Source organism: Pristiophorus japonicus, chromosome 12 (assembly GCF_044704955.1).
Source record: "Pristiophorus japonicus isolate sPriJap1 chromosome 12, sPriJap1.hap1, whole genome shotgun sequence".
NCBI lineage: Eukaryota > Metazoa > Chordata > Chondrichthyes > Pristiophoridae > Pristiophorus > Pristiophorus japonicus.
In genome coordinates this window covers 199533749-199605345 of record NC_091988.1, presented here as the reverse complement: position 1 = coordinate 199605345, position 71597 = coordinate 199533749, and the positions used below count along the sequence as shown (strand labels likewise).

At 50.7% G+C, this 71597-nt stretch overlaps 1 protein-coding gene across 1 annotated transcript; it reads right to left on the bottom strand.

Annotated features, from left to right (window-relative positions):
- Nucleotides 1-13546: 13546 nt before the first annotated feature.
- On the bottom strand, nucleotides 13547-63318 carry znf341 (zinc finger protein 341). The gene is made up of 15 exons (XM_070896409.1): nucleotides 63255-63318; nucleotides 53294-53404; nucleotides 50313-50506; nucleotides 48345-48497; nucleotides 44047-44238; nucleotides 40904-41099; nucleotides 38845-38929; nucleotides 35060-35247; nucleotides 32522-32706; nucleotides 30345-30553; nucleotides 24034-24130; nucleotides 19164-19296; nucleotides 17153-17264; nucleotides 16121-16191; nucleotides 13547-14306 (listed from the first exon to the last, which is right to left on the bottom strand). The coding sequence occupies exons 1-15, from the start codon at nucleotides 63283-63285 to the stop codon at nucleotides 13822-13824; spliced, it is 2442 nt and encodes an 813-aa protein (XP_070752510.1). The 5' UTR covers nucleotides 63286-63318; the 3' UTR covers nucleotides 13547-13821.
- Nucleotides 63319-71597: the final 8279 nt, after the last annotated feature.

The following is a 71597-nucleotide window of genomic DNA, read 5'->3' as shown; positions in this document are numbered from 1 at the left end:
CCCGAACTACATGTTGAAGGGTGGAAGATTTCCCCATCCCAGTGGATATTATTCAGTGGGAAAGATGCCTGTGCGTGGATGTTTTTAACATGGGGTGGCCGCTGCACACCAGCCACCACATGGGCTTGACAGAGCGAGGTCTGGGTCCAGTAGCAAGGATTAATCAAGTCGACTGGAGACCAGCTCTGCTGCACGGACCTAGTGCACACACATATCACATGGCCCGTGCTGCCCCTGGGCCCTCGCCTCTGCTGGGCCCCGAACTCACGCCTCTCCTGGGCCCCAATCACATCGCTCTGCGATATCTCGTCGCTCCTTCGCTCCGACCTCACCGCTCCTGCTGTACCTGCCCACGCTCCAATCATGCTCCAGTTGCTCCAATCATACAAGGAGCAAGGTGCAGCGCGAGCCGGTCCGGAATTGCAACAGCTGTGAAGAAGGTGACTGGATTGGACGTCATCATAACCATAGCACCATTCACCACCACAGAACGTGCTCCTCCTCCCCACCCTCACCCAAAGCTGTTTAAAACCAATGAAGAACTTTTTTTCCTTGAAGTGTAGTCACTGATAAACATAGGAATGCAGGAACAGGAGGAGGCCATTCGGCCCATCGAGCCTGTTCCGCTATTCAATGAAATGATGGCTGATCTGCGACCTAACTCCATATGCCCACCTTTGGCCCATATCCCTTAACACCTTTGGTTAACAAAAAAGCTCTCAATCTCTGATTTAAAATTAGCAATTGATCTCGAAAGAAAGAAGAAAGACTTGCATTTATACAGCGCCTTTCACAGTCACCGGATGACTCACACTTTACAGCCAATTAAGTACTTTTGGAGTGTAACTAGTGTGGTGCCACAGGGAACGGGTGCTCGGGCCTCAACTATTTACAATCTATATCAATGACTTGGATGAAGGGACCGAGTGTAATGTAGCTAAGTTTGCTGATGATTCAAAGATGGGTGGGAAAGCAAATTGTGAGGACACAAAAAATCTGCAAAGGGATATAGACAGGCTAAGTGAGTGGGCAAAAAATTGGCAGGTGGAGTAAAATGTGGGAAATACATAACATAAAAACATAAAAAAATAGGATCAGGAGTAGGCCATACAGCTCCTCAGGCCTGCGCCGCCATTCAATAAGATCATGTCTGATCTGATCATGGACTCAGCTCCACTTCCCTGCCCGCTCCCCATAATCCCTTATTCCCATTTCATTTCAGAAACTGTCTATTTCTGTCTTAAATTTATTCAATGTTCCACATCCCTTGGGAGCACTGTATATAAGCCGGTCCCTAAGGCCTGTTACTCACTCTGGAGTGTCTTAATAAAGACTGAGGTCACTGTTACTTTAACCTCCCTGTGTGCAGTCTCATCTGCGTTAGGAACACAATAACTGGCGATGAGAATACGAATCCAACGCAAAGATGCAGCAAACTGTGGGCATCCTGAAGAAGTTCTCGGAGGGTGAGGACTGGGAAGCCTATGTCAAACGGCTAGATCAGTACTTTGTAGCCAACGAGCTGGATGGAGAAGGAAGCGCTGCAAAAAGGAGAGTGGTCCTCCTCACAGTCTGCGGGGCACCGACCTACAGCCTCATGAAGAATCTTCTGGCTCCCATGAAACCCACAGATAAGTCGTATGAGGAGCTGTGTACACTGGTTCAGGAGCATCTTAACCCAAGGGAGAGCGTGCTGATGGCGAGGTATCGGTTCTACACGTGCCAGCGATCTGAATGTCCGGAAGTGGTGAGCTATGTCGCCGAGCTAAGGCGACTTGCAGGACAATGTGAGTTCGATGACTACCTGGAGCAAATGCGCAGAGACTTTTTTTGTATTGGGCATTGGCCACGAGGCCATCCTACGAAAACTTTTGACTGTAGAGACACCGACCCTCAGTAAGGCCATCGCGATAGCACAGGCGTTTATGTCCACCAGTGATAACACCAAACAAATCTCTCAGCACACTAGTGCTAGAAATGTTCATAAATTAACTGGAACTGTGTTTGCGAGCAGAAATGTGCAGGGCAGAAACCACAAGTCTGCAACTGCCAGCTGGCCTCAGGTGACCCAGATGACTCAGAGTCCGCAACAAAGGATGAATGCAAGGCAATTCACACCTTGTTGGCGTTGTGGAGGCTTCCATTCAGCCTATTCATGCTGCTTCAAAGAGTATGTTTGCAAGAGCTGTGGAACAATGGGGCACCTCCAACGAGCTTGCAGATGAGCTGCAAGCCCTGCAAAACCTGCTAACCACCACGTCGCAGAGGAAGATCGGTCCATGGTGGATCAAAACAATTATGAGCCTTAGAGAGAGGAGGCAGATGCTGACATACACGGGGTGCACACGTTTTCAATGAAATGTCCACCTATAATTCTAAACGTAAAATTGAATGGCTTACCCGTAGCCATGGAATTGGACACTGGTGCTAGCCAATCCATCATGAGTAAAAAGATGTTTGAGAAACTGGTGCAACAGGGCACTCAGACCAGGAAGGGACAATATATATGAATATAAAGGGGCTGCAGGAGGGGTCAAAACTAAAAATCATGGTTTAAAAACTAGTATTAAAACACTTTACGTAAACGCACGCAGCATTCGAAATAAAGTAAATGAGTTGACGGCACAAATCATTACAAATGGGTATGATTTGGTGGCCATTACAGAAACGTGGTTGCAGGGTGGCCAAGACTGGGAATTAAACATACAGGGGTATCTGACAATTCAGAAAGATAGACAAGAAGGGAAAGGAGGTGGGGTAGCTCTGTTAATAAAGGATGATATTAGGGCAATTGTGAGAGACGATATTGGCTTTAATGAACAAAATGTTGAATCATTGTGGGTGGAGATTAGAGATAGTAAGGGGAATAAGTCACTGGTGGGCGTAGTTTATAGGCCCCCAAATAATAACTTCATGGTGGGGCGGGCAATAATCAAGGGAATAATGGAGGCATGTGAAAAAGGAACGGCAGTAATCATGGGGGATTATAACCTACATATCGATTGGTCAAATCAAATCGCACGGGGTAGCCTTGAGGAGGAATTCATTGAATGCATATGGGTTTGTTTCTTAGAACAGTATGTTACAGAACCTACAAGGGAGCAAGCTATCTTAGATCTGGTCCTGTGTAATGAGACAGGAATAATAAACGATCTCCTAGTAAAAGATCCTCTCAGAATGAGTGATCACAGTATGGTTGAATTTGTAATATAGATTGAGGGTGAGGAAGTAGTGTCTCAAACAAGCGTACTATGCTTAAACAAAGGGGACTACAGTGGGATGAGGGCAGAATTGGCTAAAGTAGACTGGAAACACAGACTAAACGGTGGCACAATTGAGGAACAGTGGAGGACTTTTAAGGAGCTCTTTCATAGTGCTCAACAAAAATATATTCCAGTGAAAAAGAAGGGCGGTAAGAGAAGGAATAACCAGCCGTGGACAACCAAGGAAATAAAGGAGAGTATCAAATTAAAAACCAATGCATATAAGGTGGCCAAGGTTAGTGGGAAACTAGAAGATTGTGAAAATTTTAAACGACAGCAAAGAATGACTAAGAAAGCAATAAAGAAAGGAAAGATAGATTACGAAAGTAAACTTGCGCAAAACATAAAAACAGATAGTAAAAGCTTTTACCGATATATAAAACGGAAAAAAGTGATTAAATAAATGTTGGTCTCTTAGAAGATGAGAAAAGGGATTTAATAATGGGAAATGTGGAAATGGCTGAGACCTTAAACAATTATTTTGCTTCGGTCTTCACAGTGGAAGACACAAAAACCATGCCAAAAATTGCTGGTCACAGGAATGTGGGAAGGGAGGACCTTGAGACAATCACCATCACTAGGGGGGTAGTGCTGGACAGGCTAATGGGACTCAAGGTAGACAAGTCCCCTGGTCCTGATGAAATGCATCCCAGGGTATTAAAAGAGATGGCAGAAGTTATAGTAGATGCATTCGTTATAATCTACCAAAATTCTCTGCACTCTGGAGAGGTACCATCGGATTGGAAAGCAGCTAATGTAACGCCTCTGTTTAAAAAAGGGGGCAGACAAAAGGCAGGTAACTATAAGCCGGTTAGTTTAACATCTGTAGTGGGGAAAATGCTTGGAGCTATCATTAAGGAAGAAATACCGGGACATCTAGATAGGAATAGCGCAATCAAGCAGACGCAACATGGATTCATGAAGGGGAAATCATGTTTAACTAATTTACTGGAATTCTTTGAGGATATAACGAGCATGGTGGATAGAGGTGTACCGATGGATGTGGTGTATTTAGATTTCCAAAAGGCATTCGATAAGATGCCACACAAAAGGTTACTGCAGAAGATAAAGGTACGCGGAGTCAGAGGAAATGTATTAGCATGGATAGAAAATTGGCTGGCTAACAGAAAGCAGAGAGTCGGGATAAATGGGTCCTTTTCAGGTTGGAAATCGGTGGTTAGTGGTGTGCCACTGGGATCGGTGCTGGGGCCACAACTGTTTACAATATACATAGATGACCTGGTAGAGGGGACAGAGTGTAGTGTAACAAAATTTGCAGATGACACAAAGATTAGTGGGAAAGTGGGTTGTGGAGAGGACACAGAGAGGCTGCAAAGAGATTTAGATAGGTTAAGCGAATGGACTAATGTTTGGCAGATGGAATACAATGACGGAAAATGTGAGGTCATCCACCTTGGAAAAAAAAACAGTAAAAGGGAATATTATTTGACTGGGGAGAAATTACAACATGCTGAGGTGCAGAGGGACCTGGAGGTCCTTGTGCATGAATCCCAAAGGGTTAGTTTGCAGGTGCAGCAGATAATCAGGTAGGCGAATGGAATGTTGGCCTTCATTGCGAGAGGGATGGAGTACAAAAGCAGGGAGGTCCTGCTGCAACTGTACAGGGTATTGGTGAGGCCGCACCTGGAGTACTGCGTGCAGTTTTGGTCACCTTCCTTAAGGAAGGATATACTAGCTTTGGAGGGGGTACAGAGACGATTCACTAGGCTGATTCCGGAGATGAGGGGGTTACCTTATGATGATAGATTGAGTAGACTGGGTCTTTATTCGTTGGAGTTCCGAAGGATGAGGGGTGATCTTATAGAAACATTTAAAATAATGAAAGGAATAGACAAGATAGAGGCATAGAGGTTGTTTCCACTGGTCGGGGAGACTAGAACTAGGGGGCACAGCCTCAAAATATGGGGGAGCCAATTTAAAACCGAGTTGAGAAGGAATTTCTTCTCCCAGAGGGTTGTGAATCTGTAGAATTCTCTGCCCAAGGAAGCAGTTTAGGCTAGCTCATTGACTGTATTCAAATCACAGATAGATAGATTTTTAACCAATAAGGGAATTAAGGGTTACGGGGAGCAGGTGGGTAAGTGGAGCTGAGTCCACGGCCAGATCAGCCATGATCTTGTTGAATGGCGGAGCAGGCTCGAGGGGCTAGGTGGCCTACTCCTGTTCCTAATTCTTATGTTCTTATGTTCTTATGACCAGCCCTGAGTCCCATCCACATGAAACTGAGAACGTACACCAAAGAGCTTATCACTGTCATGGTCAAGGTCACCTATGAGGGCACGGTGCACGAACTGCCACTCTGGATTGTCCCGGGCGATGGCCCCACACTGCTTGGAAGGAGCTGGCTGGGCAAAATCCTCTGGAACTGGGATGACATCCGAGCGCTATCACATGTCGATGAGACCTCATGTACCCAGGTTCTTAACAAATTTCCTTCCCTTTTTGAGCCAGGCATTGGAAACTTTTCCGGGGCGAAGGTGCGGATCCACTTGGTCCCAGAGGCATGACCCATTCACCACAAGGCGCGAGCGGTACCTCACATGATGAGGGAGAGAGTGGAAATTGTGCTGGACAGGCTGCAACGCAAGGGCATCATCTCCCCAGTGGAATTCAGCAAGTGGGCCAGCCCGATTGTTCCAGTACTCAAAAGTGATGGCACGGTCAGGATTTGCAGCGATTATAAAGTAACTATTAATCATTTCTCGCTACAGGACCAATACCTGCTATCTAAGGTCTATTTGCGACCCTGGCAGGAGACAAGACGTTCACCAAGCTCGACCTGACTTCGGCCTAAATGACGCAGGAGCTGGAGGAGTTTTTGAAGGGCCTCACCGGCATCAACACGCACAAGGGACTGTTCATCTACAACAGATGCCCATTTGGAATTCGGTCGGCTGCAGCGATCTTCCAGAGAAACATGGAGAGCCTACTCAAGTCGGTACCATGCACGGTGGTTTTTCAGGACGACATATTGGTCACGGGTCGGGACACCGTCCAGCACCTACAAAGCCTGGAGGAGGTCCTCCAGCGACTGGATTGCATAAGGCTGCGGCTGAAGAGGTCAAAATGCATCTTCATGGCAACAGAAGTGGAGTTTTTGGGGAGAAAGATCACGGCGGAACACATTGGGCCCACAAACGCCAAAACAGAGGCTATCAGGAACCCGCCCAGGCCACAGAACGTCACGGAGCTGTGGTCGTTCCTGGGACTCCTCAACTACTTTGGTAACTTCCTACCGGGGTTAAGCACCCTCTTAGAGCCCCTACATGTGTTATTGCGCAAAGGTGAGAACTGGGTATGGGGAAAAAAGCAAGTAATTGCTTTTGAGAAAGCCAGAAACATTTAATGCTCCAACAAGCTGCTTGTATTGTATAACCCGTGTAAAAGACTTGTGCTAGCATGTGATGTGTCGTCGTACGGAGTCGGGTATGTATTACAACAAGCTAATGTTGCGGGGAGTTGCAACCTGTCGCCTATGTTTCCAGGAGCTTGTCTAAGGCCGAGAGGACCTACAGCATGATTGAGAAAGAGGCATTAGCGTGTGTGTTCGGGGTAAAGAAAATGCATCAGTACCTGTTTGGCCTCAAATTTGAGCTGAAAACCAATCACAAGCCCCTCATATCCCTGTTCGCTGAAAACAAGGGGATAAATACTCATGCCTCAGCCCGCATACAAAGGTGGGCACTCACGCTATCAGCTTTTAACTATACCATCCGCCACAGGCCAGGCACCGAGAACTGTACGGATGCTCTCAGTCGGCTACCATTGCCTACCACGGGTGTGGAAATGGTGCAGCCTGCAAACTTGTTGATGGTGGCGCAGCCCGCAGACTTGTTGACGGTCATGGAAGGGTTTGAAAATGATAAATCACCTGTCACGGCCTGCCAGATTAGGACTTGGACCAGCCAAGATCCTCTGCTGTCCCTAGTAAAAAACTGTGTACTGCATGGGAGCTGGGCCAGCATCCCTGTTGAAATGCAAAAGCTGATCAAGCCGTTCCAGCGGCGAAAGGACGAGCTGTCCATTCAGGCAGACTGCCTGTTGTGGGGTAACCGCATAGTGCTACCCAAAAAGGGCAGGGAGACGTTCATCTCGGATCTCCACAGCACACACCCGGGTATAGTAATGATGAAAGCGATAGCCAGGTCCCACGTGTGGTGGCCCGGTATTGACTCTGACTTAGAGTCCTGTGTACGGCAATGCAGTGTGTGAGCTCAGTTGAGCAACGCACCCAGAGAGGCACCACTAAGTTTGTGGTCCTGGCCCTCCAGACCATGGTCGAGGATCCATGTCGACTATGCGGGCCCGTTTCTCGGTAAAATGTTCCTGGTGGTGGTGGATGCTTTTTCAAAATGGATTGAATGTGAAATAATGTCGGGAAGCACCGCCACCATTGAAAGCCTGAGGGCCATGTTTACCATCCACAGCCTGTCTGACATACTGGTTAGTGACAACGGGCCATGTTTCACCAGTGCCGAATTTAAAGAATTCATGACCCGCAATGGGATCAAACATGTCACCTCGGCCCCTTTTAAACCAGCCTCCAATGGGCAGGCAGAGCGGGCAGTACAAACCATCAAACAGAGCCTTAAACGAGTCACAGAAGGCTCACTCCGAACCCGCCTGTCCCGAGTACTGCTCAGCTACCGCACGAGACCCCACTCGCTCACAGGGGTGCTCCCGGCTGAGCTACTCATGAAAAGGACACTTAAAACCAGACTCTCGCTGGTTCACCCCAACCTGCATGATCAGGTAGAGAGCAGGCAGCAGCAACAAAATGTAAACAATGGTCGCGCCACTGTGTCACGGGAAATTGATCTGTACTAATGTACTAAACTATGGACATGGTCCCAAGTGGTTCGCGGGCACGGTGATAGCTAAATAAGGGAGTAGGGTGTTTGTAGTCAAACTAGACAATGGACAAATTTGCAGAAAGCACCTGGACCAAACGAGGCTGCGGTTCACAGACTGCCCTGAACAACCCACAGCAGATACCATCTTTTTCGAGCCCACAACACACACCCAAAGGATCAACGACACCACCCCGGACCAGGAAATCGAACCCATCATGCCCAACAGCCCAGCAAGGCCAGGCTCACCCAGCAGCCCTGCAGGGCCAACAACACGCCAGCCCAGCGAGGGCACAGCCAACACACCAGAACAGACATTTGTACCGAAGCGGTCCACCAGGGAAAGAAAGGCACCCGACCGCCTCACCTTGTAAATAGTTTTCACTTTGACTTTGGGGGGGAGTGACGTTGTGTATCTGTAAAGCATGCACTCCCATGTTCCGCCACCAGGGAGCGCATCCCCTGAAGTCCCAAGGGATCCCAGCACCCCTTGGGAGCACTGTATATAAGCCGGTCCCTAAGGCCTGTTACTCTGGTGTGTCTTAATAAAGACTGAGGTCACTGTTACTTTAACCTCCCTGTGTGCAGTCTCATCTGTTTTAGGAACACAACAATAATCTTATACGTTTCAATAAGATCATCTCTCATTCTTCTGAATTCCAACAAATAGAGGCCCAACCTACTCAACCTTTCCTCATAAGTCAACCCCCTCATCCCCGGGATCAGCCTAGTGAACCTTCTCTGAACTTCCTCCAAAGCAAGTATATCCTTTCATAAATATGGAAACCAAAACAGCACGCAGTATTCCAGGTGTGGCCTCACCAATACTCTGTATAACTGTAGCAAGACTTCGCTACTTTTATACTCCATCCCCTTTGCAATAAAGGCCAAGATTCCATTGGCCTTCCTGATTACTTGCTGTACCTGCATACTAACCTTTTATGTTTCATGCACAAGTACCCCCAGGTCCCACTGTACTGCAGCACTTTGCAATTTTTCTCCATTTAAACAACAACGTGCTCTTTGATTTTTTACTGCCAAAGTGCATGACCTCACACTTTCCAACATTATACTCCATCTGCCAAATTTTTGCCCACTCACTTAGCCTGTCTATGTCCGTTTGCATATTTTTTGTGTCCTCCTCACACATTGCTTTTCCTCCCATCTTTGTATCGTCAGCAAACTTGGCTATGTTACACTCAGTCCCTTCTTCCAAGTCGTTAATATAGATTGTAAATAGTTGGGGTCCCAGCACTGATCCCTGCGGCACCCCACTAGTTACTGGTTGCCAACCCAAGAATGAACCATTTATCCCGACTCTCTGTTTTCTGTTAGTTAGCCAATCCTCTATCCATGCTAATATATTACCCCCAATAAGATTGAAGCCTCTGGTATTAGTGGAAATATGTCGAGTTGGATTCAGAACTGGCTGGCAGGATGCAGGCAAAGAATAGTTATAGATGGATTTGGATCTGTTTGCAGACCAGTCACCAGTGGAGTCGCGTAGGGATTAGGTTTGGGCCCCTTGCTTTTTACTGTTTTTATTAATGATCTCGATTCAGGGATTGGCAGCACAATTTTCAAATGATACCGAGATCTGTGCGAGTGTTGGAGCTGTGAAGAGGCTCGTCTGATTCAGGCAGATCTTATTGTGTTGGGAGACTGTGCTCATGACTAGAAAATGATGTCTAACTTAGATAAGTGCAGTGTTATGCATGTGGGCAGGGCAAATGCTCAACATTCATACACGCTCCAGGAAAAGGCATTAAAGATGGTGGAGATAGAAAGAGATTTGGGCATTCTAGTGCATACATCCTTAAAGGTGCATGAGCAATGCTGTACAGCAATAGCTAGAGCAAGTAGGGTGTTGGGATGTATTCATCGGACAATGGAGTATAAGACGAGGCGTACTGTTTTGTCCTTGTGCAAGACCTTAGCCAGACCACACTTGGAATACTGTGTCCAGTTTTGGTCTCCTCACAGGGTGGGTGAAATTGAGGCTCTGGAAAGGGTACAGAAGAGGGCCACTAGACTGATTCTAAGTCTAAAGCATCTTAGTTATCAAGATAGGCTAAAAGAGTTGGGATTCTTTACCTTAGAGCAGTGTAGACTTAGGGGGGATGTGATTGAGGTTTATAAGATAATGAAGGGAATAGACAGTGTTCCAGCTGACCATTTATTTCAATTAAATACGTTAGGCAGGATCAGGGATCACAAATTTAAGTTGTATAAGGCCAGATCTCGGTTAGATGTCAGGAGATGGTTCTTTTCCCAGAGAATAGACCACCTCTGGAACAAGCTGCCCTCTCAGGAACTTCAGGGCCAGAGTGATCTCCTGGTCTAGCTTCCATCGCCCAGATGGGTCGGAGGAATTTCCCAGATTTCTTTTCCCCAAATTGGCCTGGGTTCTTAATGTTTTTTTTGCCTCTCACAGGAAATCACCTGGTTTTGGGTGGGGTGACATGTATATGTTGTGATACATGAGGCATCGCAATTGTGTGGGACAGGCTCGATGGACCAGGTGGTCTTTACCTGTCCGTTATTGTTCGTATGCCTGCCTCCTCCCCTGCCTCAGTTCATCTGCTGCTGAAATCCTTATCCATGCCTTTGTTACCTCTAAACTTGACTGCTCCATTGCTGGCCTCCCACAGTCTACCCTACGTAACCTTGAGGTCGTCCAAATCTCGGCAGCCCGTGTCCTAACTCACACCAAGTCCCGCTCACCCATCAATGTGCTCACTGACCTCCATTGGCTCCCGGTTAAGCAACGCCTAGATTTCAAAATTCTCATCCTTATTGACAAATGGCCTCACCCCTCCCCATCTCTCTAACCTCCGCCAGCCCCACAACCCCCCGAGATGTCTGTGCTCCTCAAATTCTTCCCTTTTGAGCATCCCTGATATAATCGCTCAACCATTGATGCCTTCTGTTGCCTGGGCCCGAAGCTCTGGAACTCCCTCCCTAAACCTCTCTTTTCTCCTTTAAAATGCTCCTTAAATCCTACCTCTTTGATGAAGCTTTTGGTCATCTGCCGTAATTTCTTCTTGTCCCGCTCGGCGTCAAATTTATTCGTTTTCTCTTATAACACTGCTGTGAAGTGCCTTGGGACTTTTTACTACATTAAAGGCCGCTATATAAATAAAAGTTGTTGTTGTTGTTGTTGAGGGATACATTTTGGCTCCAGGACATTGGGGAGAACTCTCCCCTACACTTCTTTGAAATTTTTTACATCCGCAGGAGAGATTGCAACCGTTGGAAAAAGCATGGGGGCAAGGGCCACTGTGATGGCAAAACAATGCAAGAATGAAAGAACTTGCATTTATACGTCTTTCAAGATCTTAGGATATCCCAAAGTGCTTCACACCCAAACATAGCATCTTCCAGTACAGAAGGCCATTCAGCCCATTCTGCCTGCTCTATGAAAGAGCTATCCAATTAGTCCTACGCCCCTGCCCTTTCCCTCATAGCTCTGCAAATTTTTCCCCTTCAACTATTTATCCATTCTCTTTTGAAAATTACCATTGAATCTGTTTCCACTGCCCTTTCAGGCAGTGCGTTCCAGATCATGACAGCTCTCTACGTGAAAAAATAATTCTCTTCATCTCCCCTCTGGGACCTTTGTCAATTATCTTAAATCTGTGACCTGTGTTTACCGACCCGTCTGCCACTGTCCACAGTTGCTTCTCATTTACTCAAAACCCTTTGTGATTTTGAGCACCGCTATTACATCTCCCTGTAACCTTCTCTGCTCTAAGGAGAACCCCAGTCTCTCCACATAATGAAGTCCCGCATCCCTCATATCCCAGTAAATCTCCTCTGCACCCTCTCCAAGGCCTTGACATCCTTCCTAAAGTGTGGTGCCCAGAACTGGACACAATACTCCCGCTGGGGCCTAACCTTATGCTTTTTAAAACAGCTTTCTCAACTTGTGCCACTTTCAGAGATTTGTGTACATACCCCCGACATCTCTGTTCCTGCATCCCATTTAAACTTGTACCATTTAGTGTGTATTGCCTCTCCTTATTCTTCCTACTAAGTACAATGAAGTACTTTATTGAAGTGTAGTCACTGTTGTAATGTAGTAAACACAGCAGCTAATTTGTGCACAGCAAGCTCCCACAAACAGAAATGTGCTAAATGACCTGATAAACTGTGTTAATGATGTTGTTGGTTAGCTGCAAGAGAACTCTCCTGCTCTTCTTCAAAGTGCCACGGGATCTTTTCAGAAACAGGCCACTTGGCCATTTATTGTCCACATGAACCTTCTCCCATCATATTTTATCTCGCCCTATCAACATATCCTTCCATTCCTTTCTCCCTCATGTTATCTAGCTTTCCATTTACGTCTAAAACTGAGAGTGTAGACAAAGCCTCGGTTTAACATCTCATCGAAAGACGGTACTTCCGACAGTGCAGCAGTCCCTCAGTACTGTACGGGAGTGTCAGCCTAGATTATCTGCTCAAGTCTCTGGAGTGGGATCTGACTGACACCTGTGTATGAAAAGTACCACAGGGAGTGGTTGTTGTAAAGACCACTGGGTCATTTAAGGGAAGATTGGATAGATATTTGAAACAGAAAGTGATAGAGAGCTCTGGGGGCGAGCAGGGCAGTGGGATTCCTTTTGGAATGCTTTGGCAAAGACACGGCACAAACACAATGGCAATGCTGTATATTCCACCTCCCATAAATTTGAGGTCATCCAAAACTCTGCTGCCCATATCCTAACTCGTACCAAGTCCCGCTCACCCATCACCTCTGTGCTCGCTGAACTACATTGGCTCCTGGACTGGAAACGTCTCGATTTTAAAATTCCCAACCTTGTTTTCAAATCCCTCCGTGCCCTACCCCTCCCTACCTCTGTATGAGCTGCCAGCCGTGGCTCAGTGGGCAGCACTCTCGCCTCGGAGTCAGAAGGTTGTGGGTTCCAGTCCCACTCCAGGAACTTGCGCACAAAAATCTAGGCTGACATTCCAGTGCAGTGCTGAGGGAGCGCCGCACTGTCAGAGGTGCCGCCTTTTGGATCAGACGTTAAACCGAGGCCCCGTCTGCTCTCTCAGGTGGATGTAAAAGATCCCACGGCCATTATTTCAAAGGCAAGCAGGGGCGTTATCACCGGTGCTCCAGGCCAATATTTATCCCTCAATCAACATAATGACCAGATAATCTGTTGTTATCACGTTGCTGTGTGTGGGAGCTTGCTGTGCGCAAATTGGCTGCTGTGTTTCCCACATTACAACAGTGACTACACTCCAAAAAAGTACTTCGTTGGCCGTGAAGCGCTTTGGAACGTCCTGCGCTGTGGATGACCTCACAGTTGGCCAACATTGAAGTGCTGCAGTTTTGCCCACTCACTCCATGACCCTTCGTAACCTCCTGCACCACATCCAGGATGCAAATGATTTGAGAGAAAAGAGTTTTATTTTTTTATTTTGTTAGAAAAAGTGTCTTTTATTTGTGGTTCGAAGGCCATTGCTCACTGCGGCTTAGTCTGGACTATAATAAAACCAGCTCTCGCTTTCCAAGTTGACGTTTGCGTTGGTCTATGTAAAGGATGCCAGGGCCAAAAGGTAACAGCCACGTTAATATCCGTTCGCTTTGTCATGATTTCTCGCCGATCTTTATTTATTTATATATAATATATATTTTTTTTAAAGTCTTTTGCGTAGCGGCAAAGTCCAGAGTCGGCTCATTTTGAGGCATGGATGTCAACCGGAAGCTTAAGCAAGGTGACACCGTGGCCAGTTGGCAGCTCCGATAGGCCGGCGCTACCCGGCACCGTGACCGCTATCCCAGTGCGTCCCGCGCCTTTGCCGCTCGCTTCCTCCGGCTCCGACAGGACGATCACCTGCTCCGCCCCCTCCGCTCGCGGCCGCCGGTCCTCGGCCTCCCCCCTCGGCGCTCCCGAGGCCGCCCGGCTGCCCACCGAGGCCTTCTTGGGCCGGCAGGGCCCCCTGCGGGCGCCACAACGCCGCTTCCTGGCCTGCCGCTCCTCCCCACGGCCGGCGAAGAGCCCGCACCGGTGCTGCTTGAGGTACTTCTCCCGCGTGAAGCCTTTGCCGCAGGGCCCGCACCGGATGGTGTAGGTGTCGGTGTGCGAGTGTTGGTGCTCAATCATGTGGGCTCTCCGGCTGAAGCTCTTGCTGCAGTACTGGCACTTGTACGGCTTGATTCCTGCAACCACAAACACATTTAAAAACCCCCTTAAAAAAAACACCCATCAATACAAGGAGCCAACTTTATTACACAACACGGGGTTAGGATTTGGAATGTGCTGTGCTGCCTGTTTAAATAAAAATTCATTCGCGGGATGTGGGCGTCGCTGGCAAGGCCGGCATTTATTGTCCATCCCTAATTGCCCCTTGAGAAGGTGGTGGTGGTGAGCCGCCTTCTTGAACCGCCGCAGTCCGTGTGGTGAAGGTGCTCCCACAGTGCTGTTAGGGAGGGAGTTCCCGGATTGTGACCCAGTGACGATGAAGGAACGGCCGATATATTTCCAGGTTCAGGATGGTGTGTGACTTGGAGGGGAACGTGGAGGTGATGGTGTTCCCATGCGCCGGCTGCCCTTGACCTTCTAGGTGGTAGAGGTGGCGGGTTTGTGAGGTGCTGCCGAAGAAGCCTTGGCGAGTTGCTGCAGTGCATCTTGTAGATGGTGCACACTGCAGCCATGGTGGATACAGATTCAACCAGTAGCCTTCAAAAGGGAATTGGATAAATATTTGAAGGAGAAAAAAATACAGGGATATGGGGAAAGAGCAGGGGGAATGGGACTGACTGGATTGTTCTTCGATAGAGGTGGCGCACTCGATGGGCCGAATGGCCTCCTCCTGCTGCACTATTCTACAATTCAATGAATTCAAAAATTCACAAATCATTAAAAGTGACAACGTAGATTAACTACATAAGGTTACAGGTGATCTGATCGAGGTTTTTAGGAATTTGAAAGGAATTGATCGGTTAGATAGAGAGAAACTTTTTACTCAGGTGGGGGGAGTCGAGGACAAACTTAAAATCAGAGCCAGGCCATTCGGGAGCGAAGTTAGGAAACACTTCTTCACACAAAGGGTGGTAGACGTGAGGAACTGTCGCCCACAAAAAAGCAGTCGATACTGGGGCTCCATTATTCATTTAAAGTCAGAGATCAATAGAATTTTGGTAGCCCAGGGTATAAAAGGATACAGAGCCAAGGCAGGCGGATGGAGTTAAGGTTCAGATCAGCCATGATCTCATTGAATGGCGGAACAGTCTCAAGGGGTTGAATGGCATCCTCTTGTTCATTTGTCCCTACACAGCCCAAATGGTCTATGCAGGTGTTTATGTTCCACACCAGCCTCCTCCCACCCTTCATCTCACCCCATCACCATATCCCTCTATTCCTTTCTCCAGCTTCCCCTTAAATCCATTGATACTATTCTCCTCAACCCCTCCCTGTGGCAGCGAGTTCCACATTCTCACCGCTCTCTGGGTAAAGAAGTTTCTCCTGAATTCCCTAGGAGGATTTATTACTGACTATCTTATATTGATGGCCCTCTAGTTCTGGTCATGCCCACAAGGGGAAACATCTTCTCTATGGCCAACCCTGTCTCCTGAGACTGTGTCCCCTAGTTCTTTACTCTCCAGCCCGGGGAAACAGCCTCCCAGCATCTGGTCTGTCAAGTCCCCTATGAGCATTTTATATGTTTCAATGAGATCACCTCTCATGCTCCTAAACCACAGAGTGTATCGGCCCAATCTACTCAATCTCTTCTCACAGGACAACCCTCTCATCCCAGGAATCAATCCTGACCCCTTTGATTTCGGAGGAGCATCGAAGGCGGCCACGAGATGTCCGGGATTAGGGTCACACGATCACGAGTCCCTCAGTGTCGCTCATTCCTTCCTGAACCGGGCCAGGCAGGTCAGAGAAGGAACGCGTGGCACTGGCTCACGCAGGAAGACAAAAATTGATTAAAAAAAAGGTTAATTGCGAAAAGTGGATAATCGCTTACCTGAGTGTGCGATTATATGAGCCTTGAGTTTGTCGGGTCTGTTGAATTCTTTAGTACAACCAGAGTGTACCCTGTGAATAATACAAAGCGGAGGGACTGCTCCCAATCATTCAGACATTGCAACACAACTGCTCGGAACAGTTATTGATCAATGTTAACCAATCCCATGAGATGGAACCGCTATTGACCAATTCCTTGAGATGGAGCCACTATTGGCCAATGTTGACCAATCACGAGATGGAACCGCTATTGACCAATCCCAGAAGATGGAAGAGTCATTGACTAATGGTGATCAATCTCTTGAGATAGAGCCACTATTGGCCAATGTTGACCAATCACGAGATTGAACCGCTGTTGACCAATCCCAGAAGACGGAAGAGTCATTGACTAATGGTGACCAATCCCGCGAGATGCTTGGCATCAGAAAGGTTACTAGACAAACACCAAAATCGGATGCTCTATGAACACCGTGCCGTTTCTTTGGATCCTTAATTTTTTTTTGCCCCTCCAGAGTTGCCCCGAGAAGCTGGTGATACAACTGAACATCTTGCGAGGCCGCTTCCGAGAGTAGTTAAGAGACAACCACATTGGTGGGGGACTGGAGTCACATATAGGCCCAGACCGGGTAAGGATGGGTTTCCTGCCCTAAAGGACCAGTTGGGTTTTTACAGATAGCAACATTTTATATCCAGATTTAGTAAACTGAATTCAAATTCTTAAATTGCCATGGTGGGATTTGAACCAACGTTATCTGGATTATTCGTCCAGGAATATAATCATGTCATTAGGGGACCTCAAAATAATTCTTACCAAATCTTATTGTCTGGACGCTTTCACCCTCGGAGGTACTGGACAGCTCATTGCCAACAGAGAGGGATTAATCCTTTCATCCACCTCTTCCAATTGCAATGAGAAACAGTCTGCTCCCAGCCAAGAGGGCTGACCTTTCAAAGGGCCAGCACAGGCCCAATGGGTCAAATGGCCTCCCCCTGTGCTGGAAGGTGCTGTGATCCACAACGGACAGGAACCTACCTGAAAGGGCATTTGAATTTCTTGATGGGGTCATGGGTCAGCATGTGCCTCTTCACTTTATCCTTGCGGTTGAAGGCTGCCGAACATATCGAGCATTTAAACGGTTTCTCGCCTGTCCAAAAACAACAAAAGAGGGAATAAAATGAAACAGCCCTCCGAAAAAAATTGACACGGCAACCAGTGGGGTCTTGAAGGATTCAATACAGAACGAGCAAGGTCACGAACTTATCCAGTCGCTGCCAGATGGTGTCTTGGCTTCCGCTCTTAACTCAAATTTCTCAAAAATCTCATCAGGGTACAAGACAAATCATGCAGGGGATCCTTTCCTGAGCCAATCGAGCTAAAACATCAAAAGGCAATCGGATAAATACTTGAGAGAGAAAGAATTGCAGAGCTGTGGGGAAAGCACGGGGGGAGTGGGGCTGACTGGCTCGCTCTTCGAAAGAGCCGGCGCACTCGATGGGCCGAATGGCCTCCTCCTGCGCTGTACTGTTCTATGATTTTGTAACAATTTAACACTGCAACCCCTGTGTTTAATCCGGACCTATCAGATCTTGCAGGGCACCTTACAGCATTGGCCGCAGGCTGTTTGGCCCATTGTGCCAGTTGGCTCTTTGAAAAGCGATCCAATTAGTCCCACTGCCCCACAGCCCTGCAAATTTTTCTTCTTCAGGTATTTATCCAATTCCCTTTTGAAAGTTACGATTGAATCTGCTCCCACCGCCCTTTCAGGCAGCGTGTTCCCGATCACAACAACTCGCTGTGTGAAATAAATTCTTCACCTCTCGCCTCTGCCAATTATCTTAAAATCTGTGTCCTCTAGCAATCGACCCTCCTGCCAATGGAAACAGTTATACCATGGTGTTTAGTACATTATTTGATCATTTAGATCCAACACTTAACTCAACTCAATATTGTGAACAGCTTCTTCTGAACAGGAGTTAACTGGTATGATGGTAACCTCTTGTGCAAAGCCGATACTGTAATTCTAAACTCCAACCTCATGTGAGGTTTACTAATTCTGTACTCGTGCTCTCCAGCAGTGTGGAAATAGTTTAAGTTCTGTAACCTGGCTATTTTAATTTCCTGCATCATCGCCTCCCTCCAGGGCTACACCATCACTCAGTTCACCTGGTCATATCTGTAAAAGTGGCTGATAACAGGTACAATAATATCCAGGGAACTGAGTGTCAACCTTGGACTTTGATTTGCGTTCGGACCAATTGATACAAGCTCGTCAACAACAATTTACATTTATATGGTGCCTATAACCTATTAAAATGTCCCAAGGCGCTTTCACAGACAAAATTTGACACCGAGTCACATAATGCGATGTTAGGACAGGTGAGCAAAAGCTTGGGCAAAGAGGTAGGTTCTTCATTGCATCTTAAAGGAGGAGAGAAATGGAGAGGTGGAGAGGTTTAGGGAGGGAATTCCAGAGCTTAGGGCCCAGGCAGCTGAAGGCAAGGCCGTCAATGGCTGAGCGATTATAATTGAGGATGCGCAAGAGGCCGGAATTGGAGGAATGCAGACATCTCGGGGGGGGGGGTTGTGGGGCTGGGGAAGATCACAGAGATAGGGAGGGGCGAGGAGGCCAGGGAGAGATTTGAAAACAAGGATAAGAATTTTAAAACCGAGGCGTTGCCAGACCGGGAGCCAATGTAGGTCAGTGAGCACAGGGGTCAAGGGTGATGGGTGAGCGGGACTTGGTGCGAGTTAAGATATGGGCAGCAGAAATTTGGATGGGTTCAAGGCTACAGAAGGTGGGAGGCCGGCCAGGAGCACGCCTGGAGGTAACAAAGGCACAGATGAGGGCTTCAGCAGCGGATGAGCTCAGGCAGGGGCGGAGACGGGCGATGTTACGGAGGTGGAAATAGGCGAGTGAAGGATGAGGGACAACGGAAACAATGTCGAGCCCCAGCCCGTTACCCAAGACTGATGGCTAAACCACAAAGCATCACGTTTTAAAGGTTGAATGATTCTGGCACAGGATGAAGTGCCGAGTACTTACCGGAATGAATGAGGAGGTGGAGTTTGAGATAGTGCTCCGTTTTGAATGACTTTTTACATATCTGGCACTTGAATACACCCCCTCCTCCGTGCACAGGAAGGTGTCTCCGTAGATACCGCTCGCTCGGGAAGATCTGCAGATAGAGGGAGTCAGGAACAGTGCATCACGTTTGGAAAAGACCAGATGAAGTAAGAGCAGCCAAAAAAAAACCCAGCCCTGATCAGATTCAACTGGAACAAGTGGGCGATGCTGGGTAATTCAGAGTGTGGTGGGGGGACTCCAGAACAAGGGGACATAACCTTAGAATTACAGCCAGGCCGTTCAGGGTGATGTCAGGAAACACTTCTTCACACAAAGGGTGCTGGGAATCTGGAGCTCTCCCCCCCCCACCCCCCAATAAACTGTTGAGGCTGATGGGGGGGCGGGCAATTGAAAATTTCAAAACTGAGGCAGATAGATTTTTGCTAGGTGAGGGTACTAAGGGATATAGAACCAAGGCGGGTAGATGGAGTTAAGTTACCGATCAGCCGCGATCTCACTGAATGGCGGAACAGGCTCAGGGGGCTGAATGGCCGCCTCCTGTTCCTGAGTCTGAACGGCTGTATTTTAAAAGCTGCAGGGTCTCTGTGTGAGGTCCGGGCCTGGGGCTTGCCTGTGGGTGGATTGAGGCTGCAGGGTCTCTGTGTGAGGTCCGGGCCTGGGGCTTGCCTGTGGGGGATTGAGGCTGCAGGGTCTCTGTGTGAGGTCCGGGCCTGGGGCTTGCCTGTGGGTGGATTGAGGCTGCAGGGTCTCTGTGTGAGGTCCGGGCCTGGGACTTGCCTGTGGGTGGATTGAGGCTGCATGGTCTCTGTGTGAGGTCCGGGCCTGGGACTTGCCTGTGGGTGGATTGAGGCTGCAGGGTCTCTGTGTGAGGTCCGGGCCTGGGACTTGCCTGTGGGGGGGTTGAGGCTGCAGGGTCTCTGTGTGAGGTCCGGGCCTGGGACTTGCCTGGGGGTGGATTGAGGCTGCAGGGTCTCTGTGTGAGGTCCGGGCCTGGGACTTGCCTGTGGGGGGGTTGAGGCTGCAGGATCTGTGTGTGAGGTCCGGGCCTGGGACTTGCCTGTGGGTGGATTGAGGCTGCAGCTCCAGCTCGGTCGGCGCTGCTCTCTGGGGACCCGGGGCATGGCAGCAGCCCGGGGAGCAGCAGCCTGTGGAGTGATGAAGTCTTCCCAGCTCCCACGGACCGTCCCCATCCACCTCCGGCCGAGGAGTGTCGGCCCATCGCCTGCAACGACCCACAAAGGTAAAGCGTGCGTCTCGTCCCCGTGGGATACCTGCACCATCGTTCTGCCGAGAACAGGTATTAGTTCCCTGGTGTAGGTACGCAGCTTCGCCGTGACCGGGACCAGCTTGGGTCGTGCAGCCGGGTTAATCCACAGTCTATCAAAAGTTCTCCGACTCATCAACGACTGACCCGAGCCCGTGTCCACTTCCATACTCACTGGGACTCCGTTGATTTTTACTTCACTTATCACTGGGGGCGAATCGTCGGTGCACGTATACAGTCCAAGCACCTCATCTTCTTCTACCTGCTCCTCGCTGAACAGTGGATCATTCCCCATCTCCTCAGCCACACGGTGAGTCCGATTTCTTTTACACATACGCTGAAGGTGGCCTTTAACGTGGCAGGTATTGCACGTGTACTCCGCAAACCTGCACCGGTGAGCCCCATGGCTTCCTCCACAACGCCGGCATGGTGCTGCTTGATTGGCCCCCCTCAGCGGACTCTGAGCTCCAGGATCCCGAGGTCCGTGCTCTCTGCCCCAGGCAGAGCCACGTTCTGCAGTTTTGTCCGTGGTGGGCGCTATCCTGTGGACAGTGCCTGCCGGGTTCGAGACTGTGTGGATCATTTGCTTGGTGCTGCAAGTCGAGGTCATATGTGCCCGGCTGATGGCGATGGCCTTTGTCAGAGTGACTGTGGGTTCCGTGGCCAGCAGCTCGTGTCCAAGGTCCCTCACGTCACCTGACTATATCGGAGGTAGATTTGCAGCGATAATGCACCAACCATTAAATAATATTCACCCCACACCTTACTCTTTAGGAATGACAGACACAGAGTCTTCATCGCTAAGCTGGTTTCCAAGCACCCACTTGGGAACACAGACAGAAAGGAATGTACATTTCGATAGCGCCTTTCAGGACCTCAGGACGTCCCAAAGAGCGTTACAGCCAATGAAGTGCTTTTTGCAGTGTAGTCAATGTTGTAATGTAGGAAGCATACATGAACATTTGCCCCAATTACCCCCAGGAATTGGAGTGTTTATAAACAGGAACAGTAAAGTCTGCGCTGAGGTGGGTTTAGGGGCCAAAGAGTCTTTTCTCCTTGTTCCATGTTGTGTTCAGTGAACATGTTTTTACCAACGTTACACATCTGACCAGATTGGAGCTGAAGCAGCAACTTTCTATCCATCCTGGTGAACGAGGTGGAAAATCCAGACAAAGTGATACAGGCCAAAGCCTCTGCAATACACTGGCAGAGACTGACTCGCTGCACACTTACAGCGGGAGATGGACAGAGCTGGCATCATATAGACGGCAAGTGTCTTTATAGATAACCCTCAGTCCCTGCGATCTCCTGGCTGGTTTCCATCGCCTCAGGGGGTCAGAGAGCAATTTTCCAGCGTTTGTCCCTTATGGCTTCTGGGTTTTTGCTTCTCCCAGCGATTAAAATAAAAAAATAAAACTTTGATTTATATAGCGCCTTTCATGACCATCATCATCATTGCAGTCCCTCGAAATCGAGGAAGACCCTTCCACTCTAATAGTGAGTTCTCAGGTGACTGAACAGTCCAATACGGGAATTACAGTCTCTGTCACAGGTGGGGCAGACAGTGGTTGAAGGAAAGGGTGGGTGGGGAGACTGGTTTGCCGCACGCTCCTTCCGCTGCCTGCGCTTGGTTTCTGCATGCTCTTGGCGACGAGACTCGAGGTGCTCAGCGCCCTCCCGGATGCTCTTCCTCCACTTAGGGCGGTCTTGGGCCAGGGACTTCCAGGTGTCGGTGGGGATGTTGCACTTTATCAGGGAGGCTTTGAGGGTGTCCCTGTAACGTTTCCTCTGCCCACCTGGGGATCGATTGCCGTGTAGGAGTTCCGAGTAGAGCACTTGCTTTGGGAGTCTTGTGTCGGGCATGCGGACGGAGCTGGTCGAGTGCGGTCAGTGCTTCGATGCTGGGGATGTTGGCCTGATCGAGAACACTGACGTTGGTGCGTCTATCCTCCCAGGGGATTTGCAGGATCTTGCGGAGACAGCGCTGGTGGTACTTTTCCAGCACTTTGAGGTGTCTGCTGTATACGGTCCACGTCTCTGAGCCATACAGGAGGGCGGGTATCACTACTGCCCTGCAGACCATGAGCTTGGTGCCAGATTTGAGGTCCTGGTCTTCAAACACTCTTCCTCATCGACCTCAGGGGTACCATGGACATGATCGTCACTGCGCGACAACTACAAGAGAAATGCAGGAAACGGCACCAACCCTTGTACATGGCCTTCTTTGACCTCACAAAGGCCTTTGACATTGTCAACCGTGAGGGACTATGGAGCGCCCTCCTCCGTTTCGGCTGCCCTCAAAAGTTTATCGCCATCCTCCGCCTGCTCCACGACGACATGGAAGCCGCGATCATGACCAACGGATCCACCACAGACCCAATCTACGTCCAGACTGGGGTCAAGCAGGGCTGCGTCATCGCGCTAATGCTCTTCTCGATATTCCTCGCTGCAATACTCCATCTCACGCTCAACAAGCTCCTCACTGCAGTGGGACTAAACTATAGAACCAATGGGAACCTGTTCAACCTTCACCACCTCCAGACTAGATCCAAGGTTGTCCCATCCTCTGTCATCGAACTACAATAGGCGGACGTCGCTTGCGTCTGCGCACACTCAGAGGCTGATCTTCAAGCCATCGTCAACACCTTCACCGAGGCGTGTGAAAGCATGGGCCTTACGCTAAACATCCGTAAGACAAAGGTCCTCCATCAACCTGACCCCACCACACAGCACTGCCCCCCGCCCCCCCAGTCATCAAAATCCACAGCGCAGCCCTGGACAACGTGGACCATTTTCCATACCTCGGGAGCCTACTATCAGCAAGGGCAGACATCGATGACGAGGTCCAACACCGCCTCCATTGCGCCAGCGCAGCCTTTCATGACCACCAGACGCCTCAAAGCGCTTTACAGCCAATGAAGTACTTTTGGAGTGTAGTCACTGTTGTAATGTGGGAAACGCAGCAACCAATTTGCGCACAGCAAGCTCCCACACACAGCAATGTGATAATGACCAGATCATCTGACTTTGTGATGTTGATTGAGGGATAAATATTGGCCAGGACACCGGGGATAACTCCCCTGCTCTTCTTCGAAATAGTGCCATGAGCTCTTTTACGTCCACCTGAGAGAACAGACGAAAGACGGCACCTCCGACAGTGCGGCACTCCCTCAGCACTGCACTGGAGTGTCAGCCTGAATTTCTTTGTACCCCGGTGTCTGGAGTGGGACTCGAACCCACAACCGTCTGACTCAGAGGCGAGTGCGCTGCCCACTGGGCCACGGCTGACACTACATGACTGCGGGAAGCTAGGGGGAGGGAAGGGGCGAGGTGCCGAGACAAGGTGCTCCAGCCATCACCGGTATTGGGGAGGCTCGACGGAGCAGCTGGGCTTTTCCGGCCCCTCAGTTGCGTATGGGCGCGGAACGCAAAATGGCAGACAACTTCCCTCAACAGTCGTGGGGGCAGGAGGATTAAAGTCCCTTCACGTTGGCGACACAGTGACAAGGGTCAGTCGTTAGACGACAGTCGACACGGAGCACGAGTCCCCGAGCCGGTGCTCACCTTCTGACAGTGTGGACAGGGGTAATTGTGAGACGCTGTCTGAAGGTGATGATCAAGGGCTTCGGGCGTGGAATATTTACTCAAACACCTCGAACACCTGCAAACAAACAAACAAAAAAAAGAGGAATTAAGACTTTCCAACGCAAGAATGAATTTTGTTTTTAAAAACCCCACTTCCTGCGCCATCAGTAGATTGTTTGGTCGGTAAGTGAGACTGAGGGGCTCGAGCTCACAGTCAGATCCGGTTGGCGGCCCAGTCCATGTGGAGGTAGGAATTAGTCAGAGTTCCTGGACTAGTGAGGGAAGAAATAAAGCGACCTCAAGTGGCAAATAAAGGGGGCAGATCCGACACAGTGGCCACAACTGTGTCGCCTGGTGCTGCCACCACCAATCAGAAGGCAGATATGGATGAGAAAGGCCATTCAGCCCATCCAATCTTAGAAAACAGCAACTCTACATTTTCCTGACCATTTCTTTCTTCAAAGGTTTCCCAAGACCACTCCATGGTTGATGGTGTTAAGGATTTCCTGCTGTTTTGCCCGTTTGAACATCTGCTGTCACCCATTAATGTGAAGCAGTTCTCTCCAGGCTCTTTACTTTATAAGCCTCTATTCAAAGTCCCCTCCTTTCAGGATGGAAAAGCCCAAGTTATTTCAGGCTTATCAGAACATAAGAATTAGGAGTAGTCGTCCATTCGGCCCCTTGAGCCTGCTCCACCATTCAATAAGATCATGGCTGATCTTCGACCTCAACTCCACTTTCCCGCCCGATCCTCATCTCCCTTGATTCTCCTAGAGTCCAAAAACCTGTCGATCTCATAGAAACATAGAAAATAGGTGCAGGAGTAGGCCATTCGGCCCTTCGAGCCTGCACCACCATTCAATAAGATCATGGCTGATCATTCACCTCAGTACCCCTTTCCTGCCTTCTCTCCATACCCCTTGATCCCTTTAGTCGTAAGGGCCACATCTAACTCCCTCTTGAATATATCCAATGAATTGACATCAACAACTCTCTGCGGCAGGGAATTCCACAGGTTAACAACTCTCTGAGTGAAGATGTTTCTCCTCATCTCAGTCCTAAATGGCTTACCCCTTATCCTAAGACTGTGTCCCTGGTTCTGAACTTACCCCAACATCAGGAACATTCTTCCTGCATCTAACCTGTCCAGTCCTGTCAGGATTTTATATGTTTCTATGAGATCCCCTCTCATCCTTCTAAACTCCAGTGAATACAGGCCCAGTTGATCCAGTCTCTCCTCATATGTCAGTCCTGCCATCCCGGGAATCAGTCTGGTGAACCTTCGCTGCACTCCCTCAATAGCAAGAATGTCCTTTCTCAAATTAGGAGACTAAAACTGAACACAATATTCCAGGTGAGGCCTCACCAAGGCCCTGTACAACTGCAGTAAGATCTCCCTGTTCCTATACTCAAATCCCCTAGCTATGAAGGCCAACATACCATTTGCCTTCTTCACCACCTGGTGTACCTGCATGCCAACTTTCAATAACTGATGTACCATGACACCGAGGTCTCGTTGCACCTCTCCTTTTCCTAATCTGCCGTCATTCAGATAATATTCTGCCTTCCTGTTTTTGCCACCAAAGTTGATAACCTCACATTTATCCACATTATACTGCATCTGCCATGCATTTGCCCACTCACCTAACCTATCCAAGTCACCCTGCAGCCTCTTAGCATCCTCCTCACAGCTCACACCGCCACCCAGCTTAGTGTCATCTGCAAACTTGGAGATATTACATTCAATTCCTTCATCTAAATCATTGATGTATATTGTAAATAGCTGGGGTCCCAGCACTGAGCCCTGCGGCACTCCACTAGTCACTGCCTGCCATTCTGAAAAGAACCCGTTTATCCCGACTCTCTGCTTCCTGTCTGCCACCCAGTTCTCTATCCACGTTATTACTTTACCCCCAATTACATGTGCTTTACCAACCTCTTGTGTGGGACCTTGTCAAAAGCCTTTTAAAACTCCAAATACACCACATCCACTGGTTCTCCCCTGTCCACTCTACCAGTTAAATCCTCAAAAAATTCCAGAAGATTTGTCAAGCATGATTTCCCGTTCATAAATCCATGCTGACTTGGATCGATCCTGTCACTGCTTTCCAAATGCGCTGCTATTTCATCTTTAATAATTGATTCCAACATTTTCCCCACTACTGATGTCAGGCTAACCGGTCTATAATTACCCGTTTTCTCTCTCCCTCCTTTTTTAAAAAGTGAGGTTACATTAGCTACCCTCCAGTCCGTAGGAACGGATCCAGAGTCGATAGACTGTTGGAAAATGATCACCAATGCATCCACTATTTCTAGGGCTACTTCCTTAAGTACTCTGGGATGCAGACTATCAGGCCCCGGGATTTATCAGCCTTCAATCCCATCAATTTCCCTAACACAATTTCCCGACTAATAAGGATATCCTTCAGTTCCTCCTTCTCACTGGACCCACTGTCCCCTAGTACAGTCGGAAGGTTATTTGTATCTTTCTTCGTGAAGACAGAACCAAAAAATTTGTTCAACTGGTCGGCCATTTCTTTGTTCCCCATTATAAATTCACCTGATTCTGACTGCAAGGGACCTACGTTTGTCTTCACTAATCTTTTTCTCTTCACATATCTATAGAAGCTTTTGCAGTCAGTTTTTATGTTCCCAGCAAGCTTCCTCTCATACTCTATTTTCCCCCTCCTAATTAAACCCTTTGTCCTCCTTTGCTGAATTCTAAATTTCTCCCAGTCCTCAGGTTTGGTGCTTTTTCTGGCCAATTTATATGCCTCTTTCTTGGATTTAACACTATCCCTAATTTCCCTTGTTAGCCATGGTTGAGCCACCTTCCCCGTTTTATTTTTACTCCAGACAGGGATGTACAATTGTTGAAGTTCATCCATGTGATATTTAAATGTCTGCCATTGCCTATCCACCGTCAACCTTTTAAGTATCATTCGCCAGTCTAATCTAGCCAATTCACGTCTCATACCATCGAAGTTACCTTTCCTTAAGCTCAGGACCCTAGTCTCTGAATTAACTGTGTCACTCTCCATCTTAATAAAGAATTCTACCATATTATGGTCACTCTTCCCCAAGGAGCCTCACACAACAAGATTGCTAATTAATCCTTTCTCATTACATATCACCCAGTCCAGGATGGCCAGCCCTCTAGTTGGTTCCTCGACATATTGGTCTAGAAAACCATCCCAAATACACTCCAGGAAATCCTCCTCCACCGTATTGCTACCAGTTTGGTTAGCCCAATCTATATGTAGATTAAAGTCGCCCATGATAACTGCTGTACCTTTATTGCATGCGTCCCTAATTTGTTTGATGCTGTCCCCAACCTCACTACTATTGTTTGGTGGTCTGTACACAACTCCCACTAATGTTTTCTGCCCTTTGGTATTCCGTAGCTCCACCCATACAGATTCCACATTCTCCAAGCTAATGTCCTTCCTTACTATTGCGTTAATTTCCTCTTTAACCAGCAACGATACCCCACCTCCTTTTCCCTTCTGTCTATCTTCCTGAATGTTGAATACCCCTGGATGTTGAGTTCCCAGCCTTGGTCACCCTGGAGCCATGTCTCCGGGATGCCAATTATATCATATTCGTTAATTGCTACCTACGAAGTTAATTCGTCCACCTTATTACGAATACTCCTCGCATTGAGGCACAGAGCCTTCAGGCTTGTCTTTTTAACACACTTTGCCCCTTTAGAATTTTGCTGTAATGTGGCCCTTTTTGATTTTTGCCTTGGGTTTCTCTGCCTTCTAATTTATTTTTCTTCTTTCTATCTTTTGCTTCTGCCTCCATTCTACTTCTCTCTGTCTTCCTGCATAGGTTCCCATCCCCCTGCCATATTAGTTCAATCCCTCCCCAACAGCACTAGCAAACACTCCCCCTAGGACATTGGTTCCGGTCCTGCCCATGTGCAGACCGTCTGGTTTGTACTGGTCCCACCTCCCCCAGAACCGGTTCCAATGTCCCAGGAATTTGAATCCCTCCCCCTTGCATCATTCCTCAAGCCACGTATTCATCTGAGCTATCCTGCAATTCCTACTCTTACTAGCACGTGGCACTGGTAGTAATCCTGAGATTACTACCTTTGAGGTCCTACTTTTTAACAACTCCTAGCTCCCTAAATTCAGCTTGTAGGACCTCATCCCGTTTTTTACCTATATCGTTGGTACCTATATGCACCACGACAACTGGCTGTTCACCCTCCCCCTCCAAAATGTCCTGCAGCCGCTCCGAGACATCCTTGACCCTTGCACCAGGGAGGCAACATACCATCCTGGAGTCTCGGTTGCAGCCGTAGAAATGCCTATCTATTCCCGTTACAATAAAATCCTCTACCACTATAACTCTCCCACTCTTTTTCCTGCCCTCCTGTGCAGCAGAGCCACCCATGGTGCCATGAACTTGGCTGCTGCTGCCTTCCGCTGATGAGTCCTTCCCCCCAAGAGTACCCAAAACAGTGTATCTGTTTTGGAGGGGGATGACCGCAGGGGACCCCTGCACTACCTTCCTTCCACTGCTCTTCCTGCTGGTCACCCATTCCCTATCTGCTTGTGTAACCTTTGCCTGCGGTGTGTCCAACTCACTAAACGTGCTATTCACGACATCCTCAGCATCACAGATGCTCCAAAGTGAATCCATGCGCAGCTCCAGTGCCGCAATGCGGTCTGTCATGTGCTACAGCAGGATACACTTCCTGCACATGTAGTCATCAGGCAGCGTCCCTAAGTTCCCGCATAACACAGGAGGAGTATTACACGTGTCCAAACTCTCCTGCCATGACTTAACCCTTGGATTAACTTAAAATGGCAACAATGATAATGGTTATCTACTGATAAAGGAAAAGGAAAAAAGAAAAACTACTCACCAATCACCAGCCAATCACTTACCCCCTTGGCTGTGACGTCACCCTTCGATTTCTTTCTACTTTTTTGCCTTCTCTCCCTGCACCAGCTGGCCTCCTCCTCGATGCTGCCTTGAATATACTCATCGACTGAGCCTCCATAGCCCTCTGGGGCAGAGAATTCCAAAGATTCACGCCCCTCTGAGTGAAGACATTTTTCCTCATCTCAGTCCTAAATGGCTGACCCCTTATCCTGAGACTGTGCCTCCTGGTTCCAGCCAGGGGGAAAACATCCTCCCTGCATCTACCCTGTCAATCCCCCTCAGAATCTTGTATGGTTCAATGAGATCACCTCTCATTCTTCTAAACCCCAGAGAGTATTGGCCCAATCTATTCAATCTCTCCCCATAGCACCTCCCTCTCATTCCAGGAATCAATCTAGTGAACCGTCTTAGGCAAGTATGTCCTTCCTCAGGTACGGATACCAAAACTGTACACAGTATTCATGGTGTGGTCTCACCAAAACGCTGTACAATCGCAGCAAGATTTCTTACTCTTTTACTCCAACCCCCTTGCCTCTTCAGGTGTCAGCTGTGGCTCAGTGGGCAGCACTCTGGCCTCCGAGTCAGAAGGTTGTGGGTTCAAGTCTCTCACTCTAGAGGCTCGAGCACATAATCCAGGCTGACACCCTCAGCGCAGTGCTGAGGGAGTGCTTCACTGTCGGAGGTGCCGTCTTTCGGATGAGACGTTAAACCGAGGCCCCGTCTGCTCTCTCAGGTGGACGTAAAAGATCCCTGTCCCAAAGTTGCATTTTTGAGCAACATTGTTCTACATTAATTGGATTTATTATTAACGACCTTCTATTTATGACCCCAGCTCTAGTCTCCCCCCAAGTGGAAACATCTTCTCTACGTCTACCCTATCAAACCCTTTCATAATCTTAGGCTTCTATTCAGCTCTGCCGTAAATCGTTCCCAACGGGTCTAAGCCACCCTTCTTGTTCTCCCTGAATTTCAAGGCCTGTGTGTCCGATGGCTGATCCCAGTTCTTGCATGCCATGTAGGGCGAGGGTTTGTGGAGAGGGTGCTCCATCGACAGTGTTCTGGCCCATCGAACGAAGGCCCAGCATTCTCCCAATTTCTCCTCTACCCCCATCTCCCAAACACCCAACGCCCCACATATTTCCTCTGCATTTTCTGGCCGCGGCAGGCAGCTGGGGGTTGATCAAAGAGTTTGCAGGATGGGACCTGGGGTGGGGGGGGGGGGGGGGGGAAAGGAGGGACGAGTCTGATTTATGGGACACTTCCAGTGACCTGGCGGGGCTGGCTTTCCGATGAATCGCAGTCAGGGGGCGATCGCTGGGACCCGCGGTAAAATAACGATAACATTTCTCAGCGAAGTGATGGGAGCAGCCCATCTGACGTTACAGCCTCACCTGTAAAAAGTGGGGCCTTTCTTGGGCGCCTGTTGGGGGTACAGACTGTGAGAATACTGGTGTACCCCCAGCTCGTACAGCGACGGGAAAATCTTACTGCAGAGGTGGCAGCGATACGTTATCTCATCATCGTGGTTCTTGATGTGCTCAACAAACTCCTCGAGTTTCACAAAGGTCTGCGGGCAGTTCTTCACCACGCACTTGTACACCTGAGAGGGGAGCACGGATAAACATGAAGACAAGCCAAGGGCGACAACAATACCTACTCCCTCCAACACCCAACAAAGGAGGTTGTGGGGTTCAGACTAACTAAGCCAGGAACTGTGGCTGAACAGAGAGATTGAGCGGTCCAGGTACTAAAAGCTACAAAAAAATCATTTAAAAGGCAAATGGAATGTTGGCCTTTAACTTGAGGGGGCTGGAATACAATAGGGTGGAAGTTATGTTACAGCTGTACAGAGCTCTGGTTAGACTGCATCTGGAATACTCCATACCTCGGAGGTTGTTCTGGCATTGGAGGGGGTAGCAGCCTAGATTTATCAGAATCATACCGGGGCTGAAAGGGTTAAATTATGAGGACAGGTTGCAGACTGGGCTTATATTCCCTTGAGTAAGGAAGATTAAGGGGCGATCTAATTAAGATGTTTTAACAACAACTACTTTTATTTCTATAGCGCCGTTAATGAAGTAAAACGTCCCAAGGCGCTTCACAGCAGTGTTTTAAGACAGAACAATAAAATTGACACCGAGCCGCACAAGAAATTACGGCAGGTGATCAAAAGTTTGGTCAAAGAGGTCGGTTTTAAGGAGCGTCTTAAAGGAGAGAGAGGTAGAGAGGCCGAGAGGTTTAGGGAGGGAGTTCCAGAGCTTGGGGCATAGGCAACAGAAGGCACGGCCACCAGTGGTTGAACGATTACAATCAGGGATGCTCAGGAGGGCAGAATTAGAGGAGCGCAGACATCTCGGGGGGGGTTGTGGGGGCTGGAGGAGATTACAGAGATAGGGAGGGGGCGAGGACCATGGAGGGATTTGTAAACCAGGATGAGAATTTTGAAATCGAGGTGTTGCCTAACCGGGAGCCAATGTAGGTCAGCGAGCACAGGGGTGATGGGTGAGAGGGGCTTGGTGCGAGTTAGAACACGGGCAGAGAGCACAGGGGTGATGGGTGAGAGGGGCTTGGTGCGAGTTAGGACACGGGCAGAGAGCACAGGGGTGATGGGTGAGAGGGGCTTGGTGCGAGTTAGGACACGGGCAGAGAGCACAGGGGTGATGGGTGAGAGGGGCTTGGTGCGAGTTAGGACACGGGGCAGAGAGCACAGGGGTGATGGGTGAGAGGGGCTTGGTGCGAGTTAGGACACGGGGCAGAGAGCACAGGGGTGATGGGTGAGAGGGGCTTGGTGCGAGTTAGGACACGGGCAGAGAGCACAGGGGTGATGGGTGAGAGGGGCTTGGTGCGAGTTAGGACACGGGCAGAGAGCACAGGGGTGATGGGTGAGAGGGGCTTGGTGCGAGTTAGGACACGGGGCAGAGAGCACAGGGGTGATGGGTGAGAGGGGCTTGGTGCGAGTTAGGACACGGGGCAGAGAGCACAGGGGTGATGGGTGAGAGGGGCTTGGTGCGAGTTAGGACACGGGGCAGAGAGCACAGGGGTGATGGGTGAGAGGGGCTTGGTGCGAGTTAGGACACGGGCTGCCCAGTTCTGGATCATTAAAGGAGTTGATAGGGTAGAGAGAGAGAGAGAGAGAGAGAGAAATGATTTTCTCTGGTGGGGGGGAGGGGGGTTCAGAACAAGGGGCATAGCCTTAAAATTAGAGCCAGGCCATCCAGAGGTGAGGTCAGGAAGAACTTCTTCACACAAAGGACAGTGGGAAACTGGAACTCTCTTCCCCCAAAAAGCTGTTGTGGCCGGTGGGGTCAATTGAAAATTTCAACGCCGAGATTGCTGGATTTTTGTTCAGCAAGGGGTATTAAGGGTTATGGAACCAAGGCGGGTAAATGGAGTTTAGATGAAGACCAGCCGTGGTCTAACCGAGTGGCGGAACAGGTTCGAGGAGCTGAATGGGCTTCTCCTGTTCCTATTGGACTGACCCACCAGAACTGCGCAAGCCTCTGTTTGAAGGGCGACTACTGAATGTGCTTCCGCTGCCCATTTGCGACGGGCAGGGTGCGGGCAGTACCTGTTGGTTCTTGTGCTGGATCTTGTGCGACTTGAGCTGGAAGTAGGTGATGAATTTACAGGGGCAGAACTGGCACTGGTACGAACTGTCGATCACCATCATCTTCTTGGGCTCCCCACCACTGTCCGCCACTTGGCTCTTGCAGTTCTGGCGCTGAGGCTGCGCTGAGTTCTCCGCGAGTTCCGCTTCAAATGTGAACGAGAGAGAGAGAGAGAGAGGGGGGGGGGGGGGGGGGGAAAGAAACAAGGGCGTGTTAAAGGTCTGTGACAATGACCTCATCCGAAGTGCATCCAATCCCCTCCCACCCAGGGGTCGTGCAGGTTGGATGCAAAGGAACGCTCCACTGATCTGTCACAGCTCCAAGCTCCGGATACTGTCCAACTGCCCCAGTCTGACCCTTTCCCTTACCTTCCATTCTGTAGCTATCCAGCGATATTGTCAATTCGTGCCACAGGTGTAAGGCCCTCGAGTCTGTTCCACCATTCAATGGCTGTATCTCAGCATCTATCGACCTACGATGCCTTCACATCCTTTAATGCCCTTGTCTAGCAAAAATCCAGTGATTTCAGATTTTAAATTAATGGAGCCCCAGCGTCTACTGCTGTTTTGTGGGAGAGAGATCCTCACGTCTACCACCCTGTGTGTGAAGAACTGTTTCCTAACTTCTCTCCTGAATGGCCTGGCATTGATTTTAAGGTTGTTCTGTGCAAGTTCTGTACTGTAAATACGAAGTGGAGCGAGAAAGTTCATAAAACCCATTTCACGTAGAACCCTTACCAGTAGATAGAGGGGGACTTTCACTCCCCACCAGCCCGAGCTGACTTCAACCCAGGTGAATGGACATTGTCTAAGCCAGTGTGTCACCCAGTTTCCAACAATGGTCATTCAGATTCAGAGAGTAACCACGCCTGGAGTACTGTGTACAGTTTTGCCTTAGAGGGGGTGCAGTGAAGGTTCACTGGATTGATTCCTGGGATGAGAGGGGTTGTCCTATGAGGAGAGATTGTGTAGATTGGGCCTATACTCTCTGGAGTTTAGAAGAATGAGAGGTGATCTCATTGAAACATACAAGATTCTGGGGGGGGGTAGATGCTGAGAGGATGTTTCCCCCTGGCTGGAGAGTCTAGAACTTGGGGTATAGTCTCAGGATAAGGGGTCGGCCATTTAAGACTGAGACAAAGAGGAACATCTTCACTCAGAGGGTGGTGAATTTTTGTAATTGTCTACCCCAGAGGGCTGTGGATGCTGAGTCATTGAGTATATTCACAAGTGAGATCGATAGATGTTTGGGCACTAAGGGAATCAAGGGCTATGGGGATCGGGTGGGAAAGTGGAGTTGAGGTAGAAGATCAGCCATGATCTCATTGAATGGCGGAGCAGGCTCGAGGGGCCGAATGGCCGACTCCTGCTCCTATCACATCCTTAAGAATGTTCTTCTTTGAAAAGGTACTATAATAAATGCAAGTTATCACTTTACAGCCAATGAAGTGCTTTTAAACTGTACACACTGTTGTAATGTAGGAAACGCGGCAGCCCTTTTGCACACAGCAAGATCCCACAAATGGCAAAGGGATAAATGACCAGATTATCTGTTTTACTGATCTTGGTTGAGGAATAAATATTGGCCCAGGACATCGGGGATAACTCCCCTGCTCTTCTTCGGAATAGTGCCCTGGGATCTCTGACGTCCACCTGAGGGGGCAGACGGGGCCTCGGTTTAACGTCTCAGCCGAAAGACAGCACCTCCGACAGTGCAGCGCTCCCTCAGCACTGCACTGGGAGTGTCAGCCTGGATTATATGCTGGAGGATCCAGCTTCCCCTTAAATGTATCTATGCTATTCGCCTCAATTATTCCCTGTGGCGGCGAGTTCCACACTCTCACCACTCTCGGGGGAAAAGGTGTTTCTTCTGAATTCCCGATTGGATTTATTAGTGACCATCTTATATTATTAGCCCTAGTTTTGGACTTCCCACAAGTGGAAACATCTTCTCTACACCTACCCTATCAAAACCTTCCATTATCTTAAAGACCTCCACAGGGTCACCCCTTAGTCTTCTCGTTCCCATACAAAAGAGCCCCAGCCAGTTCAATCTTTCCAGATAGTTACAAGCCCCTCAGTTCTGCTATCATCCGTGTAAATCTTTTGAATTCCTTGTTGGATTTATTAGCAACTACTGGTGACCAATGTTCCGACTAAGTTGCGCGCGGCTGTGCAGTAATCTGCAAGGTTCCGCGATCACCGGCTTTTCCATCGTGAATGCCGCATATGCGCAGACATTTAAAGGGACCGCGCATTAAAAGAAACAGGCGGCAGAACACGGCACAGCTCACCGGGGACATTTGTTAGTGACCCCTAGCTATGGACTCTCCCCACTACAACTTTAAGCTGCATCTGGCTGTCCTCTCACTGACCTGGGAGCTCAGATGGATTCCATTCTCCAGGATTAACACAGAGAGAGAGTTTGGAAACAGCCGAGAGCGTCACCGACAGGTGCGCGGAAGCGCCGCCCGCACGCGCCGCAGACACGCAACTGACCTGCGACCTTGCTCTCCTCCGGGTCCCCCTTGTCTTTCGAGTTGACGGTCACCACATGCATGGAGACGGAGGAGCAGGAGACGCCCGCCGGCCACACCTTGTGGGTCTGCATGTGCTTCTTGACGTTGGATTTCTGGGCAAAGGCCCGACCACAAACAATGCACTGGAATGGCTTCTCCCCGGTGTGGCTGTCAATAAAAGGAAGGGGGGAAAACCAGAGGTTACAGGGCGTTCCAACCACAAACAGCTCAACGCACTTTGCTACAATCCGCCAAAGGGAAGGTCGCAGCCTGGGGGGGAGGGGGGGGCATCAGATCTGGACTTCAGGGACGACCGTTCCATTGAGTATTTACAGAGCTGTCCGTCAGTACACTCCACGGCCGCGATTCCGCTGACCAAGGCGGCCAGGGTCGGTAGTGCGGTCCCTGCCTGCTGCCGGCTCCACCCTGCTCAGTTGATGATTTTACGACGATTGGACTTGTTAAGCCCCGCCCAGCGAGATTCCCAGCCAATTAAAAGGAAGCGGGTTTGATGACATGGCATCAGCCGGTTTCCTTAAAGGGACCAGGTCCAGTCATTTTGACAGTTGTGCTGTCAGTGTTCTACAGATTTGAGGTGCTGCAAACACTGCACAGAGGGGCACAGCTGCACCCAGCCTCTCCCGCTTATAGAGGAAGTCACAGCACGCAGGGAGGTTCTTTTCCCTTCCAATAGATGGAACAGACCTCCCCAAGACACCAACACAGCCTGGATGCACATTGCACAGGAGGACACAAGCAGGGATGTGGTCAGGAGGAGCTGGCTGCAGTGGCACAAACCTTTCAATGATCTCAGTGGATCACGAAACGTTACTGCAAAGCCGCACTCAACCTCATCCTGCTGTGCCTCTCATCACATCCCCATCACTCTGCCTTCCCTCCCCTACTCCTGCACATCCTCACTCACACCAACTTACCTTGCATCTCCACCCATCCCTCTCTCTCGATCTACATTATCACATCCCCATCTGACTAGCCACCCCTCACACTCACCCTCATCTTTGTCCAACCATAGCAACTAACACACAAGGGGAGGCATTTGGGTGTTTTAGCCAATATTCATGTAAAGTTTTTGTTAATGTGCTGTCAAACATTGAAACCTTTATTTTGAACACTTTGCATTCTTGGACAGGTTTGTGGGCACCTTTGGAAGTGGCTTCGTGAGTTGCAGTGAATGGTGAGACATAAGGGCACCCCCCACAATGGTGATGAGTGTGACAGGAACGGCTTGGACATTGTAGGGATGCTTTATGGAGCTGGTGTGGGGTGGTGCCAACCTGGGCCATCATGTGGCAGTCAGGGTGTACATCGTCAAGTGAAGTAAATGTGGCCAAGGTGAGGCCATCCCTGGCCTCCCGGGCAGCAATGTGGTCGGGTACTGATGCCCCGTGTCCTGTGCAGCATCAGGTGATTGTGGAGAAGGTTGGTGTTGGTGCTGGTGCTGCTGGTGTGCCTGGTGCTGCTGGTGTTGGGGCTGATCGTGGTGGGATTCTGAGGACCAAGGTGAGAGAGTTTCAAGGGCACCGATGCTGATGTAATAGATGGCAGGTGAACTTGAGATGACAGAAGCGATCTGTCAGTGGTGAGAGGTTGTTCCAATGAGGTGACACTGGATAGAGAGAGTCTGCTCCAACCACTTGCAAGCTGCACGAAGCTCAATCTGTCTCCAAAAGCAGAAAGCAACAGCTTCTAACCTTGGAAAGTGAACACCTATGAAATGGGAGCTTTTATAGATTTGCAGGTGTCAAGTTATTAAATCATCCCGTGTTGACACAACGCCCGACATCCGAACCCGACGTGATCCCCAAGCAGCGGGGAGGCTGTTAGCAAACTCTTAAAATCTAAAGGTGAGCTTAAAATAGTTTAAGTGCCTGTTAACAAGCTCTTAATAATCTAAATTGCCTCCTCCGCCGCTTGGTGTCGGATCTGTTCAGCTGACAGACCAACACCTGGGAGACTGGCATAGAGGCGGGGTCCCGAACCGCTGTCAATCATTTCAAATTACACAGCTGACCCGCCTCCAATCCCATCCTCTCAGCGGCGGTAAAACTCCGGCCTTAGACACAACCCTGAGAGGCTGTCATGTGATAAAGGTTTGCATTTATATAGCGCCTTTCATGACCTCCCAAAGCGCTTTGCAGCCAATGAAGTACTTTTGAAGTGTAGTCACTGTTGTAATGTGGGAAACGCGGCAGCCAATTTGCGCACAGCAAGCTCCCACACACAGCAATGTGATAGTGACCAGATAATCTTTTTTTTTTTAGCAATCTTGATGAGGGGTAAATATTGGCCGGGACACTGGGGATAACTCCCCTGCTCTTCTTTGAAATAGTGCCACGGGACCTTTTATGTCCACCTGAGAGAGCAGACAGGGCCTCGGTTTAACGTCTCATCCGATAGACGGCACCTCCGACAGTGCAGCACTCCCTCCGCACTGCACTGGGAGTGTCAGTCTGGTTTTTTTTTTGCTCAAATCTCCAGAGTGGAGCTTGAACCCACAACTTTCTGACTCAGCGGCGAGAGTGTGCTACCCACTGAGCCACGGCTGAGAAGTGTGGGGGGGGGGGAGGTGGGGGGGGGGGGTGAGGTCGTTCAACAAATACACCTCGGAACTGATCCCTCGGCGGGTCTAGGCATTCTCCCGACAGGTGGAGGGAGACCGAATCTGACCAGGCCGCGAGGGGCAGCGGTTGCATGCAGCGTGACACTCCACTAAGAGGTATGGTACCTCGCCCCCTCTCCCACACTCCCTCCCAGACAGAAACCGGACGTTAACAGGACTCTGCACCTTTTGCCGAGGTTATCTCGGGTCTAACCTGCACCGGTTACTAGCACCAACATGGGCCCCAGTGTGAAGGTCCCGGGGGCAGGGGCCACGGGGGGGGGGGAACGAGGGGAATCAATATCCCTGCACACCGCCCTGGGGATCACAGACTATTAATGCAGAAGTATTCCCCGGGGGATTGCCCACAACGGGACAATGATATAAATGGAGTGAGCCTGCAGCACAGGCTTGCCTCATATCAATGTGCGGGTCCTGATACGGTGAGGGGGGGGGGGGCAGGGGGCAGAGCGGAGGGGCCATATCGATACGGTAAAACTATCTTCAACCTTACACCAATTGTTTTGCCACCTTTGCAAAACCTTCAGGCCCCACCGGGAGTATTGTGTCCAATTCTGGGCCCCACACTTTCGACAGGATGTTAAGGCCTTGGAGAGGGTGCAGAGGGGATTTACTGGGATGGTCCCAGGGATGAGGGGCTTCAGTTATGCAGAGAGACTGGAGAAGCTGGGGTTGTTCTCCTTGGAGCAGAGATGGTAACGGGGAGGTTTGATCGAGGTGTTCAAAATCATGAGGGGTCTGGACAGAGGAAATAAAGAGAAACTGTTCCCATTGGCGGGAGGGTTGGTGACACAGATTTAAGGTCATTGGCAAAAGAACCAGAGGGGGACAGGAGTGGATTTTTTTTTACGCAGCGAGTTGTTGTGATCTGGAATGCGCTGTCTGGAGGCAGATTCAATCATGACTTATTAGAGAAATATTTGAAACGAAAAAACTTGCAGAGCTGTGGGGAGAGAGCAGAGGGATTGGGACTAATTGGATTGGTCTTTCAGAGAGGCAGCATAGACACGATGGGCTGAATGGCCTCCCGTGTTGTAAGATTCTGCGATAAGCCAGTCAGGAGACCCGAGGCAGGCACTGGTGGCTGTCTATCCCTTGGACCATCGGGTAACCCACCCTCGTACCTTCTAATGTGCTGCTGGAGATCAAAGTTCTTGCCAAACATCTTGTCGCAATAGTTGCATTTTAATTTTTGCAATTTTCCTTTTCCTGAAACACAAAGAGAAACAGGTTTGGGACACTCACTCGGAATTCCATCTCCTCTCGCTTCTTGCCCTCGATTCTTGGCTCAGGGAGAATGTTTCCCTGAGCGCCTACCTACAAACCGAGGAACTGCGACCTCCCCACCAACCCTTCACTGAAGGGACCCCTAGCCCCGGGGGGACCCCTAGACCCTGGGGGGGGGGGGGAACCTCTAGCCCCGGGGACTCCGACCTCCCCACCAACCCTTCACTGGAGAGACCTGGAGCCTTGCTGCAACGCGACACATTACCCCCAACGTGGCACAAGGGGCAGTGACAAGACGCACCTCAATGAGGAAGACCATAGCTGCTCTCCCAATGTCTCTGTTACACTCACGTTGATCCGCCCCCTCCACGCGTCCAAGCACCGAATCCACGGGCACTAACCACTCTCCACATGGCTCACCCCAGCGGCCATTCCTCACCGAGGAGCCACAACAGTGAATATCACTCGGCTATTCACCATGGGAGGCATCACAGCTCTTCCCACTCCTTAGTGGGCGGGGGAGGGAGGTTGCTGACGATTGGGGGCAGGAACTCTGGCTGATTATCCCTTACCACAGCTCCTCAAACCCAGAGATGCAATGATGTCCCTATCGCTGCACAACTGACGCTGGGGTGGGGTGGGGGGAGAGCCCTGGTCCATATACACGTTCACGGACTCGATGATTGCTACTGCACGGAGATGAAGTCCACTCCCCCCCACCACACCCCAAATCAGACTGGAGTCACAAAGGTCCTCCTCACATGTGAAGAGAATTCCATCCAACGCCCAACATGACGGGCCAGGAAAACCAGCAACATTTTGTCGCATTTCCTGATAAAAAAAAGATACGTTTATATAGCGCCTTTCACCACCTCAGGATGTTCCAAAGCGCTTCACAGCCAATGAAGCACTTTTTAAAGCAAGCTCCCACAAACAGCAACATGACAACGACCCAATAATTTGTTTTTAGGTCTTGGTTGAGGAATAAATATTTTGGCCCAGGACCCCGAGAAGAATTACCCTGCTCTTCTTCAAAATAGTGACATGGGATCATTTACAACCACCTGCGAGGGCAGATGGGGTCTCGTTTTAACTTCTCATCCAAAAGATAGTGCAGCGCTCCCTCAGTACTGCCCCTCCAACAGTGCGCGCTCCCTCAGTACTGCCTCGACAGTGCAGCGCTCCCTCAGTACTGCCCCTCCGACAGTGCGGCGCTCCCTCAGTACTGCCCCTCCGACAGTGCGGCACTCCCTCAGTACTGCCCCTCCGACAGTGCGGCACTCCCTCAGTACTGCCCCTCCGACAGTGCGGCACTCCCTCAGTACTGCCCCTTCGACAGTGCGGCACTCCCTCAGTACTGCCCCTCCGACAGTGCGGCTCTCCCTCAGTACTGCCCCTCCGACAGTGCGGCACTCCCTCAGTACTGCCCCTCCGACAGTGCGGCATTCCCTCAGTACTGCCCCTCCGACAGTGCGGCATTCCCTCAGTACTGCCCCTCCGACAGTGCGGCACTCCCTCAGTACTGCCCCTCAGACAGTGCGGCACTCCCTCAGTACTGCCCCTCCGACAGTGCGGCACTCCCTCAGTACTGTCCCTCCGACAGTGCAGCATTCCCTCAGTACTGCCCCTCCGACAGTGCGGTGCTCCCTCAGTACTGTCCCTCCGACAGTGCAGCACTCCCTCAGTACTGCCCCTCCGACAGTGCGGTGCTCCCTCAGTACTGCCCCTCCGACAGTGCAGCACTCCCTCAGTACTGCCCCTCCGACAGTGCGGCACTCCCTCAGTACTGCCCCTCCGACAGTGCGGTGCTCCCTCAGTACTGTCCCTCCGACAGTGCGGCGCTCCCTCAGTACGGCACTGGGAGTGCCAAGCTGGATTTTGTGCTCAAATCTTTAGAGCGGGGACTTGAACCCACAACCTCCTGACTGAGAAGGGGACTGAGAATGAGGAGCCTACCTTCCTGACCACCCATCGCGTCTTTGCAATGCCTGTTCTTTCCGCCATCGGAGTCGAACGCGGTGAGGTCGTTGGGGCCAGTGTTGAGTGTCGAGGTGGCGATGATGTTGCTGGTCTTGGTTTTGAAGCCTTGCTTCCCGGGGCTGTAGACGGGTGGGGTAGTGAAAGGAGGGTTCTCCACACACTGGCTGGGCACCTGGAGAGCCGGCACAAACATAGAAACATCGAAACATAGAAAATAGGTGCAGGAGTAGGCCATTCGGCCCTTCTAGCCTGCACCGCCATTCAATGAGTTCATGGCTGAACATTCAACTTCAGTACCCCATTCCTGCTTTCTCACCATACCCCTTGATCCCCCCTGGTAGTAAGGACCTCATCTAACTCCTTTTTGAATATATTTAGTGAATTGGCCTCAACAACTTCCTGTGGTAGAGAATTCCACAGGTTCACCACTCTCTGGGTGAAGAAGTTTCTCCTCATCTCGGTCCTAAATGGCTTACCCCTTATCCTTAGACTGTGACCCCTGGTTCTGGACTTCCCCAACATTGGGAACATTCTTCCTGCATCTAACCTGTCTAACCCCGTCAGAATTTTATATGTTTCTATGAGGTCCCCTCTCATTCTTCTGAACTCCAGTGAATACAAGCCCAGTTGATCCAGTCTTTCTTGATAGGTCAGTCCCGCCATCCCGGGAATCAGTCTGGTGAACCTTCGCTGCACTCCCTCAATAGCAAGAATGTCCTTCCTCAGGTTAGGAGACCAAAACTGTACACAATACTCCAGGTGTGGCCTCACCAATGCCCTGTACAACTGTAGCAACACCTCCCTGCCCCTGTACTCAAATCCCCTTGCTATGAAGGCCAACATGCCATTTGCTTTCTTAACCGCCTGCTGCACCTGCATGCCAACCTTCAATGACTGATGTACCATGACACCCAGGTCTCTTTGCACCTCCCCTTTTCCTAATCTGTCACCATTCAGATAATAGTCTGTCTCTCTGTTTTTACCACCAAAGTGGATAACCTCACATTTATCCACATTATACTTCATCTGCCATGCATTTGCCCACTCACCTAACCTATCCAAGTCGCTCTGCAGCCTCACAGCATCCTCCTCGCAGCTCACACTGCCACCCAACTTAGTGTCATCCGCAAATTTGGAGATACTACATTTAATCCCCTCATCTAAATCATTAATGTACAGTGTAAACACAAAGGGCACTGACTGAATACACAGAGCCCGCCCAATCTCACCCGCGCCGCTTAAACATTACCCCCACAGCCCAATCTCACCCGCGCCGCTTAAACATTACCCCCACCGCCCAATCTCACCCGCGACGCCCAATCTCACCACCCCCCCTGCCGGGGGCAGTGGGCGATTCACATTTTTCCTCCTCCCTTTCAATCTCAAAGGCTGAGCATGCTGGGGCACTTTTCTCCAGAAGAGGGAAGGCTGAGGGGCAGCCACAGAGAGGTGTTTAAAACGATGAAGGGTTCGATAGTAGATGTAGAGAAATTGTTTCCAATTGTGGGAGAGACCAGAACCAGGGATATAAATATCAAAAATCACGAATAAATCCAACGGGGAATTCAGCTCAGGGAAATGTCAACCTGGAGAGCGATGAGAATGTGGAACTCACTGCCACAGGGAGGGGTTGAGGTGAATAGCCTTTAAGGGGAAGCTGGATAAACACATGAGGGAGAAAGGAATAGAGGGATTTGGTGATGGGGTGAGATGGAGAGGGGAGGGAGGGGACTGGTGTGGAGCATAAACCCCGGCACGGACCCGTGGGGCTGAGTGGCCTGTTTCTGTCTGTAAATACGGTGTCATTTGATGGAATGAGAATACAAGAGAAACAGTGCATAAATAACATCAAACTAAACCATGACAGGACAGGTCAATCGGTCAAATCTAGGCCCTCCGAACAAACTCCCCTTCAGAGGCACAGAAACGTCAGGTTCAGTTAAAGCCACCAGGAGCCCCAGCATGGTGCAGATACAGCCGGAGCTTGCGATTGGGGGCATGCCCAACTGGACAGCCCACAACGGCCAAACCCTGATCTTCCAGCTATCTGTATATTTAAAGCACAGGGAGGTACGGGCTACGGAGAGAGAGCGGGACGGCGGGGTTAGTCAGAGGGAGGTACAGGGTGGGGGGGGGGGGGGGGCGTGGGGAGTGGGACTAATGGGATCGCTCTACCAAAGAGCTGGCACAGGCACGATGGCCTCCTTCTGTGTAGTATCACTGAGTGTCACACCATCCAATCCCGTTCTCCGTCCCGCCATTAACCCCGCCTTCTGTAACAGTCCGAGATGGCAGCAGCGGGACCTGGGGTATGTGCTCGGCGTGTGCCCGGCGAGGGCTCGGTGTGTGCCTGGTGAGGGCTCGGTGTGTGCCCGGTGCGTGCCCGGCGAGGGCTCGGTGTGTGCCCGGTGAGGGCTCGGTGCGTGCATGATGAAGGCTCGGTGCGTGCCCGGCGAGGGCTCGGTGCGTGCATGATGAAGGCTCGGTGCGTGCCCGGCGAGGGCTCGGTGCGTGCATGATGAAGGCTCGGCGAGGGCTCGGCGCGTGCCCGGCGAGGGCTCGGTGCGTGCCCGGCGAGGGCTCGGTGCGTGCATGATGAAGGCTCGGTGCGTGCCCGGCGAGGGCTCGGTGCGTGCCCGGCGAGGGCTCGGTGCGTGCATGATGAAGGCTCGGTGCGTGCCCGGCGAGGGCTCGGTGCGTGCATGATGAAGGCTCGGCGAGGGCTCGGCGCGTGCCCGGCGAGGGCTCGGTGCGTGCCCGGCGAGAGCTCGGTGTGTGCCTGATGAGGGCTCGGCGAGGGCTCGGTGTGTGCCCGGCGAGGTGCTCGGTGCGTGCCCGGCGAGGGCTCGGTGTGTGCCCGGTGCGTGCCCGGCGAGGACTCGGTGTGTGCCCGGCGAGGGCTCGGTGCGTGCCCGGCGAGGGCTCGGTGTGTGCCCGGTGCGTGCCCGGCGAGGGCTCGGTGTGTGCCCGGCGAGGGCTCGGTGTGTGCCCGGCGAGGGCTCGGTGTGTGCCCGGTGCGTGCCCGGCGAGGGCTCGGTGTGTGCCCGGTGCGTGCCCGGCGAGGGCTCGGTGTGTGCCCGGCGAGGTGCTCGGTGCGTGCTCGGCGAGGGGATGGGTACCTGGATTTGGTGAAAGTGCTGCATTGCCAGCGACTGTCCCTCGGAAGAGTTCCCGTTCATCGAGGCCAGCGTGCTGTAGACCTGGACCACCGCGTTCCCGTTGGAGCTGGGCTGGACCTGCGGAGTCATGGCGGGCGGCGGGGGCGGGGGAGGGGAGATGTACGAGGCCCCCGGGTGCATGTTATGACTGCTCTGCAGAACAGAGTTAAAAACACACAGAGGAAAACCAATCGATTATTTTAAAAAGGCACAACTTACAACCAACATCCCCGGCCGGGCACCTTGAGGTCCCGCGCACCACGCACACGCAGAAACCAAATGGGCCGCGCAGCCCGCTACACAGAACACTGCTTACAACCTCTCCCGACTTTGTCCCAAACTAACGGGACCACAGGGATTTCTCAGGAAAAATCACTGGACGGACTAGGACCCAGGTCCATCAGCAACCCTTCTACCATCCTGGGAGTCGCCTGATACAACGATGTGTTGACTAAACATGGCAATCAAATATTGGCCTTGGAGGGAGCGCAGCATAGGTTTACCAGAATAACACCCGGACTTCAGGGGTTACATTACGAGAAGGGATTTTGAAGTTTTCAGGATATTAAGGGGAACAGATAGGGTAGACAGAGAGAGACTATTCCCGCTGGTTGGGGAGTCTAGGATGAGGGAGCACAGTTTAAATATTAGAGCCAGACCTTTCAGGAGTGAAATTAGGAAACACCTCTACACACAAAGGGTGGGAGAGGTTTGGAACTCTCTTCCGCAAACGGCAATTAACGCTGGGTCAATTGTCAATTTTAAATGGGAGATTGATAGCTTTCTGTTAACCAAAGGTGTTGTGGGATATGGGGCAAAGGCGGGTATACGGAGTTAGGTCGCAGATCAGCCAAGATCACACTGAATGGTGAAACAGGCTCGAGGGGCTGAATGGCCTCCTGTTCCTACCATCCATGAGTGAGTCTACCACAGACCCAGACATGAGGTGAGGAAAACCCCCTCCCCCTCCCCCCCCCAGTGGGGGAGAGCTTTGGGAACCCCGGGTCCACAGTCACCCGTTTTCCCCCCCTCCCCCCCCCGAGCTCGCTACACTCACCACACGTCACGTTGCAAATTACTCACATACCGATGCTCAAAATGTTATTTTCTTAAAACAATCGAATTTGTGTTTGAATGAATCGATAGTGACTTCTTCCACTCTCCCTCGGGAGCCTGTTCCAGAGATTGACCATGTGCCCACTGAAATACTCTGGTCACGCTGTATCGCCCCAGGAGGCCCACCCAGCTCCCAAATCTCAGTGCGGGCAGCTTGGAGACGGGGTGTAACCCCCTCCCCCCGAACCAAGAGGGCGACAACGCTCAGGGTCATTCTCAACTCGTTGAAAGTGACGCACCGCCCATTGGAGAAATCGCCGCAATCACCTGGAAATGAGAATGGGCCCGTTTGCCATTGCAGTTCCACTCCCCGGCTGGCAATCAGCATCACCGTGACCTGACTGTCGGGGGACGAGGAACAGCAGGAGGCCATTCAGCCCCTTGAGCATGTTCCATTCAATCAGATCACGGCTGATCTGGACCTCAACTCCATTCACCCGCTTTGCTCCTGTTCCCTGCGATACCCAACAAACAGCGACCTCAGTCCGCTCAGCTCCGATTGTCCCTCACTATTCACAACCCTTCAAGGTGAGCGAGTTCCAGATCACCACCACCCTTTGAGAGAAAATGCTTCCCGATTTCTCTCCGAGACAGTCTGGCTCTCTTCCCCCACTCCCTCATCTCTGTCTCCCCGTCTCTCTCTCTCTCCCCGTCTCACCCCATCTGTCTCTCTGTCTCTGTGCCCCCTTTTACTCTCTCTCTCTCTCTCTCTCTCCCCGTCCGTCCCTCTCTCTCTCTCTCTCTCTCTCTCGCCCCGTCTCTCTTCTCTCTCTCCCCCGTCTCTCTCTCCCCCCGTCTCTCTCTCCTCTCTCTTCCCCGTCTCTCTCTCTCCCCCCCCCCCGTCTCTCTCTCTTCCACCTCTCTCTCTCTCCCCCCCCTCTCTCCGTCTCTCTCTCTCTCTCTCTCTCCCCCCCCCTCTCCCCGTCTTTCTCTCTCTCTCTCCCCCTCTTTCTCTCTCTCTCTCCCCCTCTCTCCCCGTTTCTCTCTCTCTCTCTCTCCCCCCGTCTCTCTCCCTCTCTCTCCCTCTCCCCGTCTCTCTCTCTCTCTCGCTCTCCCTCTCCCTCCCTCCCTCCGTCCGTCTCTCTCTCTCTCCCTCCGTCTCTCTCTCTCTCCCTCCGTCTCTCTCTCTCTCTCTCCCCCCCCGTCTCTCTCTCTCTCTCTCTCTCTCCCCGTCTCTCTCTCTCTCTCTCTCTCCCCGTCTCTCTCTCTCCCCGTCTCTCTCTCTCTCTCTCTCCCCCCCCCCGTCTCTCTCTCTCCCCCCCCGCTCTCTCTCTCTCCCCCCCCCGTCTCTCTCTCTCCCCCCCCGTCTCTCTCTCTCTCTCTCCCCCCCGTCTCTCTCTCTCTCTCTCCCCCCCGTCTCTCTCTCTCTCTCTCCCCCGTCTCTCTCTCTCTCTCTCCCCCCCGTCTCTCTCTCTCTCTCTCCCCCCCCGTCTCTCTCTCTCCCCCCCGTCTCTCTCTCTCTCTCTCTCCCCCATCTCTCTCTCTCCTCCCGTCTCTCTCTCTCTCTCCCCCCCGTCTCTCTCTCTCTCCCTCCCTCCGTCTCTCTCTCTCTCCCTCCCTCCGTCTCTCTCTCTCTCTCCCTCCCTCCGTCTCTCTCTCTCTCCCTCCGTCTCTCTCTCCCCCCCCGTTCTCTCTCTCTCTCTCTCTCTCTCCCCCCGTCTCTCTCTCTCTCTCTCCCCCTTCTCTCTCTCTCTCTCCCTTCTCTCTCTCTCTCTCCTTCTCTCTCTCTCTCTCTCTCTCTCTCCCCCTCTCTCCCCTCTCCCCCCCATCTCTCTCTCTCTCTCTCTCTCTCCTTCCCTCCCCGTCTCTCTCTCTCTCTCTCTCCCCCCGTCTCTCTCTCTCTCTCCCCCCGTCTCTCTCTCTCTCCCCCGTCTCTCTCTCTCTCTCTCTCTCTCTCTCTTCCCCCCCACCCCGTCTCTCTCTCTCTCTCTCTCCCCCCCCGCTCTCTCTCTCTCTCTCTCTCTCCCCCCCCGTCTCTCTCTCTCTCTCTCTCTCCCCCCGTCTCTCTCTCTCTCTCTCTCCCTCCGTCTCTCTCCCGTCTCTCCCTCCCTCTCTCTCTCTCCCCCTCCCTCTCTTCACCCCCCCCCCCCCCCACTCCCTCCCTCGCTTTCCTGTGGTGTCACCATCCATGCTCCCAAACCAAAAGGCAGCAAACTGATAATCCCACAGCCCCGGCCTCCCAGTCCAGGGATGTAAAATCGAGATCTTGGTTCAGTCTCGACCGCTGTCTTTACGCTTTCCAGAGATTCCCCCCCACCCATGCCCCGTCCTCCCTTGTGCCCCCCCCCCCCCACCACAGAGGAACTGAGGCCAACAGTCACCCTCCATCGGAGACCGGTTAATTCCTTGGCTCGCCGCCGATCCCACCCCCCGGCAGTGAGTGTGGGGTATATGTGAGTGTGGGGTATATGTGAGTGTGGGGTATATGTGAGTGTGGGTGTGGGGTATATGTGAGTGTGGGGTATATGTGAGTGTGGGGTATATGTGAGTGTGGGGTATATGTGAGTGTGGGGTATATGTGAGTGTGGGTGTGGGGTATATGTGAGTGTGGGTGTGGGGTATATGTGAGTGTGGGTGTGGGGTATATGTGAGTGTGGGTGTGGGGTATATGTGAGTGTGGGGTATATGAGTGTGAATGTGGGGTATATGGGAGTGTGAGTGTGGGGTATATATGAGTGTGAGTGTGGGGTATATGGGAGTGTGAGTGTGGGGTATATGTGAGTGTGGGGTATATGTGAGTGTGGGGTATATGAGTGTGAGTGTGGGGTATATGGGAGTGTGAGTGTGGGGTATATGTGAGTGTGGGTGTGGGGTATATGTGAGTGTGAGGTATGTGAGTGTGGGTGTGGGGTATATGTGAGTGTGGGTGTGGGGTATATGTGAGTGTGGGTGTGGGGTATATGTGAGTGTGGGTGATATGTGAGTGTGGGTGTGGGGTATATGTGAGTGTGGGTGTGGGGTATATGTGAGTGTGGGTGTGGGGTATATGTGAGTGTGGGTGTGGGGTATATGTGAGTGTGAGGTATATGAGTGTGAGTGTGGGGTATATGTGAGGTTGGGTGTGGGGTATATGTGAGTGAGAGTGTGAGTGTGGGGTATATGTGTTTCTGTATGTGTGTGTGGCGCCCCCTGGTGGCACGTACCTGCACGGGCGGCTGCATGGCCGACATGGACTGATCGAGGGAGGTGAAGGTTGACATGGCCGACATCAGCACTTCATCGCTGACAATGATGTTCCCTTGTACCAGAGCCTGTGTGACCGGGGAATGAGGCACGGTGATATACGTGGACACTTGCTGGACAACAGGGGAGAAAGAAAATGAGAAGGGGGGGGGGGGGGCGAAAGAGAAATCCAGTTAATGTCCGCGGCCACACAGACCCCCAGCACCCCCAGCACCATCGTGGCAGTCACTCAGCACTCTCCCACACACAGCCATCTCCCCCATGTGTGCAGCACCCTTACATCACAAACACTGCTCCCCTCGCACTCAACACCCCCCACAAACTGAAATACGACGCAAGGACGGACTTACATTTATATAGCGCCTTTCGCCACGTCCCATCAGGACGCCTCAAAAGCGCTTTACAGCCGATAGAGTACTTTTTGTAGTCACTGTTGTAATGTGGGAAAGGCAGCAGCCAACATGCGCACAGCAAGCTCCCACAAACAGCAATGTGATAATGACCAGAGACCGATACAGCACAGGAGGCCGCCATTCGGCCCATCGTACCTGTGCCGGCTCTGTGAAAGAGCGATCCCATTAGTCCCACTCCCCTGCTCTTTCCCCATAGCCCTGAAAATGTTTCCTTTTCAAGTATTTATCCAGTTCCCTTTTGAAAGTTTCTGCTGAATCTGCTTCGCCCAGATCACAACAACTCCGACAACAAAAAGATAAATGACCAGATAATCTGCTTTTGTTATGTTGGTTGAGGGATAAATATTGGCCCCAGGACATCGGGGATAACGTCCCTGATCTTTTACATCCACCTGAGGGGGCAGACTGGGCCTCGCTTTAATGTCTGACCGAAGGTGCGGCACTCCCTCAGTACTGCCCCTCCGACAGTGCGGCGCTCCCTCAGTACTGCCCCTCCGACAGTGCGGGGCTCCCTCAGTACTGCCCCTCCGACAGTGCGGCACTCCCTCAGTACTGCCCCTCCGACAGTGCGGCGCTCCCTCAGTACTGCCCTCCGACAGTGCGGCGCTCCCTCAGTACTGCCCCTCTGACAGTGCAGCGCTCCCTCAGTACTGCCCCTCCGACAGTGCTGCACTCCCTCAGTACTGTCCCTCTGACAGTGCGGCGCTCCCTCAGTACTGCCCCTCTGACAGTGCGGCGCTCCCTCAGTACTGCCCTCCGACAGTGCGGCGCTCCCTCAGTACTGCCCTCCGACAGTGCGGCGCTCCCTCAGTACTGCCCCTCCGACAGTGCGGCGCTCCCTCAGTACTGCCCTCCGACAGTGCGGCGCTCCCTCAGTACTGCCCCTCTGACAGTGCAGCGCTCCCTCAGTACTGCCCCTCCGACAGTGCTGCACTCCCTCAGTACTGTCCCTCTGACAGTGCGGCGCTCCCTCAGTACTGCCCCTCTGACAGTGCGGCGCTCCCTCAGTACTGCCCTCCGACAGTGCGGCGCTCCCTCAGTACTGCCCTCCGACAGTGCGGCGCTCCCTCAGTACTGCCCCTCCGACAGTGCGGCGCTCCCTCAGTACTGCCCCTCTGACAGTGCAGCGCTCCCTCAGTACTGCCCCTCCGACAGTGCTGCACTCCCTCAGTACTGTCCCTCTGACAGTGCGGCGCTCCCTCAGTACTGCCCCTCTGACAGTGCGGCGCTCCCTCAGTACTGCCCGTCCGACAGTGCGGCGCTCCCTCAGTACTGCACAGGGAGTGTCAGCCTAGATTTTTGTGCTCAGGTCCCTGGAGTGAGACTTGAACCCACAACATTCTGACTCCGAGGCGAGAGTGCTGCCCACTGAGCCACAGGAAGCACTATTTAGGAACAAAACCACCAGAACCGACACACCAACACCGGGCAAAGAAACAAACCTCCCGCCCAGTTACCAGCTCAGACTGTTGCCCCCACGCTCCCCTCCCCGATGTTAGGCCCTTCCCACTTTACCTGTCGGCTGATGGGCTGTGGCTGCGGCACCGTGGTCATGGAGGGGATGGGGGTGTAGGTGTTGCTGGGTGCCAGGGAGACGGAGGCCAGCGATGGGATGTTGCCCTGACACTGGTCCCGCTTGTGTGAGATGAACCCTTGTAGCGAGTTGAACTGTTTCTTGCACTTTCCACACAGAAACACGTCGTCCTCATCTGAGGGGGGGGGGGGGGGGGGGGGAAAGAGAGAGAGAGTGAGAGAGAGAGAGGTGGGGGGGGGGGTGAGGGGGAGGGTTAGGGAGGGGAGGAGGGGGTTAGGGAGGGGAGGAGGGGGGTTAGGGAGGGGAGGAGGGGGGTTAGGGAGGGGAGGGGGGGGTTAGAGAGGGGAGGAGGGGGTTAGGGAGGGGAGGAGGGGGTTAGGGAGGGGAAGCGGGGGTTAGGGAGGGGAGGGGGGGTTAGGGTGGGGAGGGGGGGTTCGGGAGGGGAGGGGGGGTTAGAGAGGGGAGGGGGGGGTTAGAGAGGGGAGGGGGGGTTAGAGAGGGGAGGGGGGGGTTAGAGAGGGGAGGGGGGTTAGAGAGGGGAGGAGGGGGTTAGGGAGGGGAGGAGGGGGTTAGGGAGGGGAGGAGGGGGTTAGGGAGGGGAGGGGGGGTTAGGGTGGGGAGGGGGGGTTCGGGAGGGGAGGGGGGGTTAGAGAGGGGAGGAGGGGGTTAGGGAGGGGAGGCGGAGGTTAGAGAGGGGAGGAGGGGGGTTAGGTTAGGGAGGGGAGGAGGGGGGTTAAGTTAAGGAGGGGAGGGGGAGGGTTAGGGAGGGGAGGGGGAGGGTTAGTGAGGGGAGGGGGAGGGTTAGGGAGGGGAGGGGGAGGGTTAGGGAGGGGAGGGGGAGGGTTAGGGAGGGGAGGAGGGGGTTAGGGAGGGGAGGAGGGGGGTTAGGTTAGGGAGGGGAGGGGGAGGGTTAGGGAGGGGAGGGGGAGGGTTAGGGAGGGGAGGGGGAGGGTTAGTGAGGAGGGGGGTTAGGTTAGGGAGGGGAGGGGGAGGGTTAGGGAGGGGAGGGGGAGGGTTAGGGAGGGGAGGGGGAGGGTTAGTGAGGAGGGGGGTTAGGTTAGGGAGGGGAGGGGGAGGGTTAGGGAGGGGAGGGGGAGGGTTAGGGAGGGGAGGAGGGGGGTTAGGTTAGGGAGGGGAGGGGGAGGGTTAGGGAGGGGAGGGGGAGGGTTAGTGAGGGGAGGGGGAGGGTTAGGGAGGGGAGGGGGAGGGTTAGGGAGGGGAGGGGGAGGGTTAGTGAGGGGAGGGGGAGGGTTAGGGAGGGGAGGAGATGGGGGTTGGGTGAAATCAATCTCTGGCAGTAGAGAATCATCGCTCGTTTTCATAGAATCGTAGAATCATCATCACAGACAGTCCCTCGTATCCACGCCAAAAAGGGATGAGTTCACAGGTGTTTCAATGAATCGTAGAACGATACAGCACAGGAGGCCATTCGGCCCATCATGCCTGTACCGGCTCTTTACTCCCACCACCCCGCTCTTTCCCCACAGCCCTGAAAATGTTTCCCCGTTTCAAGTATTTATCTAATTCCCTGTTTGAAAGTTATTGAATCTGCTCCCACCGCCCTTTCAGGCAGCGCGTTCCCGATCACAACAACTCGCTGCGTTTTCACGCCCAATCTCCCCCGGTTCACGTTTCTGTGGACTGGCGCTCGACTCCCGGTCACCCATAGACCACTGCTCCCCCGCTGACTCTCACTGGGCATCGATCCCTGGAGGTTTCTCCCTCCCCCGCACACACACTCATCCAGAGAACATCGGCTGTCCACGGCAGGCATGAGCACAGCAGCCTCCTCCGAGGCTGCCTCACCGGGACCCTCCAGCCGGGGGGTGGGGTCACTGCCCACCAATACCTGAGGTCTTGCCTTTAACTAACGACTAGTGTCCCTGGACTGGAGCAGGGCTCCCGATATCACCCAGTGCAGCAGACTGATGAGCAACCCCGGACCGCGAACATTCACTGCACATCCCGGACCTGGGCTTGGAGTTGGATCTTTACTAATGGGTCTGGGGAAAGTTTCAGGCCTCAAACCCAAGCTCCAATAGGGAGGAACATTGCCCGGAGATCACTCAGGAGCCAAGTCCCCAGAGAACGTCCTCCAGACCTGCTGTACTTTTATGCCTGTTTCTGACTACTCCATTTTTGATCGGGGTCGAGGAGCAGTGAGAGATCGGGGCCCAGGAGAGGCGAGGGCCCAGGGGCAGCACGGGCCAGCCCACACTGCAATCTACGGATAGTAGGAGCATGCGTGCACACTAGGTCCGTGCAGCAGAGCTTGGTCTCCCGTCGTCCTGGGTAACCCTTGCCACTGGACCAAGACCTAGCTCTGTCAAGCCCGTGTGGTGGCTGGTGTGCAACGGCCACCCCACGTTAAAACAATCCACGCACAGGCGTCTTCCACCCTTCAGGATGTAGTTCTGGATCTAGAATATCAGGTCCCTCATTGAAACACCTGTGAACTCATCCCTTTTTGGTGTGGAATTGGGTCATCCTCGATACGAGGGACTGCCAAATACTAATAATACTATAATTTTATACAATGTGTCCCGGTACTCGGATGTTCTTCCCAATGTGCTCCCAGATTGGCCTCTCTCCACCCCCGCCCTCCAACCCTCCCCCGCCCCCAAACCCTCCCCCAAACCCTCCAACCCTCAAACCCGCCCCCGCCCTCTAATCAGCCAGAAGTTCAGACTAGCGAGTCAACGCTCGATATATTTTACCATCAATCCAACACCAACCCCCAGAGTCTGAGGGGCTCGGTCCGTAAGTGTTTTTTTTTTAAATTGATTCTTGGCCTGTAGATGACCATCCATTTTACTGGGGACTCAACGGCTTAAAGGCCATTTCACAGGGCAGTTCAGAGTCAGCCACGTAGGTGTGGGACAGGAGTCACACATAGGCCCAGACCGGGCAAGGACGGCAGGTTTTTTCCCCCGAGAGCATGACTCAAAACAACACAACTCACCCATGCTTGGCTGTATGTTGTTGTTAGTTACTCCGTGTGCCGATGGGTCTGTCACAGATCCCTGGCTGTCCAGCAGGGACTGCACTGCCAACACAGTCTGGTTGTCCATTCCTGTGGGGGGAAAACATTCAAAATAAGTGGAAGTCATCAACTTAAACCTTCACCTCTGAAGAACCACGAGATGAACATAAGTACATAAGAAATAGGAGCAGGAGTAGGCCATACGGCCCCTCGAGCCTGTTCCGCCATTCAATAAGATCATGGCTGATCTGATCTGATCAGCTCCACTTCCCTGCCCGCTCCCCATAACCCCTTATTGTTTAAGAAACTGTCTATTTCTGTCTTAAATTTATTCAATGTCCCAGCTTCCACAACTCTCTGAGGCAGTGAATTCCACAGATCCACAACCCTCAGAGAAGAATTTTCTCCTCATCCCAGTTCTAAATGGGATGAGGAGAAATTCTAAGATCATGCCCTCTAGTTCTAGTCTCCCCCATCAGTGGAAACATCCTCTCTGCATCCACCTTGTCAAGCCCCCTAATTCGATAAGATCACCTCTCATTCTTCTGAATTCCAGTGAATAGAGACCCAACCCACTCAACCCTTCCTCATGTCAACCCCCTCATCCCCGGAATCAACCGAGTGAACCTTCTCTGAACTGCCTCCAAAACAAGTATATCCTTTCGTAAATATGGAAACCAAAACTGCACGCAGTATTCCAGGTGTGGCCTCACCAATACCCTGTAACACCAATAACAAGACTTCCGTGCTTTTATACTCCATCCCCTTTGCAATAAAGGCCAAGATACCATTGGCCTTCCTGATCACTTGCTGTACCTGCATACTATCCTTTTGTGTTCCTAACACAGATGTTGCTGCACACAGGGAGGTTAAAGTAACAGTGACCTCAGTCTTTATTAAAACACTCCAGAGTGAGTAACAGGCCTTAGCGGTCGGCTTATATACAGTGCTCCCAAGGGATGCTGGGATCCCTTGGGACTTCAGGGGATGAGCTCCCTGGTGGCGGAACATGGGAGTGCATGCTTTACAGATACACAACATCACTCCCCTCCAAAGTCAAAGTGAAAACTATTTACAAGGTGAGGTGGTCGGGAGCCTTTCTCTCCCTGGTGGACCGCCTCGGTACAAATGTCTGTTCTGGTGTGTTGGCTGTGCCCTCGCTGGGCTGGCGTGTTGTTGGCCCTGCAGGGCTGCTGGGTGAGCCTGGCCTTGCTGGGCTGTTGGGCGTGATGGGTTCGATTTCCTGGTCCGGAGTGGTGTCGTTGATCCTTTTGGGTGTGTGTTGTGGGCTCGAAAAAGGTGGTATCTGCTGTGGGTTGTTCAGGGCAGTCTGTGAACCACAGCCTCGTTTGGTCCAGGTGCTTTCTGCAAATTTGTCCATTGTCTAGTTTGACTACAAACACCCTACTCCCTTCTTTAGCTATCACCGTGCCCGCGATCCACTTGGGCCCATGTCCATAGTTTAGCACATACACAGGGTCATTCAGATCAATTTCCCGTGACACAGTGGCGCGACCATCGTTTACATTTTGTTGCTGCCGCCTGCTCTCTACCTGATCATGCAGGTTGGGGTGAACCAGCGAGGGTCTGGTTTTAAGTGTCCTTTTCATGAGTAGCTCAGCCGGGAGCACCCCTGTGAGTGAGTGGGGTCTCGAGCGGTAGCTGAGCAGTACTCGGGACAGGCTGGTTTGGAGTGAGCCTTCTGTGACTCATTTAAGGCTCTGTTTGATTGGTGTACTGCCCGCTCTGCCTGCCCATTGGAGGCTGGTTTAAACGGGGCCGAGGTGACATGTTTGATCCCATTGCGGGTCATGAATTCTTTAAATTCGGCACTGGTGAAACATGGCCTGTTGTCACTGACCAGTATGTCAGGCAGGCCATGGGTGGCAAACATGGCCCTCAGGCTTTCAATGGTGGCGGTGCTTCCCGACATTATTTCACATTCAATCCATTTTGAAAAAGCATCCACCACCAAAAGGAACATTTTACCGAGAAACGGGCCCTCATAGTCGACATGGATCCTCGACCATGGTCTGGAGGGCCAGGACCCCAAACTTAGTGGTGCCTCTCTGGGCGCTTTGCTCAACTGAGCACATACGCTGCATTGCCGTACACAGGACTCTAAGTCAGAGTCAATACCGGGCCACCACACGTGGGATCTGGCTATCGCTTTCATCATTACTATACCCGGGTGTGTGCTGTGGAGATCCGAGATGAACGTCTCCCTGCCCTTTTTTGGTAGCACTACGCGGTTACCCCACAACAGGCAGTCTGCCTGAATGGACAGCTCGTCCTTTCGCTGCTGGAGCGGCTTGATAGGCTCTTGCATTTCAACGGGGATGCTGGCCCATCTCCCATGCAGTACAGTTTTTTTTACTAGGGACAGCAGAGGATCTTGGCTGGTCCAAGTCCTAATCTGGCAGGCCGTGACAGGTGATTTATCATTTCCAAACGCTTCCATGACCATCAACAAGTCTGCGGGCTGCGCCACCATCAAGAAGTTTGCAGGCTGTGCCATTTCCACCCCCGTGGTGGGCAATGGTAGCCGACTGAGAACATCCGCACAGTTCTCGGTGCCTGGCCTGTGGCGGATGGTATAGTTATACGCTGATAGTGCGAGTGCCCACCTTTGTATGCGGGCTGAGGCGTTAGTATTTATCTCCTTGTTTTCAGCGAACAGCGATATGAGGGGCTTGTGATCGGTTTCCAGCTCAAATTTGAGGCCAAACAGATACTGATGCATTTTCTTTACCCCGAATACACACGCTAATGCCTCTTTCTCAATCATGCTGTAGGCCCTCTCGGCCTTAGACAAGCTCCTGGAAACATAGGCGACAGGTTGCAACTTCCCCGCAATGTTAGCTTGTTGTAATACACACCCGACTCCGTACGACGACGCATCACATGCTAGCACAAGTCTTTTACACGGGTTATACAATACAAGCAGCTTGTTGGAGCATAAATTGTTTCTGGCTTTCTCAAAAGCAATTACTTGTTTTTTTTCCCCCATACCCAGTTCTCACCTTTGCGCAATAACACATGTAGGGGCTCTAAGAGGGTGCTTAACCCCGGTAGGAAGTTACCAAAATAGTTGAGGAGTCCCATGAACGACCGCAGCTCCGTGACATTCTGTGGCCTGGGCGCATTCCTGATAGCCTCTGCCTTGGTGTCTGTGGGCCGAATGCCATCCGCCGCGATCTTTCTCCCCAAAAATTCCACTTCTGTTGCCATGAAGAAGCATTTCGACCTCTTCAGCCGCAGTCCTACGCGATCCAGTCGCTGGAGGACCTCCTCCAGGTTTTGTAGGTGCTCGACGGTGTCCCGACCCGTGATCAATATGTCGTCCTGAAAGACCACCATGTGTGGTACCGACTTGAGTAGGCTCTCCATGTTTCTCTGGAAGATTGCTGCAGCCGACCGAATTCCAAACGGGCATCTGTTGTAGATGTACAGTCCCTTGTGCGTGTTGATGCAGGTGAGGCCCTTCGAAGATTCCTCCAGCTCCTGTGTCATGTAGGCCGAAGTCAGATCGAGCTTGGTGAACGTGTTGCCTGCTGCCAGCGTCGCAAATAGGTCGTCTGCCTTAGGTAGCGGGTATTGGTCCTGTAGCGAGAAACGATGAATAGTTACTTTATAATCGCCGCAAATCCTGACCGTGCCATCACTTTTGAGTACTGGAATAATCGGGCTGGCCCACTCGCTGAATTCCACTGGGGAGATGATGCCCTCGTGTTGCAGCCTGTCCAGCTCGATTTCCACTCTCTCCCTCATCATGTGAGGTACCGCTCGCGCCTTGTGGTGAATGGGCCGTGCCTCTGGGACCAAGTGGATCCGCACCTTCGCCCCGGAAAAGTTTCCAATGCCTGGCTCAAAAAGGGAAGGAAATTTGTTAAGAACCTGGGTACATGAGGCCTCATCGATATGTAATAGCGCTCGGATGTCATCCCAGTTCCAGCGGATTTTGTCCAGCCAGCTCCTTCCAAGCAGTGTGGGGCCATCGCTCAGGACAATCCAGAGTGGCAGTTTGTGCACCGTGCCCTCGTAGGTGACCTTGACCATGGCGCTGCCCAGGACAGTGATAAGCTCTTTGGTGTACGTTCTCAGTTTCGTGTGGATGGGGCTCAGGGCTGGTCTAAATGCCTTGTTGCACCACAGTCTCTCAAACATCTTTTTACTCATGATGGATTGGCTAGCGCCAGTGTCCAGTTCCATGGCTACGGGTAAGCCATTCAATTTTACATTTAGCATTATAGGTGGACATTTCGTCGAAAATGTGTGCACCCCATGTACCTCAGCATCTGCCTCCTCTCTCTGAGGCTCGAAATTGCTTTGATCCACCATGGACCGATCTTCCTCTGCCACATGGTGGTTAGCAGGTTTTGCAGAGCTTGCAGATCGTCTGCAAGCTCGTTGGAGGTGCCCCATTGTTCCACAGCTCTTGCAAACATACCCTTTGAAGCGGCATGAATAGGCTGAATGGAAGCCTCCACAACGCCAACAAGGTGTGAATTGCCTTGCATTCATCCTTTGTTGGGACTCTGAGTCATCTGGCTCACTTGAGGCCTGCTGGCAGTTGCAGACTCGTGGTTTCTGCCCTGTACATTTCTGCTCGCAAACACAGTTTCAGTTAATTTATGAACATTGCTAGCACTTGTGTGCTGAGAGATTTGTTTGGTGTTATCACTGGTGGACATAAACGCCTGTGCTATTGCAATGGCCTTACTGAGGGTCGGTGTCTCTACATTCAAAAGTTTTCGTAGGATGGTCTCGTGGCCAATGCCCAGTACAAAAAAGTCTCTGAGCATTTGCTCCAGGTGGCCATCAAACTCACATTGTGCTGCAAGTCGCCTTAGCTCGGCGACGTAGCTCGCCACTTCCTGACCTTCAGATCGCTGGCACATGTAAAACCGATACCTCACCATCAGCACGCTCTCCCTCGGGTTACGATGCTCCCGAACCAGTGTACACAGGTCCTCATACAACTTATCTGTGGGTTTCATCGGAGCCAGAAGATTCTTCATGAGGCTGTAGGTCGGTGTCCCGCAGACTGTGAGGAGGACCGCTCTCCTTTTTGCAGTGCTTCCTTCTCCGTCCAGCTCGTTGGCTACAAAGTACTGGTCTAGCCGTTCGACATAGGCTTCCCAGTCCTCACCCTCCGAGAACTTCTCCAGGATGCCCACAGTTTGCTGCATCTTTGCGTTGGATTCGTGTACTCGTCGCCAGTTGTTGTGTTCCTAACGCAGATGAGACTGCTCACAGGGAGGTTAAAGTAATAGTGACCTCAGTCTTTATTAAGACACTCCAGAGTGAGGAACAGGCCTTAGGGGCCGGCTTATATACAGTGCCCCCAAGGGATGCTGGGATCCCTTGGGACTTCAGGGGATGAGCTCCCTGGTGGCGGAACATGGGAGTGTATGCTTTACAGATACACAACACTATCCTTCTGTGTTTCATGCACAAGTACCCCCAGTCCCGCTGTACTGCAGCACTTTGCAATCTTTCTCCATTCAAATAACAACTTGATCTTTGATTTTTTTCTGCCAAAGTGCATGACCTCACACTTTCCAACATTATACTCCATCTGCCAATTTTTTGCCCACTCACTTAGCCTGTCTATGTCCTTTTGCAGGTTTTTTGTGTCCTCCTCACACATTGCTTTTCCTCCCATCTTTGTATCGTCAGCAAACTTGGCCACGTTACACTCAGTCCCTTCTTCCAAGTCGTTAATATAGATTGTAAATAGTTGGGGTCCCAGCACTGATCCCTGCGGCACCCCACTAGTTACTGATTGCCAACCCGAGAATGAACCATTTATCCCGACTCTCTGTTTTCTGTTAGTTAGCCAATCCTCTATCCATGCTAATATATTACCCCCAACCCCATGAACTTTTATCTTGTGCAGTAACATTTTGTGTGGCACCTTGTTAAATGCCTTCTGGAAGTCCAAATACACCACATCCACTGGTTCCCCTTTATCCACCCTGTTCGTTACATCCTCAAAGAATTCTAGCAAATTTGTCAAACATGACTTCCCCTTCATAAATCCATGCTGACTCTGCCTGACCTAATTTTGCTTTTCCAAATGTCCTGTTACTGCTTCTTTAATAATGGACTCCAACATTTTCCCAACCACAGATGTTAGGCTAACTAGTCTATAGTTTCCTGCTTTTTGTCTGCCCCCTTTTTTTAAATAGGGGTGTTACATTTGCAGTTTTCCAATCTGCTGGTACCTCCCCAGAATCCAGGGAAGTTTTGTAAATTACAACCAATGTATCCACAATCCCTGCCGCTACTTCTCTTAAGGCCCTAGGATGCAAGCCATCAGGTCCAGGGGATTTATCTGCCTTTAGTCCCATTATCTTACTGAGTACCACCTCCTTAATGATTGTGATTGTGTTAAGTTCCTCCCCCCCCATAGCCCCTTGACTATCCACTGTTGGGATATAGTTAGTGTCCTCTACCGTAAAGACTGATACAAAATATTTGTGGCGCTACTCACATCGATTCAAGGGGGCGCTGACCCGGGGTTTGGGGAGGGAGATGGAGGAAAACTCTATCAACAACTTGCTTTTAATGTTGTAAGAACGTCCCAAAGTGCTTCACAGGAGCAATTATCAAAACAAAATTTAATACTGAGGCACATTAGGACAGGTGACTAAAACTTGGTCAAAGAGGCAGGTTTAAGGAGCGTCTTAAAGGAGGAGCGAGGTGGAGAGGTTTAGGGAGGGAATTCCAGAGCTTAGGGCCCAGGCTGCTGAAGGCACGGCCACCAATGGTGGAGCGATGAAAATCAGGGACACGCAAGATACCAGAATTGGAGGAGCGCGGAGATCGCGGAAGGTTGTAGGGCTGGAACAATCGGACTGTGCCCGCGGAGGAATCAGGCACCTGGCACCCAATGGCACCAAGTCGAGTGTCGAACGGGGCCAGACAGCAAACTAGGCTTTACTCATCATATTTGTACCAACACATCTGCGGAAGTCAAACGCAGATCATTACTGCGTGTGTCGGTTGCCTCACTTTACTTCCAACACCGGTGACAGGTCTCCATCCAGCACCTCCCAAACCGCGACCTCTACCACCGAGAGGGACAAGGGCAGCAGGCGCATGGGAAACACCACCAGCTCCACGTTCCCCTCCAAGTCACACACCATCCTGACTTGGAAATATATCGGCCGTTCCTTCATCGTCGCTGGGTCACAATCCTGGAACTCCCTCCCTAACAACATGTGGGAGCACCTTCACCACACGGACTGCAGCGGTTCAAGAGAGAACATTTAACTTTTTTTTTGTCAGACAAGCCGCCTGAATGAAGATGATGACCCGTGATTGGATCCCGGTTCAGCAACATCTCGATTTTAAAATGTTCATCCTTGTTTCCCAGTCGATCCATGGCTTCGCCCCCCCACCCCATATATCTCAGTAATCTCCTCCAGCCGCACCCCCCTCCCCCCGATATCTGGCCTCTCGAGCATCCCCCACTTCCTTCTCCCCACCATCGGCGGCTGTGCCTTCAGCTGCCGAGGCCCCAAGCTCTGGAATTCCCTCCCTGCCCTTTCGATCTCCCTCCTGCTTTAAGATGCTCCTTAAAACCTACCTCTATGACCAAGTTTATGAATCACCTGCACGGATATCTGCTGATGTGGCATTCATGATTTTAATCGCTCCACCATTATTTATCCCTCAAGCATCATTAAACAACAGATTACCTGGTCAGTATCACATTGCTGTGTGTGGGAGCTTGCTGTGCACAAAGCGGCTGCTGTGTTTCCCACATTATAACAGTGACTACATTTTGTTAAAGCACTTCATTGGCTGTAAAGCACTTTGGGACATCCGGTGGTTCTGAAAGGCGCTATATAAATGCAAGTCTTTACTTTTTAAATGTTGTACCTTCCTTGCTCCAGTTAATTCGTTTAAACTAATGCCGGGATATAATTGTAAAATGTTTGTTACTGAACTCGTAATCTACAGGCCTTGGTCTAACAATCCTGAAACGGGAATTCAAATCCCAGCATGGCAGCTTCAGAATTAAAATTCAGGATTTAAAAAAAAGTTGGTCTCAGTAAAATTGTCCATGAAGCTGTTGGATTGTTGTAAAAACCCAACTGGTTGACTAACGTCCCTTCAGCAACAAATACCACAGGGACCTGGATATGTACTTAAAGAGCCGTGACTTACAGAGTCTGCTGGAAGGTGGGATTAGGCTGGGTAGCTCTTTATCGATCGGCACCGACACAATGGGCCGAATGGCCTCCTTCTGTCTCGTAATTTTTTTCTATGACTAACACCCTGCATTTATATAGCGCCTTTAACGTAGTAAAACGTCCCAAGGTGCTTCACAGCTGCCTGTTGTCCTCACCCGGCCTGGTCTCCATCCGGGGTGGGGGAGGAATTAATATTTCTGGTCCAGACCCTTTCGTCAGAACGAGCAAAAAGCCCCATCGAAGGGGTTCTGGACCCAAGGGGTTCTCTCCACCCCACAGGGTTAGAAACATAGAAACATAGAAAATAGGTGCAGGAGTAGGCCATTCGGCCCTTCTAGCCTGCACCGCCATTCAATGAGTTCATGGCTGAACAGTCAACTTCAGTACCCCATTCCTGCTTTCTCGCCATACCCCTTGATTCCCCTAGTAGTAAGGACTTCATCTAACTCCTTTTTGAATATATTTAGTGAATTGGCCTCAACAACTTTCTGTGGTAGAGAATTCCACAGGTTCACCACTCTCTGGGTGAAGAAGTTTCTCCTCATCTCGGTCCTAAATGGCTTACCCCTTATCCTTAGACTGTGACCTCTGGTTCTGGACTTCCCCAACATTGGGAACATTCTTCCTGCATCTAACCTGTCTAACCCCATCAGAATTTTAAATGTTTCTATGAGGTCCCCTCTCAATCTTCTGAACTCCAGTGAATACAAGCCCAGTTGATCCAGTCTTTCTTGATAGGTCAGTCCCGCCATCCCGGAAATCAGTCTGGTGAACCTTCGCTGCACTCCCTCAATAGCAAGAATGTCCTTCCTCAAGTTAGGAGACCAAAACTGTACACAATACTCCAGGTGTGGCCTCACCAAGGCCCTGTACAACTGTAGCAACACCTCCCTGCCCCTGTACTCAAATTGTCTCTTCCCCCCCTTGCCCGCCCCCCGCTATGGGGTTCTGCCCCCAGAATACATACAACATAAGTAGAAAATAGGTGGAGCAGGCCATTCGGCCCTTCGAGCCTGCACCACCATTCAGTAAGATCACGTAAACCATGTAAAGAATGTCAACCAATCGCTACATTTACTGCCTCTGTTCTACCCACCCCGTGTTCTGGGCACTTTCTGACTTTAGTGCCGGCTTCCCTTGTCACATTTTAACATAAAAATAACATTGACACAAGATGCAGCAGTCTTTATCCCACAAGCTGTCCTGTGGCCCAGCATTTGACATCTTGCTGCATCAATTTGCACATCTCACCAATTAATTGCTGAACGTATATGGCTCTGTATAATGCCTATTTAAATGCAGCATTTGCAATGGAAGCCTGTGAGTGAGCAGAGAGCTGGGACTCTGCCTAGTTTTTTTTTTAAAAAAGCCTCTCTGGCTTTTCCAACAAGCCCTGACCCTCCTGCCATCTTTCATCATTCCCTTTGCTCTGGGAGCTGCTGTTCCAGAGCTTCTCCCCCCCCCGGGAAAGCAGCTCCGCGCCCGCCTGGGAAACGCTTCCGCCTGCCCAGCAGCGAAGCCTCAACCCTCCATTGGATGTGCAGGGGGCACGGGCAATAACAACATTTGCAGAACAATAAGTTTCCTGCCCTTTGTTCCGCTCGAGGCATTGCAATAGAAAGATAAAATTACAATCGTGTTGCATGCAAAGGCAGAGGATCCAAATGCAAAATGCAAAATGCAAAATGCAAAGGGTGGTGGTGGGGGGGGGGGGGAATATTGCATTTTACTACCTGCCAACGCCTCGAAAATTGCTTGCGCCATCTTGGAGCTTCTCTGTTGTGTTTTGAGGCTGGGACGATGGGAAATGGAGAGGGCAAAAAAAAATCCATCCCCGGTGCAAGGATCGGCGAGTCCACCAGAGGGAGCTGGCGGTCCACGAACCAGCCGGGGCTGCACTGGGCCGGGGACGCCTGCAGGGGGGGCTCGCCACCACTGCACTGGGAGACAACTTTGCATTCTTTTTGAGAATAATTTCAGATTTCAAAAGTAAAACACCACCAAGCACAGCCTCCCCCCCCTCCCCAGCTCCCAAATCTGGAATTAGGGTGACCTAATAGAGGTCTTTAAAATTATGAAAAGTTTTGATGGAGTGGATACAGAGAGAGAGAGAGAGTGTTTCCACTTGTGGAGAAGAGCACAACTAGAGGCCGTCGATATAAGATAGTCACCAAGAAATCTAATAGGGAATTCAGAGGAAACTTCTTTACCCGGAGGGTGACGTGAATGTGGAACAGGGAGGGGTTGAAGCTAATAGTATCGATGCATTTAAGGGGAGGTTCGACAAGCATATCAGGGAGAAGGGAATAGAGGGCTATGCTGATAGATTTAGATGAGGAAAGACGGGAGGAGCCTCGAGTGGAGCATATGGACTGGTTGGGCCACCCATTGGTGGCCGTGCCTTCTGTTGCCTGGGCCCCAAGCTCTGGAATTCCCTGCCTAAACCTCTCCGCCTCTCTCTCCTCCTTTAAGACGTTCTTTAAAACCTACCTCTTTGACCCAGCTTTTGGTCATTTGCCCTCAGTTCTGTTTATGCGGCCCGGTGTCAAATTTGTGTCTTATAACACTCCCGTGAAGCACCTTGGGATGTTTTACTACATTAAAGGTGCAATTTAAATGCAAGTTGTTGTTGTTGTAGACGCAGAAACCCTCATCGCTTTTAGAAAGTACTTGGATGTGCACTTGAAATGCCCTAACCGACAGGGCTACGGATCTAGAGCTGGAAAGTGGGATTGGGCTGGATAGCTCTTTGTCGGCCGGCACAGACAAAATGGGTCAAATGGCCTCCTTCCGTGCTGTAAATTTCTATGATTCTAACTGACCCCAAAACATCAGGGCCGAACAAGCTCCCTGGGAAGCACCCCCCCGACCCTTGGCCTGCATCCCTCCCAGTCCAAACAACCTGATGTTGTCATACATTCGCCTGTCCCCAAGCACCTGTGTATTTAGGGGTAGGGTGGTTATCTTACTGGACTAATCCATAGGCCTGGACTAATGAGACACAAGTTCAAATCTCACCATAGCAGCTGGGGAATTTAAATTCAATTAAATAAAATCTGGAATAAAGAGCTAGTATCAGTAATGGTGACTTCATGCACTATGTAAAGAGTGTAGACTCTCATAAACTATGTGATTCCCTACCTCCATAACCACCGCTCTCCAAGATCGCTACATTTCTTCAACTCCTGCCCATCCCCCACTTCCTGCAGCCGAGGCTCTAAGCTCTGCAATCGCCTCCTTCAGCCTCTCAGTTGTGGCTCAGTGGGTAGCATTCGCTGGCCTCTGAACCAGAAAGTTGTGAGTTCAAGTCCCACTCCAGAGACTTGAGCACATACATCCAGGCTGACACTCCCAGTGCAGTGCTGAGGGAGTGCTGCACTGTCGGAGCTGCCGTCTTTCAGAAGAGATGTTAAACTGAGGCCCTGTCTGCTCTCTCAGGCGGACTTACAAAAATCACATGGCATTTTTTCGAAGAAGAGCAAGGAGTTCTCCTGGCCTCAAACAACATAACAAAAACAATTTATCTCCTCCACGCTACCCCGAGAATATACCTCAGCCCCAAATTCAGAAGAGCACCTCCTACTGCACTCATGTGGTACTGTATTTGTATTTCCCACTCCAGCCATTCTGAGTCAGATTGCCAATTTGTGCTGTTCCCACGAGGAACAGGACTGCCGCTGCTCAAACATATTTCAATTCGGATCCTTATCTCACGAGAGATTCTCATCCCATCCCTCGGGGACGGCAATTCTGACTGGGTGCGTTCCTAGAGGTTTCATCACATGACCTCCCACCACCCCGCCATTGGTCGCCAGACACGTCCATCCTCACGGTGCCCTGCCAATCAGAGAGCGAACAGACTCTTCATCACTCGATTGGATGATTCTTGGCTGTCCGTCAAACAGCGGTTTTCCTCAACTCCAATACTTTTACAAATGAAAAAAATGCACACATTGGGCCGAAGATTGCAGCCTCGCTGGGTCCGTACGAAATGCGCACAAGGCCTCGCAAAAGCCGGTTCTCAGGGCACGATGCGCCAAAAACCGGCTTTTCCGATCTGTCAAAATTTCTTCTACAAATGTCCGGGAGAAGGACATCTGCGAGGGAGAGATTGGGCTATGTGTCCAGCTCATGTTCAGCGAATGTCCTTCAAACTTTTACGCCTGGTAAAAGCAGGCGCATAGCTTACTTTTACCAGCGTAACACTTTTAAAACATAGAAAAATTTAATTTAATCATTCATTCTTATATTAAAAACCCCATCCATTAAGGTAAGTTTCATTTTAACCCTATTAAAACACTTTTTTTTTTAAATTCAAAAAAATATATATTTTTCTAAAAGAATTTATTTTCAATTAATTTTAAATATGTGAGGGTTTTTTTTTAATTTATTGTACTGGGTTTGGGTATTTTAGGGGGTTTTCTCATTGATAGTAATGGAAGCTCGTACAAACAGAGTTCCCATTTTTATCAATGAGAATACTGCACAGTGATTGGTGGTCCAGGCCCATGTGACTCCAACATGTATGTCCGTACGTGGAAAACAGAGCCCCGTGTGCTGCGCAGCGAATGAAGGCCTCAGGCCTCCAGGAACAACAGGTAGTTTTGTTGATTTTACTTCGGGCCATAGGCGTTTGTACGAAGGAAGCCTCCGACAGCAATTTCCGGCCCATAGTTTACTATCCCTGTGATGTTTCTCCCAGGTCTGTTGCACACAGCAGTGAGCTGGAGATGAATCTTCATTTCTTGGGGACTCGATGACGATCCTGGAGGCTAGGCAACCCTATTCTGGGCTGGATTTGAACAGAGGTCCCAGAGGTCAAAAGCTCGTGATACATTTGAGGGTCACGGACTCAAGTGTACCTGGAGCCATCCGTCCTCACATCTGGCTTTACCACGTCGAGCATTACCATACTTCACACTCCGCAGCCAAAACCACTCATTATTACAAGATTATCCTGGAGGGCAAAGATGGTCTCAGGTTCCTTTCTCCATGACCAATCACCTCACAGTGTGGGCAGCACCCTCACCTCTGAATCAGAAGGTTGTGAGTTCAAGTCCCACTCCGGAGTTTTGAGCACAAACTCTAGACTGACACTCCAGTGCTGCACTGTCGGAGGTGGCTAGAGTAAATGTTAGTGCCTTAGAGGACGAGACCGGGGAATTAGTAATGGGGAACATGGAGATGGCAGAAACTATGAACAAATATTTTGTATCAGTCTTTAAGATAGAGGACACTAACTATATCCCAACAGTGGATAGTCTAGGGGCTATGTGGGGGGGGGGGGGGGGGGAGGAACTTAACACAATCACAATCACTAAGGAGGTGTTACTCAGTAAGATAATGGGACTAAAGGCAGATAAATCCCCTGGACCTGATGGCTTGCATCCTAGGGTCTTAAGAGAAGTAGCGGCAGAGATTGTGGATGCATTGGTTGTAATTTACCAAAATTCCCTGGATTCTGGGGAGGTCCCAGCAGATTGGAAAACTGCAAATGTAACACCCTTATTTAAAAAAAGAGGCAGACAAAAAGCAGGAAACTATAGACCAGTTGGCCTAACAACTGTGGTTGGGAAAATGTTGGAGTCCATTATTAAAGAAGCAGTAACAGGACATTTGGAAAAGCAATTCAGGCAATTCAGCAGAGTCAGCATGGATTTATGAAGGGGAAGTCATGTTTGACAAATTTGCTAGAATTCTTCGAGGATGTAACGAACAGAGTGGATAAAGGGGAACCAGTGGATGTGGTGTATTTGGACTTCCAGAAGGCATTTGACAAGGTGCCACATAAAAGGTTACTGCATAAGATAAAAGATCACAGGATTGGGAGTAATATATTAGCATGGATAGAGGATTGGCTAACAAACAGAAAACAGAGAGTCGGGATAAATGGTTCATTCTCTGGTTGGCAATCAGTAACCAGTGGGGTGCCGCAGGGATCAGTGCTGGGACCCCAACTATTTACAATCTATATTAACAACTTGGAAGAAGGGACTGAGTGTAATGTAGCCAAGTTTGCCGATGATACAAAGATGGGAGGAAAAGCAATGTGTGAGGAGGACACAAAATCTGCAAAAGGACAGACAGGCTAAGTGAGTGGGCAAAAATTTGGCAGATGGAGCATAATGTTGGAAAGTGTGAGGTCATGCACTTTGGCAGTAAAAAATCAAAGAGCAAGTTATTATTTAAAATGGAGAAAAATTGCAAAATGCTGCAGTACAGCGGGACCTGGGAGTACTTGTGCATGAAACATAAAAGGATAGTACGCAGGTAAAGCAAGTGATCAGTAAGGCCAATGGAATCTTGACCTTTATTGCAAAGGGGATGGAGTATAAAAGCAGGGAAGTCTTGCTACAGGTATACAGGGTATTGGTGAGGCCGCACCTGGAGTACTGCGTACAGTTTTGGTTTCCACAGTTACGAAAGGATATACTTGCTTTGGAGGCAGTTCAGAGATGGTTCACTAGGTTGATTCCAGAGATGAGGGGGTTGACTTATGAGGAAAGGTTGAGTCGGTTGGGCCTCTACACAATGGAATTCAGAAGAATGAGAGGTGATCTTATCGAAACGTATAAGATTATGAGGGGGCTTGACAAGGTGGCTGCAGAGAGGATGTTTCCACTGATGGGGGAGACTAGAACTAGAGGGCATGATCTTAGTATAAGGGGTCATCCATTTAAAACTGAGATGAGGAGAAATTTCTTCTCTCAGATGGTTGTAAACCTGTGGAATTCGCTGCCTCAGAGAGCTGTGGAAGCTGGGACATTGAAAAAAATTTAAGACAGAAATAGACAGTTTCTTAAACGATAAGGGGATAAGGGATTATGGGAAGCGGGCAGGGAAGTGGAGCTGAGTCCATGATCAGATCAGCCATGATCGTATTAAATGGCGGAGCAGGCTCGAGGGGCTGTATGGCCTACTCCTGCTCCTATTTCTTATGTTCTTTTGTTTTTATAGGTGCTGTTTTTCGGATGAGACATTAAACCGAGGCCCAGTCTGCTCTCTCATGTGAATGTAAAAGATCCCGTGGCACTATTTCGAAGAAGAGCAGGGGAGTTCTCCCCGGTGTCCTGGTCAATATTTATCCCTCAATCAACATAAGAAAAACAGATTATCTGACCATCATCACATTGCTGTGTGTGGGAGCTTGCTGTGCGCAAATTAGCTGCTGCGTTTCCCACATTACAACAGCGACTACACTTCAAAAGTATTTCATTGGCTGTTCAGTGGTCGTGAAAGGCATTATCCCTAAACCCCTCACCCTTTCCATCGTCATCCCAAACATGAAATGCAAGGAGCACAAGGATTTCATCATTCCCAAGATTGAGACAGTCCATATAGCTGTCTCCCATTTTCTCTTGCCCCTCCTCGTCTCCCAATGGTGCTAGCCTTGAATTACCATCATTCCGCAGTTTCTACCTCACCTTTTCCATCATTTTCCAAACTCAAGAGTGAAATTAGGAAACACTTCTACACACAAAGTGTGGCAGAAGTTTGGAACTCTCTTCCACAAATGATAGTTGATGCTGGGTCAATTGTTAATTATAAATATGAGATTGATAGATTTTGTTAACCAAGGGTATTAAGGGATATGGGCCAAAGACTGGTATATAGAGTTAGGTTGCAGATCCGCCATGACCTCATTGAAAGGCAGAGTAGGCTCAAGTAGGCTAAATGGCCTGTTCCTGTGTTCCAAATTCAGCTTGTCCATGAAACCCACCTCCTGCTTCCTGGATCTTCAGCGTACGCTGCTGGCTGACATTGTACTGGCTTCTCCTCCTCAGGAATCATCCCTCTTGCCTTCAAAGCCACCGTCATTGTCTTCGGCCCATTCCACAAACCCCACTCTACTGCCACTATTCCATCGCCTCCCTCATCACTCTCTTAGGCTTAATCAGACCATTCTTCGCTCTGGCAGAAGTCCTGTTGGATCTTGAGTTCAGTTCCGTACCCCATGTCCTCTCCATCCCAGAGATTGCTAACTTCCACCTATGCCCCTCACTCGCTGAAAATCTCTCACGTGTCTGCATACTCAACTGTTCTGATGCTATCCTTGCTGGTCTCCCATCTTCCACTCTCCATAAACTCCAACCTATCTGAAACTCTGCTGCAAGTATCCTGTCCCACAGTAAGCCCTGCTCATCCATCGTCCTGGTTCTCATTGATCTACACTAGTTCCAAATGCACAGTACATTAAACTTTGATTTCTGATGCTCATTTTCAAATATCTTCCTGGCCTTGTCTTACTCCTATCTCTAATTTAAGGAGAATCCTCTGCAATTTCCTCCAACCTTATAGTGCCCCCTCTTAATTCCTTATCGGTTAAGGGGTTATGGGGAGCAGACGGGGAAGTGGAGCCGAGTCCATGATCGGATCAGCCATGATCGTATTAAATGGCGGAGGAGGCTCGAGGGGCCGTATGGCCTACTCCTGCTCCTATTTCTTATGTTCTGCCTTTTATGCATCTTCCTCTCCTTTCGCCCTTTTGGTGGAAGAGCCTTCAGAGATCTGAGCCTTACTCTCCAGAAGTCCCTCACGCTCTCCATCTCTATAAACTTTCTCAAAACCCATCTTTTCTGACTAAGCTTCTGGTCAGTCCTGCGAATCCCTCCCTTCCCAGTTTGATCATAGAATCATAGAATGGTTACAGCACAGAAGGAGGCTATTCAGCTCGTGCCGGCTCCCTGCAAGAGCACTTCAGCTAGTCCCACTCCCCCATCCTTTCCCCATAGCCCTGCAAATGTTAATGCTTCAGGTACTTATCCAACATCCTTTTGAAAGCCACGATTGATTCTGCCTCCACCACCCTCTCAGGCCGTGCATTCCTGATCCTAACCACCTACTGTGTAAAAAGGTTTTTCCTCATGTCGCCTTTGATTCTTTTGCCAATCACCTTAAATATGTGTCCTCTGGTTCTTGACCCTTCTGCCAATGGGAACAGTTTCTCTCTATCTACTCTGTCCAGACCCCTCATGATTTGAAACACCTCCATCAAATCTCCTCTCAACCTTCTCTGCTATAAGGAGAACAACCCCAGCTTCTCCAGTCTATCCATGTAACTGAAGTCCCTCATTCTTCGAACCATTCTTGTAAATATTAATATCTATCAAGAAAAGCAGTGGTCCTAGAACCGACCCCTGGGGAACACCACTGTATACCTTCCTCCAGTCCGAATAACAACCGTTCACCACTTCTCTCTGTTTCCTGTCACTGAGCCAATCCCGTATCCATGCTGCCACTGGCCCTTTTATTCCATGGGCTTCAACTTTGCTGGCAAGCCTGTTATGGGGCACTTTGTTGAACACCTTTTGGAAATCCATGTACACTACATCAACCACATTACCCTCATCAACCCTCTCTGTGACCTCATCAAAAAACTCGATCAAGTTGGTTAAATACAATTTATCTTTTACAAATCCATGCTGGCTTTCCTGAATTAATCAACAGTTGTCCAAGTGACTGTTAATTTTGTCCCTGTATGGTTTCTAAAATCTTCCCTGTTACCGTGGTTAAATAGACCGGCCGATAGTCGCTGGGTTTATCTTTACACCCATTTTTTAAACAAGAGAGTAACATTTGCAATTCTCCAGTCCTCTGGAACCACTCCAGTATCTAAGGAGGATTGGAAGATTATGGCCAGTATCTCCGCGATTTCTTCCTTCACTTCCCTCAGCATCCTAAGATGTATCCCATCCGATCCTGGTGACTTATCTACTTTAAGTACAGTCAGCCTTTCTAGTACCTTGTCTTGATCAATTCTTATCCCATCCAGTATCTCCTCCTTTACTGTGTCTTTGGCAGCATCTTCTTCCTTGGTGAAGACAGGTGCAAAGTACTGATTTAGTACCTCAGCCATACCCTCTGCCTCCATGCGTAGGTCTCCATTTTGGTCCCTAATCGGCCCCACCTTCCTCTTACTGCCCGTTTACTATTTATATGCCTATAGAAGACTTTTGGATTCCCTTTTATATTAGCTGCCATTCTATTCTCATACTCTCTCCTTGCCCATCTTATTTTATTTTTCACTTCTCCTCTGAACTTTCTCAGATCTATTCTCGATCTGACATCTGCCATTC

Coding starts and splice junctions, on each gene's coding strand:
- znf341 (XM_070896409.1), bottom strand. CDS start 63,285: ATGGCGCAAGCAATTTTCGAGGCGTTGGCAG. Junction 30,554..32,521: donor TCCAGCACAAGAACCAACAG/GTACTGCCCGCA, acceptor CTCCCCTCTCAG/GTGTACAAGTGCGTGGTGAA. Junction 14,307..16,120: donor TCATATAATCGCACACTCAG/GTAAGCGATTAT, acceptor TTGTGGTTGCAG/GAATCAAGCCGTACAAGTGC.